A 69804-nucleotide genomic window follows, 5' to 3' on the forward strand; every position below is an offset into this window, starting at 1 on the left:
TTGAACGACGCTGGGCAGCCGTGCTCAGCATGTGACACCTATTACTTTGATATGATCACCTGACAACGCATTATTGAATGAGGGCGATCCCAAGCCACGTGGAGGCGAAATAAGGCAACGCTTGAGAATTGTTATAATCACGCGCTCGGGCGCGTTCGACGCCGCTAGCCCAGGGCCATCGAACAGCACTCGAGCGCTCTGATTGCGTGTTACCGAATGCGGGTGGCATAACGGCGCTTGTGGGCACAATACCGCAGCGTTCTGCAAATTTGTGTAGTCACGTACGGAGAGAGGGGATCGTGCACGTCTGATAGCACGGGTTGAGGACTCTCAAACAACACTGAAACATTGCGATCGCCGGTGGCGCCCATTTTAACAGACACCTGAGGTCGTGTTGCTGGGTACGGGTGAACGCTGGGTGAGTTTTCTTCAAATTCAGCAGCTTTTAGATCATTTATAGTCACGTCCGATGAGAGCAAGCGTGTGCGTACGATACTAATGTCTGAATGCCAGGGAACGATATCCAAAGTTAAAGATCAGCCAATGGCATCTACTTGTTCGATAGGCCCCCCGCGCTTCGCATTACTGAGTGCCGTTGTCATTCTTCGCGTGAAGACGAAAATACGGCAATGTTTGAACAAAAATGTAATCGCGCGCGGAGAGGGCCGCCCACGTTCGACAGCACCCGCTGAGAGACACCGGACGGTACAAAATCGTGTTCGGTCAGCCACACCATTCTAATATCCCCCTGACGGCGTTCTAATGAATGCTGGCGGCCACACGGCACGTGGAGACGAAAATGCGAAAGTTTTTTTAGAATCGTTGTGTTAAAAATAGCATGTATTGCCACGCGCAGATGGTGGGACCGTGTACTTGATAACTCTGGTTAAGGGACAATAAACGTCCCTAAATGTCAATTTGTGCCGCCAGAGGCTTTTTTATTGGCATGACGCGCAACCGTTGCGTTATTGATTCCGGTTGTCTGCCCGGTGCGTGGAGATAAATTTACAGCAGTGTTAAAATATTCGAAACCGCACGCCGACAATGTGACTGTGCGCGGTTCATAGCATTCGCTGAGGTTTAACCAACCACTCGAAGAAGTGGTACCTGCCATAGGCGCCCACTGGTTTCATATGGCCCGCTAGTGTCTTGTTGCTGAACGTGTCTTGTCGTCTGGACCCGCGCCTAAAGGCGCGGGTCCAGACGAAATACGGCAGTGTTTTCAGAACACATATATTTGTGCGCGGAGAATGAGATTGTGCCCGTTTCAAGGCGATTCTTATATGCTTCCAAACCACACACAAACCTTAAGGTTGACCGTCGACACACTTTCTTCGGGAATCCCCAAAGGTACAGTGTTGCGGAAGGATTGAGACGATATATTAGTATCGCGGACGGAGTAATTGTTTTGACTTCTCGCCCCCGTCTGTAGTGCTGGTATGAACACAATGTTTCGGTCCGTTAACTCTCCGGCCGGCGTCAGGTGTTATCGTGTCCTGAAAGGGCGTGGATGATGCCTGACTATCAGCCATGCACGGGTCACAATCCGAATTATCTCATTGGAATTGCCGAGGCTCGAGCCATGGTCTTCTTGGTTGCCAATCCAGTGCTCTGCTGGCTTGGCCCTTCCTGGTCAGCTCAAACGGTAGAACACCGCACTTCAATGCGGAATACTCCCTTTCATGGGGCTTCTCACCAGCCTATATATCATGTAGGCCAACAAACACCACGAAAGACCTCCCAAGAGTGATGTACAGCACCATCCAGAGGGCTCTCCGCATAACTCAATCACACCTCATTTTGTTTTATTTCAAAACACATCGAGAATCTCATAGCATACAACAATCAATCAGCCAACCAAACATACAACGTGATCTCCTAGCTCAAGTAGTGCAGCACACGATAAGCCAGCCGCTCGGCACTGGAGCGGCTGACGTCACAGGAGCTCCGTCGGGCCGTGGCTCCTGTGACGTCAGCAGCGGTCAGATCCTCTCCGAAGCCCAGATGGCTCCCAGGCAGCCGGCCTTGATCACCTGCGAGAGCAGCTGGTAGGCGGGCGCCTGCTCGGCGTCATGCGCCAGACCGGTGTCGTGGTGCTCCATCTCCTCATCCCGGAACTTGGATATGATCTGCCAACCCAGCGGAACACCAGGCAGTCAGAATGGATGTCCAACACGGCATTTGAGGGAGCAGGCGGACTCCAGCATCGTATGGAGGAGAAGACGGGAACTGATGGCATCGACTCGTTGCTAAGACGACCCACAAAATGCAGCGACCAGCTTTGCTGGGTGCAAAACGGAGTTCAACATGGAGAGGTCCGCTTCGTCACTGACCGCATAGCAGGAACGCATGGCGAACTTTTGTGCGATTTTAAGAGGAGGAAAGCACGAGCGGGTGTGATATAACAGTTGTAACTGACAACAGAGCAACCAATGAGCGCATGCGACGTGGCCACAGCCGCACCGGGTTCTGATCGGCCTGTGGCCGGTGAACCTGAGCCAGAGGCAGACGGTGCACGTGGCCACCCGTCCGGCGGCACCCAGCCGCCGGTGCCCTGCACCGGTCCGGTCCGGCGGCGGCCGGCGCCTGCACCTGCAGCAGCTCGGTGTGGTCCTGGCCCGTCTCGGCCTGCAGCCGGCTGAGCTCCCGGATCTGGCTGTTGTAGTGGTCGGTGATGACCGCCTCCACAGCCACCGTGCACGCCATGGCTGCCTCCTTGCCCAGCAGCGCCGTGCCTGCCGACAGCGACCGGGAGCGTGCCTCAGCGAGTGGCCTCCGGTGCTGCACACAGCGGGTGACTGCGGCTGCGAGTGGTGCGGCCGAACACAGTTGGACATGCAGCCGCAGTGACGGGCAGCTGGTGCTCCGCGCGCATACCTGCTCCAAGCGCGTATCCAGCCACGTGCCACAGTGGTAACAACGCTGTTGGCCTGGCCCGGTATTTGGGGATCAGTTCCTGCAGCTTTGCCTTGTGCTCCTTTTCCTGGTCCCACATGTGCTGGATGGTTTTTCCAATGCTGGTGTTACCTGCAAAAAGGAGGAAAGAAAACTAAGCATGTTGTTTTACAGTACTAAACACGGGAGGGGGGGGGGGGGGGGAATTGACGGAAAATGGCCAAAATGACCGTTCACCTAAAGTTAAGAGACCTTTTAAAGGCCCTTTTCCCGGAGTTCGTTTTTTGTGGTTCTTGGGGCCAATCGTTACAGCGTTAAAAACAGGGTCACTCGCCACAGTAAAACAGTGATAATAACTGCAAATTAGCACACATGTGCAGTTTATTACCTAACACCAAAATGCATAAAGGTACATGTTTTAAAACGTATATCTCAAACCACTTTTGATTGGCCGAATTTGTGGGATCAGCATCTACCCTAGGCAGTGCTGGCTGCTTAAGCTCTGATCCCACTCTACCATCGTGAAATTCTGAATTTCACAACACAATACAGCTTTTTTTAGCGAAAGCTTAACATGCTGCAATGCCTGGAACGCCCTGCCCTGGCTTCAAACGTCACCTGAACATAAGCTAGCGCGGCCGCTGCCCCCAGCCGCAGGCCACCCCGGTCAGACGCAAATAACGAGCGCCCAAAGTGACTTGAGCGAGCCTTTACCACGGACTGGTGAGTGGGAAGCCAGGTGTTCTAACGAACTCGGCTATATGGAGGAACACATGTGTGGACGAATGAAGCCTTGCCAACATCATTACACTATTGGATGTGCTCAAGTAATCTTGGGATCAGACATTACTTTGGCTTATATCTCACTGACTTCCATATTGACATTCCTGTGACATGTTGCGCCCAGCAGCAGTAATTTAGTGACAAGTTCAGTGGGGAGCCCAAGAAATACGTGGAGCAAGCAGCAGAAACCATTGCTTACAGTATCAGAGCAAGTGAACATTGGTGACTCATTGATGTCAAGCACAGCATCCAATAGCACTTCCAGCATCGGTGGCCTGTTTACATCGCACAGGTACCGTGAATGATGAAGTGCCAATGGGAAACAACTTCTTCTTTATAAGAAACCTAGCCCCAGTCACAAATCCTAGCCGCGCCCATCACCTTTTACAATTATTGTGATGGAGGGAAAACATGCGGAATGAATGCTCAGCATTAAAATATGAATGTGGAACATTCCAGAAGGAGTTCCACTCGGATTTATCAAGAGATCAGTCCTTACCTAACACAGCCATCTGTCCAGCATAGATTCTGTCCGCCCCCAGCTCTCCAGCATGATCCACTCTCAGTATCCTGTCCACTGTTTTACACGGCCTTGAAGCCACCGTGCTGTAAAACTTCTGAGTAGAAGACAACGCGGCGGCTGACAGCTTCATTGCCGGTTCGCACAGCTCCCACCAGCCTGAAACAAACAAAAACACTTAAAGTAGTCCACACTCAGTAAAAACGCATCATAAGTTTTGTACCATGTTATTACTCACATCAAAATCTACAAAACGCGCCACACTGGTGAACGAGATGCGATAAAGGAATCACTGAAGATCATTAACATACACGCGGTTGGGCATTAACGGAAACGGCACTATTGAAGGGCGTGTGTCACTCACCTGGTGGGTTTCTTTGTCTGATAGACTGAGGACTGCCTTTGGTTAAGAAGTAGAGAAACTCAGACAGAAAACATATGCCAGCCTCACTGAAAGTGTAAATGTGCAGAATATACTGTGACTGGAATGATTGTGTCTGTGTGAATTAGAACTTCAAGTACAACATTTTTATAGCCATCCCTGCAGATCCAAGAACAAAATACTTGGGAGTCAAGTAGTTGGCTATCTGCCAGAATGGGCAAAAGCTTTGATTGACAAACCTGATTGTGATGTGAAAAGAAGTTCAATTGTAACAGGCTGCCTCCAGCCTTACAACTCCAGATTGTATGGCATGTGCATGAGGCACATTTCCCATTGGCTAAAGGAACAAATGAATAGGACATGAGGTACAATGCCTGTTGCTTCAGAAAGCACAAATGCTTGGCTTCCAGCATAACTATGAGAGAACACTTGAAAGAGGACATCTTTGGGCACATGAGACTCATGCAAGCAATTTCATTCCTTAACACAGCAGTAACTGAAGAACCTCTTTCTTGCCTCTGTCTGAGTATTGGTACAAGAAAACTTGTATGCTGTGGTCTCTGCCTTAGTGCTGTGTGACTGCTGCCTTAGGCCTGGGCTACAGTCATTAGGTTCTTTAACCCCTGATTTTGGTCGAAGAATGTCCAGGATCATCAAAGCTTCTAGCAACCAACAACAAAGGTTGGACCCAAGCTGGATAGCTGCATATAAAACACCTTCACCTTGGTCATGGCACAAACAAGCAATAAAAGCATTCTGCTTTCCTATGGTGGAGGACAGGAGAAAGGCCCCAGCATTATGCAAGTGATTGTCAAATGAGAAGCAGATCAATGTCCAAGATGAATAACCTCTAACAAAATATATTGCAATTTAATTTGCAAATTCCTGTTCCTAATCTACTTCCAAAAAAATCATATTTTATTCATTTTCTTAGTTGTCACTGCCTCTAGGATGTCCTCACACTGGCCCTATTGCTTTTACATGAGGGAGCAACACATCCCATGTGATCATACAGTGGCCACAACCTGACCATGGAGGCAATACCTTGCAGCCTAGTTCTGAAGAAGGCACCAATTCAAGGAAAGCACCAGAATGTGGATATCATGGTTACAAGACCTGTTGTGTAGGCACAAAAGAAGCAAGCAGGTGCCAAGTGGAATGGTTTCTTGTCTCAGAGAGCACAATTGATGGGTATACCTTCCAATGATTTGTGAGTCCTATTGGACATTGGTTACCCACCCATCAACACAATCTCTGTGCATTCACAAGCTATCACCACAAACCTACAGGAACAACACTTCCACCATCCCCATGGTCAGGGGGGGGGGGGAGTCTATGCAAGCCCTTTGTGCAGGTGTTGTGGTCAACAATAGTGATAGATGGTGTAATGGGACAACACCTGTCTATCAGATCATATTTCATGCTTCCAAGTCCCACCCCTTAAGGCAAGCATCATTTATAGGAACCAAATATTTTCCCTATAGGTCTCACATTGTCTAAAAACACCTGCATTTTCCAAATTTGGTGCACAAACCACACAATATCAGTATCAGTAGATACAATAGCCCTTCACCAATACCTGCATATATTTTATTAACCACCCTTGCATGGCAATGACAACAAGTAGCGTTCCCCAAAAGTCACAAATTTCATCTGTCGCCTATCCATGTAGCATCGGTACTTCCTGCGCAGGCCTTGCACTTCTATTACATAATCTATGCAATATTGACACTATTCGATGCACCATAAATACACACCTGTACGTATTTACCCCAGCAGTTGTGTGCTGTTGAACTCTGTGCCGAATAACGACAACAAGTAATACTGTTTCTCGAACCGGCCACGCACCCCCGTCGGTATTCTCAGTTCGCGTCGGCACACTCAAAACACAAAAAGCAGACAGAAAAGCACGGCGCATATGCCAGCTGATTTCGCGGCAGTCAAATGAAACGAGGAGGTCAAATGAAAACTGGCTAATATTTTCAGATGGATCACGTTGGAAAAGGCTGACGGAATACGCCCAAGAACAGCGCGCAAACTGTGGGGCCGTTGGATAACCAGAATTTTGGTACAATGAATTTATATTTACATTATGGATATCCTACTGGATGAATTTTGGAGCGCTGACGTTGACTATCTAATCTTCCGTTGTATCGCGTCCGGTCCTGTGCCGGCTCGTCCAGCGCAGTACCTTCGGATTTTGTTTGCTCTCATCTTGCCCCGTCCAGCCCCATACGATCCTGTATGGATTCATCCGATTCCACCAGTTCCATCCGGCCCCATCCGGTTCCGTTCGGTCCATCCGGTCCAAGGATCGTACCGGTATGATCCGATCCGACAGCTTTGGGCAAGGGCATTCCTATGGTAGGAGTTAAGGCAGAGATATTTTCCTGTAATTTTTTTAAAACTAATCCAAGTTTAATTAATAGGGTAGACAGAAAAGTACTTATATTTTAGCAACGAAACCAAAGTTTGCTTGATAACGTCCCTTAGCCCGCGTTGGAAAATATGCTACTAAGTATAATGCAAATTGTTTATGGTCAGCATAGAACTCCGAAACTATGATTCGCTATCTTTTCTGCGTTGCAGCCAACTTCACAGCCCCGAAAATCTAGCCGTTTGTGTTATTTTTACGCCAATTGAAGCCTTTTTAATATAATGCGTCGAACTGTTACGTGGAAGAAACTTTACGAGGCTAGCAATGAGTTTTTCCGTCACTGTCGCTACGTGGAAGTGTTGCCGACGTTTATTGCCCTCAATATCGTCGCCTTATCAGCTGGCAGCTCCGTCTCGGAGTCATGCGTCGGCTGATGCGCACCGGGTGGGTGTGGGGGATGACGCTACTCTTTAGCATCTTGCACAGATGGGCAAATCAAGGTTTTAAAACATTCATGAAAATCTGTTGTACCTACTGATGCCAGTATTGCACGGCTTTCAGACTAAATTCAATTGATTCAGTTTATTTAAAGAAGAACGAGGCCTGTGACTGCAGTACTGGAACTTACCGGAAGAGCATCGGTGATTCACTTCAATCATTCACTTCAAGTCTCTAAAGCCTTTTTTGAAGGCCAATATTTGCTCACGTAGAAAATGCATCGCCAGCGTCAGCAAATGGTCTTCCGATTAGAGAAGCTCTTCATCACTGGCGGTGCATTTCGAATAACGCAATCTGCGACCATTGTGCAATCATTTGTTGATTATGCGATATGAACGAAGTGCCTCCCAGTGACGTCATGCATCGGCTCGTGCCGGAAGTAAACAAATCGCATAGTGACTTCCCTGCATCTTGGGGCCTCACTTTGTTAACGTCGTTTGCTAGGGTAGCGCTAAGGTGTGTGGTGCATGGGCTTTGCCGAGCCTTGTTCTTCGAAATACTGGATAGGTTTTAGATGTGTACAGGCCATTTTTACATCAGTCTATTGTACCGGGGCCTCAGGCTGTTGGTGGGTGTGATATGGTGATGTGATTATGTGGAGCTGCTGGTACATTGTTTATTTTTGTATCAATGTATGAGATATTCGTTTCCTGTGCGGTTGTTTAGCATTGCTCAACACATACCAAGCAGTGATTTGGTTAGCCAGCTTTATGGGGCACTTCTAAAGGCAAACGGTTGACTGGACTGTTTGTTTTGCAGTTGACCCATTAGGGTTTACCATTCATTCCAGAATGTTCTGGGTTTTAGAATCAATGTATTTATTTTTAAAGGTGCACAATGGTTCTCTTCTTTTGAGACACATGTATATTCACTGCCTTGAAGTTCAAAGAATGAGCTTCCATCCTTATCCATGTATGGGCAAGGCTGGGACTTGTGATTACCAGAAGACCTATTTTATTGGTTAGAGCCCCTGTGACAGTGAGGGACCCTTTATAGAATACTTGTGTCCAGGATTCCTAACTGGGAGCTTGTTCAACATGGGGTCCAAAGTCAGCAAGCTGCACATATTAAACAGGGATGGATGGATCCCAAATGTCAGGGATTTTTCACTGGTTGGGGCTGGCCAGCATACAGCAACAAAAGGCAATACAAAAATGATACCAGACAAGTTTACAATGAGGTAATTGTGGCAATCTGTGTATGTCTAGAAGTCTTGCTCCAATTCCAACCAGGGACAAAAACAAGACAAATTGAGGCCTGTGCCTTTCATTGGCCATGGTTTCCCAGTAAGGGCTCCTTTTGCTTTCATGAAGGCACTCACTGAGGACCTTGTGACAATCCAGGGCCAATGGTTCTGGTCAGAAGGTGTCTTAGGTGCCATGGGAGGGCCAATATATTGTATCCCGGTAAGGACCTCTGGATTGACCATGTTACCCTGGCCCCAGTGTCACCAGCATGGTAGCCACCAGGCACCTTTGGATTGTACCAAAGGATTCCCAGTTAAAAGGACCATGTTGTGTTCCATGCACAGTGCCCAGAAGCATGTCGGCTGGATGTCAGCTTTTCAGCAGTCAGGCAAAATTTATATCTGCTGATAAGGACACAGTTTCTTGGCCATACCACTGTGTTAACCTTGCATGGGATCCACTACACCACATGTGATCTTTCATACAGTCTACATGCATATGTGCTCTTTAAATGGTATGCATTTTGTAACTCTTCAAATGCACATACTGTGGACTTTGTGCTTTCTGTGCTTTGTTTTTAATAATAAGTTTTCATTGCAAAATATGTACCACTAGATAATGTAGCAAGCTGTCTTTCACCCAGCAGATTTATTGGACCTGGTCAGACCTGAAAGTAATGGCCTCTGAAAAAGTCACTGATCATCTGACCCAAATCAGATCCAGTATCATACTGACCTGCATGCTTCTTTAGGGGAGGCACCAGTTGAGCTGGCCAGGGGCACAGCCTGACCATGTGCCCTTTTGCAGTGATGTACAATGATGACTCTGTGCCCCTGGTGCAGTTTTCTCCTTGTGACAGCATGCCCTGTTGCAGTAATGGACGATGATGACTCTGTGCCCCTGGTGCAGTTTTCTCCTTGTGACAGCATGCCCTGTTGCAGTAATGGACGATGATGACTCTGTGCCCCTGGTGCAGTTTTCTCCTTGTGACAGCATGCCCTGTTGCAGTAATGGACGATGATGACTCTGTGCCCCTGGTGCAGTTTTCTCCTTGTGACAGCCTGCCCTGTTGCAGTAATGGACGATGATGACTCTGTGCCCCTGACGCGGTTTTCTCCTTGTGACGGCACGCCCGAGATGGATGAGACGGACCACCTGCTGAGCGCGGACCGGCGGCGCGCGCGCCGCGACTCGCCGGCTCTGGCCGGCTGCTGCTGCTGCCTGCCGCGCTGCCTGGCCAGGTGAGCACCGCACCGGCTGCGGCCCCGTAACCGTCCCGGAGGGGGGGGGGGACGGCATGTGAGTGCTTGGCACCTTAACGTGAGATGGCACACCTAAGGCGCTCCTGGGCTCCAGGATGTGAAGCGAAGGCATCAGGTGATTTGTGTCCGATCATCGAAGGTTCAGATTGCAATGCGATTGCGATTCGCGATGCCGGGAAAGGCCCGGCGTCGGTCTCGGGGTCCAGGCACCTATCTGCTTGGCCAGTGCGAAAGCTGCTCAGATCGGTTGAAAGGCACCGTGAGTACTGGCGATTGCTGGGGATTTGGGACCATCCGCGGAACGAGTGCGCTCCGGTCGCTCGCTCTGAATGTCGCCTCGGTCGGTGGTGCGCTACCGGCGAGGCTGGCTGCAGCAGGACATTGGAGCAGAGTCGGAACAACTCCACAGACGAACGGGTGAGGGGGGAGGGGGGGGGGGGCGGGTGCGGGTGCGGGTGCGGGTGCGGGTGCGGCATGGCATGGCATGAAGTGCACCAAATCATGAGAGGCGACTATTACCGAGAGATGCCTCTGGTGCCATATCGCTCCTGCCGCGATGAATACATACACGACCACCAAACAGCGCGCGTGCATGACCAACAGGGGGCACCGGGCCACCGGCCATGGCCCGGTCCATGCGTGGCCGCGTGGGATGGAGACGTCTCTCCAGGCGAGAGATGGAGCGGCGGTGGCCGCTCGCCGCCCGGGCTCCATGGAGGACCCGCACAGTGGGACAGGTCGCACTCCGGCGCCTTGTTAGGCTCCTGGATGGTGTGAGATGCCTCCAGGCAGGGTTGGCTTTTCAGTCGACCGGGCTAGGTTTTGTCATTTTCTGGCTATTGCGGATTTTACCAGTAAAAACCGACATGAACTGCAGAAGCTCAGAAAGCAGTAATTTTTGCCTTTTTGTACCTTATATCGTCATAGCGTGGTTGAAGTCTCCCTTGTTCAGTCAAAACAACAGAAACGACTTGGTAAACAGCATTGTCATAAGATGGGGTGGATCTGTTACATTTAGTGCACCGGTGAGCAGCAGGGTGTCTCAAGACTGCGAATATGATTTGTGTTACATTACGCGGTTCGTTTGTCAGACAACTACAGCATGTGACCATGTAGACGAACGCGTGCGTTATTGAGCTGTTCAGAACAATATTGTAAGATGCAGTAAGCAAACTTGAAAGATGAATAGCGTAGTTCGATCAGTTTCCAGTCATGCATCGGCGGGTGCTTCATTTTTTTCTGCATAAATGCATTCAGTCATATTACAACATTAAGTTTTTGCTGCCTCTGGCGCGTGCATGTTAGGTCTTTAACACGACCCACCATGCCCACAAAACTTTCAGTGCGAGGAAACCCACACTTTATGAGTCTCCCATGTAGCCTTCTGGAGCACCACGGCGACTGCTGCAAGCGTACTGCTGACCAAGCCCAGCCAACGTCCACTTCCATTACCACCGCACCTAGCTGCTATGACTTCCTCACTGCTTCAACGTCTGTCGGTGGGTTGCGCGATCTTCACGTCTGGCTTGATCCGCGCTGGAGTACGATCCGCCGGGTGTTTGACGCCGGGGATCGATTCCGTCCCGCTGGCGGCGCGCCGGTGGGATCGGCATCAGTAGCGGCAGATGGAGCCGGAGCGGGGCCGGCGGCGGCACGCGGGACGACAGCGGCAGAGTGCCAGTGCCGGTCGCGTGGCCGGAAGGCTGGCTCACCGGCTTCGCTTTGTTTTCCACGGCAACCGATGCGCGACATTGGACGCCGTCGGCCGACAGCGAGTGCCAGTTAGTTGCGAGTAGGGCATCGAAGCTTCGAAGGCGGACGCAGCTACATTCCCAGCGACTGCTTTTCACAGCACCCCATCAGCGTGGGAGCGCGTTATCGCTCCGGCTGCGAGCGGGCCTGCAGAGGGGCGGCTGCCGCCGGCGCCTGACGCCGCCTCTGCGCGCACCTGTCGGCCGCCAGTGTATGCGGCGTCGCGTCAGGCGCCGGTGCTGCCGGCGGGCCGATCGACCCCCGGCCGCGTGTGAGGTGACTGGCACCCGCTGTGTGACGGCCGCCGGCGGTGTGGAACGCCGCCTGCCGGCCGCGCTACCGTCGGCCCGCCGGTGCAGCTATCGCCCGACGCGGCCGCCGCGGTGCAGTGCCGCGCGCGCGCGCTGTGTTTATTCTGGCGCCACGGCCGCGTGATACGGTTTACGTCGGCTGATCGGGTGGCCGGGGTCAGATCGCCGCCGGCCGGGTCGGCAGTGTGTCGGCGTCGCTGGGAGAGTGAGCGCGCCGCTCCCGACCGGCGACCGCGCCCCTCGCGCCGCCGCGCCGTGACGTGACGTGACGGGCGTCCCCTGACGCAGCGTGCTGTGACGCGGTGCGTCTCGCGGCGTGGCGCGATGATGGAAGAGGACCTGGAGCTGGACGAGAAGCCGTCGGGCCGTCGGCGCTCGTCAGAGCACACCCGCCTCATCTCCGGCCGCCGGCGGCTGTGCTGCGCGGCGCCCTGTCGACACCTCTCCCGGTCGGTAGCCCGTCCCGCCCACCGCCCCTCCTGCCCAGTCGGGGTGCGCTCAGCTCGTTCCACGTGCGGCGGAGAGGGTGACAACGTTCATTCAGATTAGTCAATCAGACTGCACGGGCGCCGTGACGTCATTGGGAATTTGGCGTGGGCGGGTGCATACGGGTGGTGCAAATGCGCCAACCGCATGCACCGGGTATTGTACGGCGGACGACAAGTGTACAACCAGTCATCTGACCACCCGCCGTGCATCGGCGATCGGCAATGCACGTGCGTTATTATGGATCCGATGTAAAGAGATTATTATATTATGGATCCGATGTAAAGCGCATCAGTTGGAGACCTCAATGAGCTGTATTGGACTGGAATTACGCGCTTTGTAACGCCATCTCGTTGTGCGTTGTTCGGCGATCTGTCGGTCGCCGGAGCCCCAATGACGTCATGGCATCCGCACGGTCATTGCAGTCAACTTGCCTCCGTCACACCGTTTTGGACCGAGGCGCACCCCCTGGTCCTGCTTATCGTCCTGCGCCTCTCCCCCCTGTGGTGTGGCGTGGCATATCTGCATCGAAGCCTCTAATGTGCATAACCCCTGATTTAATCTCTATGCTTGGGCCATCGCTCCGAGCATGCAGAACTCCTAAATTGAGCCACTGCCACGTGACTGTCAGCATTCAACCGAAGTCCACTATGCGAGTGTGTACATACTTGAAATGCGTAGACTTGCAAGATGACACAAACATACTTTAAGCTTTGCTTTGCGCCGTACAATGTGGTTGCCAGGCACTAATAGCGGAGCACACACCCGCCGTGCCATACAGTTCGAGAACATGCTTTCGCAGGCCGCAACTGGCTAAGTTGTCTGATTGTGGATAGCTGGCCAAGTGGCGCTTCTTCTCCCTGTCGTGAATGACGGCCGGCCGCGCCCTGCGAACGCGTGTTTTAAACTGCACGCCGCGGCGAGCTAGAGACTTCCTGTCAGCAGCTGACAGCGGCAAGGCCATTCCTAGCATTGGTGCGTCATCTGGTGAGATGACTGCATACCGAGGTATTTCTGCGCTCACGTGGTGTACTTCGGTAGAATGCCAAGGGTTGCATACCAAGTTATGTTTACGCTCACGTGATGTTCTGCGGCGAAATACCGGCGGGAGCTTCTGGTAATGGGCCATTATCGACGGCAATCGCCTGCCGCGAGCTGCGTATCGTCCGCTCAAGCTGATATTAGCGCTTATGAATCACGGGTTTAAAGCATTGATGATAATTAGCCGTTGGTGTTTTAAACACTAGGTGTGAGCATTTGGGCCATTGATCAATGACATGACCATGTTTTTATAATCTTGAATGTTTCGAATTGTGCCGTCCAAAGGCAAAAGGTTTAAGTGCTTTGTTAACTAGTTGCTCTTAGGCCTTTTTGTATCTGGACGGTAGAACTGTTCGTGGTTATGTATATATATATATATATATATATATATATATATATATATATATATGCTGCCGGGCGCAATAGCTGAGTGGCTAGCGCCGTCAGCTCCCACGATCGGGACCGTCGGTTCGAATCCCTGTCGTACCATGACCTTTGGGCGTTAATTCAACCGCTGCATTCACTGGCGTTCCATAAAAGGGTGCGCGACGACGTGCAGCGCGTTCGTTAACAAAGTGAAATGATGGGAGGATTATGAACCAGTAGAGGTCTTGCATTAACAGGCACCATGGACGGCATCGGAGGAAGGAAAATGCGTGTTTATGAAGGTTAGGGACTATGTATGTTCTGCTGGTCACCTGGGTTCATTTGGCGGACACGAACGGGACATTATTACTGGCTACGCCTGGATGTGGCCTTTGAGCCATGGCGAACCCGTAGCTGGGCGAGTGATTCGCTCAGTTGCGTCGTTCCTCATTCTGCTGGGGCCCCACATATCCGTGTGTGACGCAGAACAGAGCTTCAAGCACTCACGCACTTCACTGCACACACGCACTTAACTGCACGCACGCACGCACGCACGCACACAGGCACGCACGTACACACATGCATATACACACTTGAAGCACTCACGATATTTTACCCATTTTTGGCCAATGAAGCTATTGGCCGGAATGCCATTAGAAACGCATCTTACGGCCACTTTTGCTTCAACCTTAAAGGGCGTGTGCCACTCTTGGAGCGTTTAAAAACCTGCATGCTCTGTTGAAAGATCGGGACCATTAATGCACAGTGATAGTCTGCGGAGTGCCACAGCAGCACCGACAAGATGTATAAGCAGAATGTTGTATCTCAGTGTTTGGAGTTCTCATGCCGTGTATGGCACGAACATTTTCGCCTATCCGTACATTGCCAACATTGAAGAACCCGCCTGCTAGAAAAAGCAAAGCAAATGTAACGAACAGAACGGAAAAATGTCTGAATTTTATTTGCGCGTGGCATAGCAATGACGTCGCATATCGAATGCACTAAAGCAAAAGGTCTTCCAATCAATTGAAATGTTTGTCATCAATCGTTCACACACAGTCATGACGTGGGGAGCTGTTGACGGCACGTGCTCCAGGTGACCCCATCTTCGGAGGAAGCGGCGATGTATGCGTGACCCACTGCAGTCGATGGGTCCGAAACCCCCAAATTGTCGCCCGGGCGCGAGCGTCAGCTACGGTCTTGTGCGGTGCGTGGCGGACATCCCCAATCAAATCATCGAGGCTGTGAGGACTCTTAGAGCGCTTGAGAGCTCTCGCTGCAGACTTCATTTCAGGATACCCCACAGACACACATCTGGGGGACGGGGAGAGGGCTCAGATCAGGAGAGTGAGCCGATCGCGGATTGGGCGTCTGTTCAGCTGATGATGCGCTCTCCGAAATGGTCCTCCCGCCAGATCGGTGCCAACACGGTTGTATGGGGGAGTTGCGGTGTCAGGTAGGGACCAATGTCCTCTTTGCCCCCTCGCGGTCTTGCTCAAACAGCCTGCATAAGCGCTGCATGCAGATATGCCGCTCCTTGTTGGCGGTGGTCATGGAGCCGTCTGCGCGTTGAAACAAGAGCGATCCAATCCGGCCGCTTGAACCCATGGCGGGCCGTGCTGTCGCCCATGGGCTGCGCAGCCAACTCCCCAGCACGGTGTCTGGCAGCTCTGAGGCAAAATCACACGTTGCGAACGTCCGCTGCCCAATGCAGATGGAAGCGGGCCTCGTCGCCGACCCAGGTGTGGTTCACAAGTCAGGATCGGGCTCAGGCCTAATGTATTTATAGAATTCCCGGTAAGGTTATGGGACTGGTGCCAGCCTTCTGAGGGTTCTCTTGGACGGATTTTGGCGAGTCCGTAGTAGTGACAGACTACATTTTTGCAATGCACTATGTCGTCCCTTCCGACAGCCCTCCTCCATCTTCGTGTGTTTTGGTTCAGTACAAGCACCTCTCAGAAGGTTCTCCCACAGGCGCACAACTGTTTTGTTCACTGCGCGTGGTGGGCTTCGAAGAAGCGAAATCTAAGTTGTCTTTGTGTGGTGACTGGATCTCGTCGACCGATAGAAATTAACAAATGTTTCCTCTCGCTCCGTGCTGAGTAGAACCATAACACCAAGTGAGCGTGGGGCAGACCAACTCAGACTCAATGGCACGTGGTGTGGAATGGAATGAAGAAGCACGTGTTGGTGTGGTGTTTGACTCCATCATATGTGTATTGAATCAGGAATTGTTCTCCGTTCCACCCGGAATTGCTTTCGTAGTTGTGAGCAGGGAGTCCTGTGGGATGTCTCCAGTCGGAAAACCCACGTTGAATAAAAATTCTGACATGTTTGGAGGGATTTCGCAAAACTATCGATATAACGAAACAAAACAAAGACTATCGATCAAACTGGACCCGTCTGATCAAGTATGAGTGAAAAGCACACAAGGGTGTGGTTAAATTTGAATTGATTTGAATGTGTTTCTGTCCTGAAATTGTCCTGCAAATTGCGAACATGGGTCATGTTTCGACGGTTGTTTCTCTTGCCCATTCCGCTGTCGCACCGTCTGCTCATACCGGCGTGAGCGCCGCGCTGTTGCACTCTGAAACCCCTGTTTGCATTGTCTGTCGCCGGCTGAAATATGCGCCGTTGCTGACAGGGCGGGTAACACGGCACGAGCGGCCGCATATAAGCGGCTGGTTCCAGCGCCTGCCCCGCCGCTGCCTCGTGCCGTGTTACTGATAGGCGGCCTTGTGTTGGCACCTGTCGCTAGAGTCCGTTCCGATGTCGTACCGTCGGTCCGCTGTCGTACCGTCGGTCCGCTGCCGTACCCTGTGCTGTTGCTTACGTGGGCTATGTGGAAACGACTGTTTCCGATGACTACTCCGCTTTCGTATTGTACGTTGTCACTAATAGGCTGTTTGTCGACAGTTGTTTTTAGTGTCTTCTGCTGCCGTATCACGTGCTGAAATTGCTGTCAACGCATTCCGTGCGGCAGCAGCCATTTCCGCGGCTGTTCGGCTGTCGCGACGCGTGCTGTTGTTGCCCGCGGATCGTGTGCGGAATGGCCAGCGGCTATTCCCGTTGCTGCTCGGCTGTGGTGACGGGTGCTGTTGCTAACACGGACCGCCTGTGCCCAGCTGTTTCCAGTGGCTGTTCTCGGCCTGTATCGGGGACCGCGACTACCGGGCTCGGCTGGTCCGGGTCGGACGCCCCTGCACAGAGAAATTTCCACCGAATACGATCAAAAACCAGAAATACAACATTATCACGTTCATTCCGAAGGTGAGAACGGCTGAAGGGGGCGGGCACGCGCCATGAAACGCTGTGGGTACAGGCGCGGTGTGCACGTTCTTGCCTGGTGAGGCCCAGCTCGGTTCCGGGTGATCCCACTGAAGACGACGACGGTTGTATTTCGCTGGTGAATAGCTGTTGAAATCTCGGGGGCCTTCTCATTCTGTGACTTACTGATGCCGGTTTTTGTACAGGTGTAAGCATTATTCACGCTGTGTGGGCAAGCATGGCTGGTTCAGTATGGACCGAAATCACTCTGAATAGCGTGTCCTGTACTGCCCCATTACGAGCTTCTCCGAGCGTTTTCATGTATCACAGCCGGCACGTAGGTTCCGAGCGGGCTTGGCGCGGCACTGCTTTTCCCACAAGGCCATTGATATCTCCTGAATGACATGAGTCGGTCGAGTGTGTCACCACGCCGCGCTGTTCCCAGGTTCTGTACGAGCAGTTCAAGATGTTCCTGAACCTGTTCTTCCTGGTCATGGCGCTGTCGCAGTTTGTGCCGGAGCTGCGGGTGGGCTACATATACACCTACTGGGGGCCGCTGGTAAGCTCCGCCTGCCGGGCTCACCGCTCGTGTCCGACCGCCGGCTGATGCCGGGGTTCAGCTAGCGGCTGTGGTGACGGGTGCGCCCTCTGCGGTCGGAGGTCGAGCGAGCGATAGCGCCTGTGAGTGGCCCAGCTGATAGGCCCGCTATCAAGTGTCTGGTATGCGGTCCAGAGCCTCTCGGAGACCATGACTCAGGATGTGCGACAGCTGTTTGTCACGGCCTTTAGCCGGTCCGTCGCAGAGGTTGAGGTCGTGGGTGGCTCACGGCTATGGGCGCAATATGACCTATGCAGTCGGCGCGCCCAAAAACCCCAATTAACAACAACACGTGGGCGGTTTTACCAGCCATCCCCCCGCCACGCGCTTATGCAAGCGTCATACATTCGCTACATGCGTCACACCTTCGCTCAATGCGTCAGACGTCTCCACGGCTGTTGATCGCCGCGTCCATGACATGCATGCTGTCCCCGTTTCATGCCATCGGGCCACGCTGGCCATTTTGTCGAAGGGGATGAGAGATTTACGCGTGGTGGGCTGCGCGAAGCGGCGACGCTGCTGGCGTTGGTAGCTCCGCCGCCGAAGATGTAGCGTTAGCTCGTGTCAGCAGTGTGAGGTCGATCTTAACGCAGGCACGTAGATCAAAATTTCCGCAGGAGCGCTGGGATGGGAGTGTAGTGATTGTCGGATGTTCCCCGAACTCCTTCGAATTGTGACGAGTTCCTGCGAAATCGGCCAGTATCTAATGTAAACTTCTTGGCTGAGGGGGCCACGGGTCATGGACCCAACCTCCCCCCCCCTTGGTTACGTCATTCAGGTTAAATTTGTAACCCGTTTAGCATTCATGGAGCTGCCTCGCCAGGAGCTGGCGAGCGAGCGAGCGAGTGATCAGCAGCAGCGGCCTCCGCCGTTCAAAGGCAAAAAAGGTCGAAGGGCCATCAGTTAACATAGCACCTAAGCCTTTTTGCCCCTGGACGGCAAAGCTGTACGCCGCTAATCGGACCTGACTTGCCGCTGGTGGCTGATGTTGCTCTCCGACCCGGCGGTGCCGAGAGCGCAAGGGACGCCTGCTGACCTCGCAGGCTTTCGTGGCCAGTAGCATCTCGGTTTGGCTACGATAGGAACTGTGGCAGGGCCTGACCGCGCTCAGCTGTGGACGTTAGTCATACCCTCAAGCATGCACTTGGGACACGTGTTCCATTCCCGCTGTCACAGATAAGGCGCGGTCGGCGCTCCAAATGCGAGTCCTGCTTCACCTGCGCCGCCCGGCGGCGCCGATGGGCAGTTACACTTGTGACGACCGCCAGGGGTTCGTCATAGCGGTGACGATGATCCGGGAGGCGGTGGACGACTACCGGCGCTACCGACGCGACAAGGAGATGAACAGCACCAAGTACAGCAAGCTCACCAACCAGGGCCACGTCAAGGTGCGTATGGTGGAGCACCAGGCTACGGTTATGGCAATGACCCGAGCCGGCAGGAGCGGCCTGTGCCACCGGCATCTGTTCGTATGTATGTGGAATAGTTGCATTGCGTAGAGTTGGAGGACAGATTAGTTGTCACCGCGTGTTATGATATGCTCTTTCTCGTCAGCATATGGATGGATGGTGTATCGTTGGGAAGTGGCTATCGCGTGGCCCGCGCCGTCTGTTAGGGGTTACTTGTTTTGGCGTCCGCATGAGCCGTGTTGGTAACACAGTCAAAGCATGCCACTTTTTCTAGGCGCTTCAGTCATACGGTTGTCGGACACCGCCATTGCTGAAAAATGGTGTTGTAAAAATGTCCTAAGAGTGCCCACCATCATGGTAAGGTATACACCCTATTGACATTGGTGGTTACTGTCGCCCTACCGCACAGGCGACCCCGTTGCCGCCTGTGCGGAGGAGATGACCAGCGCTGCTGTTCACTGTCGCTCGTGCTGGACAGGTGTCGAGCAGCCGTATCCACGTGGGGGACATGCTGCTGATCGAGAAGAACCAGCGGGTGCCGGCCGACATGGTGCTGCTGCGGACCACCGAGCGCAGCGGAGCATGCTTCATCAGGTCAGGGTCAGGGTCAGGGTCAGGTCATGGTGCTGCTACGGACCACCGAGCGCAGTGGCGCCTGCTTCATCAGGCCAGGGTCAGGTTACGGTGCTGCTACGGACCACCAAGCGCAGTGGTGCCTGCTTCATCAGGCCAGTGTCAGGGTCAGGTCACGGTGCTGCTACGGACCACCGCACGCAGTGGCGCCTGCTTCATCAGATCAGGGGTGTCCGTGATGTCGGGGTATCGCCGAGGCCAGGATAGACACAGCTGGTGTGCATCACAGTGTCGTTGGCTCTGTTTCCTAGCTTATCTAAGAGTCTGCGGCTTAGCGTGTCATACGGCTGATGTGAACTGGGGTGACTTAATTGTACTGGTCCGATATGGCCTGACCCGTCTTGTGCTGGCCGGCTCGCCCTGTTCCCCTGTATTTACCTCGACAGAGGTAAGGTCAGTCAAATGGGCTCAACCAGTACTGTGGCGTGGTCTGCCCACTCGACCCTGCTTCGCCCGGACCGGATCAGATGCTAGCTGACCTGTCCTTTTCTGGCCCTGCCCTGCCCTGCCCTGCCCTGCCCTGCCCTGCCCTGCCCTGCCCTGCCCTGCCCTGCCCTGCCCTGCCCTGCCCTGCCCTGCCCTGCCCTGCCCTGCCCTGCCCTGCCCCGCCCCGCCCCGCCCCGCCCCGCCCCGCCCCGCCCCGCCCCGCCCCGCCCTGTCCTGTCCTGTCCTGTCCTGTCCTGTCCTGTCCTGTCCTGTCTTGTCCTGTCCTACTGTGTCCTGCTCTGCCCTGTCCTGCCCTTTCCTATTCCGTTTTGTTATTTGCTATCCTATCCCATCCTATGGTATACTATTGTACCCTATTGTTTCCTGTCCTATCCTGTCCTGTCCTGTCCTGCCCTACCCTACCCTACCCTGCCCCGCCCCGCCCCGCCCTGCCCTGCCCCGTTCCCGTTCTGCCCTGTTCTGCTCCCATCTACGCAGCCCTACCTGTCATAGTCTACTTCGGTACCCTAACCCCGACCGGCCATGACCGGCTCCGTCGGCGCGTGCTGCTGCAGGACCGACCAGCTGGACGGCGAGACGGACTGGAAGCTGCGGCTGGCCGTCTCCTCCACGCAGAAGCTGGCGCGCTCCACCCACCTCTTCGGCATCGACGCCGAGGTGTACGCTGAGAAGCCGCAGAAGGACATCCACAACTTCATCGGCACATTCACGCGGGTCAGCGGCGACTGCAGACGGCACGGGTGCAGACGATGATCGCAGCTGAGAACTGATGATTTACGCGCAGGCCACGTATCATGTGGTGTATCTTTAATGATATCCAAAGCGCGAAATTGGTTCTTCGATGATCAGAATGTTTTTACGCGTCATGTAAGCAATGCATTGACGTGGAGGCAAAGCAAATTGTATTGCGCCGTTCCGCCGGTTGATCTAACCCCGCTAGTGTAAAGCAACGTTTTCCTTTCCCAGCAACTGTCGGAGTGTGACCTCGTGAACCGACGGCCGCGCCCTGTGCTGACGCGTGACCCGGCCGGCAGCACGACGCCTCTAACGACAGTGACAGCCTGTCGGTGGAGAACACGCTGTGGGCCAACACGGTGCTGGCCTCGGGCACGGCGCTGGGCCTGGTGGTGTACACTGGGCGCGAGACGCGCTCCGTCATGAACAACTCGGCGCCGCGCAGCAAGGTCGGCCTGCTCGACACCGAGATCAACAACCTGACCAAGGTGGGCGCGGCGCCGGCCCTGGCGAGGATGTGGCGGTGTCCGTGCGGCCGCGGCTCCGCGTGCTGCCGGCGCGGCCCGCGGTGCTGGACGCGCCGGGGGTCGCGCTCGGTTTGCCGGTGTGTTGTTTTGAGTTTGTGGACCGGCTGGTCTCAAGCGCCGCTCACGTTTCTTCTACACGGCAGTTGGCTTGTGAGAGAAAGTGACATTGAGGTTCTGCTCGTGCCGTGCTCCCGGGTTTGTCACTTGCCGTTGCGGTGAAGTGCTTGTCGCCATGCCCAGTGGGGCAGCGACGCAGCCGGCTTCTGCCGCCGCGTCCCGCCATGGATTCTGCCGATGACAGTGTGTCGCGGTTCTCTCCGTAGATCCTGTTCGGGGTGGTGCTGGCGCTCTCGGTGGTGATGATGTGTCTGAAGGGCTGGCAGGGTCCGTGGTACCGCTACCTCTTCCGCTTCGTCCTCCTCTTCTCTTACATCATACCTCTCAGGTGAGTGGCGGCAGACATTGGATAACCTTTTGGGGTACACTGCTTAGGGGTAGCCTTGTCTGGTGGTAGTCTTGATTAGGCACTCAATTTGTGCCATTGCTTAGCGCTCACTTCAATATAATTTATGTTTTGTCCCATAATTACGCAGAAGCGGATGGGATTTGTGTCACATGCATTTTCACTCTATTCGGTTCAACGTATTGACATGAAATAAGAACACGCGTGGTCACCTGCATGCAGGCAGCGAGCTTTCGACCTTAGCGATCTACTGATTGTAAGATTTTTTCAAATACATTTTCAAGTGCACGCAAACTTACGAAGGCCTGCGAAATCCTAAAAATGCATTGCTGCTGTAAGCTGTTCACTCAACGAGCTCTAAGCGCAAGTTGCTGCGCGAAACTGGGTACATTTTAGAAGTTGGTTTCTCATCTTGCGGAAAATGCTTGGAGCATGTCTAAAATCCATGCTTGAAATTTCCACCAAACGCATACGTGAAATTTCCACCAAACGCATGCGTGAAATTTCCACCAAACCCATACGTAGAAAGTCCACCAAACCCATACGTAGAATGTCCACCAAACCCACGCGTAAAATATCCACCAACCCATACGTGATATTTCCACTATTGCGATGACGTCGCTTTCAATCTCTGAAAGAAAGCCATGTTTGACTCAACGGATACGCTCCAAGACACAGGAGTGCAGACGTCATTATGTTGCCATGCGCACTGACAACGCATGGTGCTTTTAGACGATAAGCGACATGGAAAACGGCGAGCTGTGGTCAGTGAAACACGTGCCTTCAATCGACGCCACGCGCACCAACATTGTGAAGTGTTGAGGCGTATAGAGTCCCTGGGCGCCGCCCCCGCTCCGACCGAGCGGCTCATCCGCTTCCCCGCTCCGTCGCAGTCTGCGGGTCAACCTGGACATGGGGAAGATCTTCTACTCGTGGACGATCCAGCGCGACGCCGAGATGCCGGAGGCGGTGGTGCGCTCCACCACGATCCCCGAGGAGCTGGGCCGCATCGTCTACCTGCTCACGGACAAGACGGGCACGCTGACGCAGAACGAGATGGCGCTCAAGAAGATCCACATGGGCACCGTGTCGTACGGCGTCGACACGTTCGACGAGGTGAGGCGGTAGATGCGGGACCGTGGCTGGGAATGCCTGCGGCAGGTGGTGCGTGGCGTAAAGGGGGCTGGCAATGAACGCGGCCGATATTGTTGGCAGCGGTTCGGGGCGCCCGCGGAACACGGGGGGGGGGGGGGGGGGCAAGTAAATGTTTGTAAACAGTTTCAAAACGCCGGCAGTACCTTACCTGCTTGCTTTCATATACTTGTTGGTGGCACTTGCCACAAAAGAATTGCCGGTACGAACAGTCAACTGTTGGGTGCTGTTGACTTGCAAGAAATTGAATAGCCCTTGTCATATTCGTTAGCGGGAATGTCTTGTCCCGAACATTGTTTCGGAGTTCGTCATCGGCGTCCGCGCCGGGCGCCTCGCGCCGTAACCGCGCTCTCCGGGTCGCGGGTCACCACGGCCGCGCCGGCCGCCGCTCTGCGCGCAGGTGAAGGCGCTGGTGGAGCAGCACTTCGCGCCGCCGGCCGAGCCGCCGACCGCTGGCCGACCGCCGGGCGGCGGCCGCACGCGGCGCACCATGGTGGCGCGCGTGGCCGAGGCTGTGCGCGCGCTCGCCCTCTGCCACAACGTCACGCCCACGTGAGTCGGTGGACCGGCGCTGGCGAGCGGCCGACGTCCGACCGGCTGGAGCTGGAGGACGCCGGACACTGGTGTGGTTTACTGTCGTGTGTGATGTACTTGGCTGGCGTGTCCTGATTCCTCCTTTCCTGATTACATTGTCCTGATTCTTGCTTCTGACTGATGGCGGGCAGTGCACTTAACTCGAGTCTTACGTGATGTCCTTAGCTGTTGTGTGACGCATTCTTCAGATTCGTTTCGACATCCGCCGCCTACGTGCGCATAATATCTGCCCGATAGTCGTGCTTTTGCTTTGTATTGAAGTCTCCGGTGAACAGATGTTTAACGTCTTACTCCTATTCGGTTCTGACGCGTGCCGTTTACTGGCACTGGGTGCCCCTCACTCGTGTCGAACGTCCCTCGCGCGGTGTTGGCATTTTTGTTTTCGTTGTTTTATTCCGTTGTTGGCCTGCTGAAATTGGTGCCCGCCAGTTTATTGTTTTTACCGTTTTTACCAGTTAAGACCTGCACAAATTGACGGGAGGTGAGGAAATGGTGTATCCTCGTTTTCAATCATGCCGCCACATTGATATCCTAGCGCTTGCTACTCAGTCCAAAGACCAGAACCAGCAGACGAATACAACAGCATGTTCAAAACGTCCGTTGCATGTGATGTAATTGGGATAAATCAAATCTCATACCTATGCCCCATTGACACTTGCACTGGATTCTAGGCCTCCTTCTATAACCAGTTTTAGTATGCTGTCAGTGATGGACCGAGAGCCGAGCGTTGCGGCCGGTAAAGACAGGCTGCCAGAAGCTGTTTCAGCCTGTCGCTACCAGCGCTGGCGTCGTGCCTGTCGGCCGGTTCCACACGTGTGATGTCCGGCGCCGGCTCGTCTACGATGTGTGCCCCTGAGCGGTGTCCGGGGTGGGCTGTGGCGCCGTCCGCCTGACGTCACCGGCCGTGACGCCGCCCGGCCGCCGCAGGTACGAGGACGCCAGTCCGCTGTCGTCTTCGGAGGGCAGCTCGACCGGCGGCAGCCTGTCGCCGGACCTGGAGTCGGGCCGCGAGCAGCCGCCGGCCGGCGGCGCCGCGCGCCGGCCAGTCGTCTACCAGGCCAGCTCGCCCGACGAGGTGGCGCTTGTCACCTGGACCGAGGAGGTGCGCGCGCTCGCCGCACCCGCGCTCATACACACGCACGCGCCCGCACCCGCACCCACACACCCACCCACACCCGCACACATACATACACCCACACCCACACCCACACTCACACCTATACCTACATCCGATGCTGTCTGACGCTGGGCAGCGCTGATGTGCGCTCTACGCTGGGCCTGCCGTGTAGATTGCGGTTAGCTGCAGGCAGCATTACCATGTCAGGCTCCACTGATTAAGAGCTCAGGTTTGCCCGCTGTACCATAACTTTGGAAGTGCTTTGCAGTACTTTGCTTTCTTCTAGATCAACCTGACCTTCATGCGAGGCGGACTGGTGGTCATTACCCGATTTGGTCTCCTACGGCCTCTTCCGTCAGGTCAGCGGCATCAGCGCGCTGTGACGACACCGGCCCCAGTGATCTGACCTCTACGTGAGCCGGACTTCGGTGCACCGTGACCTGACCTGACCTGACCTGACCTCGCGCGGTCAGGTGAACCTGACGCTGGTACACCGTGACCTGACCTGACCTGACCCCGCGCGGCCAGGTGAACCTGACGCTGCTGCACCGTGACCTGACCTGACCTGACCTGACCTCGCGTGGCCAGGCGAACCTGACGCTGGTGCACCGTGAGCTGGCCTGACCTGACCTGACCTCGCGCGGCCAGGTGAACCTGACGCTGGTACACCGTGACCTGACCTGACCTGACCCCGCGCGGCCAGGTGAACCTGACGCTGCTGCACCGTGACCTGACCTGACCTGACCTCGCGCGGCCAGGTGAACCTGACGCTGGTGCACCGTGACCTGACCTGACCTGACCTGACCTCACATGGCCAGGTGAACCTGACGCTGGTGCACCGTGAGCTGACCTGACCTGACCTGACCTCGCGCGGCCAGGTGAACCTGACGCTGGTACACCGTGACCTGACCTGACCTGACCCCGCGCGGCCAGGTGAACCCGACGCTGCTGCACCGTGACCTGACTTGACCTGACCTGACCTCGCATGGCCAGGTGAACCTGACGCTGGTGCACCGTGACCTGACTTGACCTGACCTGACCTCGCATGGCCAGGTGAACCTGACGCTGGTGCACCGCGACCTGAGCAGCATGCGGCTGCGCACGCCGGCCGGCCACACGCTCGACTACGAGATCCTGCTCGTGTTCCCCTTCACCTCGGAGACCAAGCGGATGGGCATCATCGTGCGCGAGACGAGCTCGGGCGAGATCCGGCTGTACATGAAGGGCGCCGACACGGTCATGGCGTCGATCGTGCTGTACAGCGACTGGCTGGAGGAGGAGTGTGACAACCTGGCGCGAGAGGGACTGCGCACGCTGGTCGTGGCCAGCAAGCGTCTGACGCCCGAGCAGTATGCCGAGTTTGAGCAGCGCTACACGGCCGCCAAGCTGTCAGTGACGGACCGGGCGGCGAAGGTGCGTGACCGCCGGCGGGGTGCTGGAGGGTGGAGGAGGAGGAATGGGAGTCGGCGGAGGGCGGCGAAGGTGCGCGACCGGCGATGGGGCGCTGTCGGGTGCTGGAGGGTGGAGGAGGAGGGATGGGAGTCGGCGGAGGGCAGCGAAGGTGCGTGACCGGCGATGGGGCGCCGTCAGGTGCTGCAGGGTGGAGGAGGAGGGATGGGAGTTGACGGAGGGAGGCGAAGGTCCCGACTGGACACGGGAAGCGACAATCGTGGTAGCGTTTTGGGGGTCGGCTTCATGAGTGTCTATGCCCTTGTCCGCCCTGCTAGCTGAGACGGTTAGAGTACCTGTCTTGATTCGTTCACGCTGGCCTTGGTAGGTTCGAGTTTCATAAAGCGCCTGGGATGGCCTGCGACCAGTGCTGAGGGTCAGGTGACGTCAGAGGGCAGGACGGACCGTGCCGAGCATTACATTTAACTTCCGCCGCGACGTTTTTGCCGTTGATCAGGGGTTTTGCGATCGGATGGGGATGTCAGGACTAGGACCCGCGCGGCAAGCGCTGCTTAGCGTGGGCACTGATCGCCAGAATCCACCCACTGAAGAGATCCGGGCTGACTTTGTTTTTAAAAGCACCTGCGTTGCACATGGAGATATGTGTATGTGGCGGTTTGCCGCTGGTTTGTCTGTTCCTGTCGCAGCTGGGCTCGTTAACCGTGATGCCGGGCGCCGGCCGCGATACTGTCCCCAGAGCGGAGCTCAGAGGTGGTAGCTCTCACCGGGACGGAGTCATGACTCGGCCGCCCCGCCGCCAGGTGTCGGCCGTGGTGGAGTCTCTGGAGCGCGAGATGGAGCTGCTCTGCCTGACGGGAGTCGAGGACCGGCTGCAGGACCACGTGCGGCCCACCCTCGAGCTCCTCCGCAACGCTGGCATCAAGGTAACGTCCGATGCTGCGGCGGCGCCGGGTCCAGTGGTGCTGGAGAACGCCTCAGTGGTGGCCTGGTGTCGAGCTGGGGGCTCCCAGGCGGCTGTGGACCCGGCGGACGTGCGCCACTGTCCAACCACGGTGCCGCTGGGATGCCCGCGAAATGAAGCTGTTGAGACGGCAATCATAGCCAGGTGGTGGCCGAATGCTTCCGTATATGTGGACAATAAGAATTTCCTATTTTAAAAAAAGATCGTAGTGCTGTTTTGAAACCAAAAGAGCAAAAAGCGTGCTTTGCACTTTTTTAGCGAAGCGCGATTTCATGCATGACGCTCGCTCTGGGAAGTTCAGGACCTGGGGTAGGTCTGTGCGCATGCGTTTGACGGGTACGTCCAGCGGCGCCGATGGTTCGCGACTCGGGAGGTACCACCCGATGCGCTGGCTCGACGGACACACTGGCGGTGGTCTCGAGCCGATCGGCGGCGCGGGACACGGGCAGCGCGCGGTCAGTCGCACATCTGCAGCATTCACGTCACGGGGGTGCACGTCACACGGAAGGTGTCACTGGTCCGGGGCCGCGGGGTGTAACGTCTCGCGTGCGCCACAACATCTCGTAACATCTTGTAACATCTTGACGGCTCGCTTGGGCCACAAAGCTGGATCTTCCAAACCTGACGCGTTTTGCGTAGCTCCGCGAACGCGGAGGTGTCTACATGTCGTGCCGAGGTGACGTAAACCATGGCCTGTGTGTGCGTGCAACGCGTTGGACTCCGAGCCCGTCTGGTTACAGAAGCTGTCTTTTTATTCGCCAATCGGATCTTAGTAGCGGCGCGGTCATGGTTCTCGACCCCCCCCCCCCCCCCCCCCGTTCAAAGCTATGTTGACTGCATTGGTTTGCCACCAACCTAGCTGTTAGCTTTAAATTCATATTTATGGATTTGGGACGCCCCGGGAATGCGTCCACCCACTACAGGTAAAGGAAAATCGCCGTATGTCCCGAACCGTCTGTGCTGAAGCGGATGTTTCGGCCACAGCACGCGTCTTGGCATTGAATCTCGTCGTACCACTGCCTGACGCCAGCCTAACACGACAATTACGTAACTGATGCCATTGATTAACTCGTGACATCCCGCAAATGTATCCAATGCACTGATTCACCGTCATTGATGTGTCCACCCACGCATTCTATTGATCGACGCACTGATCCGTGGCTCATGGCGGCGGGAACGCATGGCTGCGATTCACTGCTGCCCGCCGGCTGACGGCCGGCCGCCGGTGCGCTGGAGCACCGGCCAGCCGATGGACCGGCTTGCCAGTGCGCTGGAGCACCGGCCGGCGGGTGGACTGGCTCTTCGGTGCACTGGAGCACCGGCCGGTTGATGGACAGGTTCGCAGGTGCACCGGAGCACCGGCTGGCTGATGGACTGGCTCGCCTGTGCGCTGGAGCACCGGCCTGGCTGACGACTGGCCGCCGGTCCGCAGACGTGGATGCTGACCGGCGACAAGCTGGAGACGGCCTCGTGCATCGCCCAGTCGTCGCGGCTGGTGTCGCGCGCCCAGAACCTGCACCTGTTCCCGGCCATCACCAGCCGCGCCGAGGCCCACCAGGAGCTGAACGCGTTCCGCCGCAAGAACGACTCGGCCCTGGTCATCAAGGGCGACGCCATGGAGGTGGGCTGTGGCGGTGTGCTGACCGGACCTGATGTTTTATGACCTGTGCTGCCTTGACTTGACCTGCGCCGACCCGATGCGTTCTGAACTGTGCTGATCTTGCTTAACCTGACGAGCCGACATAGCCGTGCCTGTCCTGATCAGGTCTGAGCTGACTGTGGGCTACTTTATTCGTTCAGAGCAGGATAGGTCACGGAATTTCCGATTAGGAGCCAACCCAGCTCGTTATTCGAGGCTCAGCCTAACATGAGGTGGACTGAGTGACGTGTGATCTTCCGCGGTCCCCCGATGGTCTCCGGTGTTTTTGCCGACGTTGAGCTCAGCGTCTGGCTCAATGGTGCACTGGATCAATGTGACCCGGATGGGTATATGTCGGTGTCGCAGGGAAATGTTTATTGCAAGGCTTGGAGAAGGACCCAAGTGTTCGAGGGGTTCGGAGCTCGGATCCAGCAAGGGTTCTTAGAAATTTCCTTGGGGTTAAAGGGATGTCGATAAGTGCTACATGTCATCTACGAAGCAGCAGCTTGTCAGAAGCAGGGACTAACGTACCATTTTGCGAACGGGTAATCGTTGAACGGGAGGGCATGGACCGAGAACGTCTAAATCATAAAGTGGTCGAAACGGTCGATTGTGCCGAACTGGTTGGATTTGGTGCTGACGACTCGTCGAAGAGCATCACTCCTGTCCAATCCTGTCCATTTTTGACGCACCATTAAGTGATCAAATTCATTTAGAATGCAGTGCGTGAAGGCTTTGGCGTTTTTGGCGTCAGACCCGCCGCACCAGAGAGTGACTCACGGTGAGTCTAGTGTTGACACACTGACCCGCGCTGACCCGCGATATCGAACACGTGTGACCTTCACCGCTGATCAGCCGCAGCGAATAGGAAGGCTTTGGTTTTAGAATTCTAAGAATTTTCGCAGCAGCGGAAACATTACGTGTGTGGCATGGCAGTTCTTGGCAAGCCAGATTTTCAATCAATTCTTCTTTTTGGGCTCATGGCATACCACCCAGTTACCGTCTTCACGCCCCGTGACTCTCAGCCGCGGGCGTCGCGTGGGGCCGGCGCGTGTCCCGCTTCCCCGCGTCGCGAGCCGCGACTATTCTCCCGTCACCGCGCGCTGACCGCGGCCGCCAGATCTGCCTGCGCTACTACGAGCTGGAGTTCATGGAGCTGGCGTGCGCGTGCCCGGCGGTGGTCGTGTGCCGCTGCTCGCCCACGCAGAAGGCGGCCGTGGTGCAGCTCATCCAGCGGCACACTGGCAAGCGCACGGCGGCCATCGGCGACGGCGGCAATGACGTCAGCATGATCCAGGTGGGCGGGGTCGTGTCGGCAACAGGACGCTATCAGACGGACTCCGGCGGCTTTGTGCGGGATTTGCTCTGTAGGCAATCGACGTATATACCAAACAGCAAAGGCGGGTGTTTCCCAGTTGTTAATGAACTCCGTGAGCTTCTCACCCGTTCGATGACATTGGCGCTGCGACTGCGTCAGTCCCCTGAGCGCGGGGCGTACCGCCCGTACGCGTGTCGCATCCTCGGCTGTGGCGTGACGTCACGGAGGCCGTCCAGTGATCGAGCGCGATCGCCTGACGCCGTGCCGTCTCCGCCCGGCGACAGGCGGCGGACTGCGGGATAGGCATCGTCGGCAAGGAGGGCCGGCAGGCCTCGCTGGCCGCCGACTTCAGCATCATCAAGTTCTGCCATCTGGCCAGGTGCGTGCCGCGTCTGCAGCCTCCGCCCGTCGGCCGCCTTTGGCGGCGGCGCGCCAGCCAGGGGGTCGCCAGCCCACGGCCGGACCGGCCACTTGAGGTGGTGCACTGTCAGGGAATGTATGAGATGAATATAAATAGATGAATGAATGAGATGCAAGACCCATAATCCTAAACACGTTTTGTCGGCTGCCGGGTGCCTGCGCCCGATGTGGTACCTCTGGTGGCTGATTTTTGAGCGGCTGGAAAGTTCACGTCGTGGCTTAAGCACAAACCCGGGCTGATGTACGCACATTGAACGACTGTCTTGCGTTTCTGGGGGACCGGATGACGCTGTACCGTCTATCACCATTCACCTGTTTGGCCACGGGCAGTGCGACACAACCGGGGCTAGCGCTGCACTGAAATCGCTCTATTGTGCATTGTGGATAGGCTTGCAGGTGCTTGCTACTTGCAGAAGTCGACATTGTACACGATAACCTCAAATTACAATGTGCGGCGCAAGAGCCTTCGTAAGACCTGGGACGCTGCACCACCAAACCGTGCGTGATAAAGTGCGTATATTGCAGACTGCTGCTGGTGCACGGCCGGTACTCGTACCACCGCTCGGCCTCGCTGAGCCAGTTCGTCATCCACCGCGGCCTCATCATCTCCACCATGCAGGCCGTCTTCTCCTCCGTCTTCTACTTCGCCTCGATCGCGCTCTACCAGGGCGTGCTGATGATCGGGTCAGTGTCCCCCGAAGACGGCGGCCGCCGGACGCCGCCGGGTGTTGTGCCTGTCAAACACGGGGCGTCTCGCGCTGATCTGGGTCACGACACCAGCAGGCAGCGCTCCTTTGGCGCATCGGCAGCCGTGCCAGCAGTACGCTAATGACGGCCTTGTGCCCACCTGTGACCGTTCGCTCTGAACCGAAGGCGGCAGCTCACTGCGGCGCTCGGTCGGCTCTGAACCGAAGGCGGCAGCTCACTGCGGCGCTCGGTCGGCTCTGAACTGAAGGCGGCAGCTCACTGCGGCGCTCGGTCGGCTCTGAACCGAAGGCGGCAGCTCACTGCGGCGCTCGGTCGGCTCTGAACTGAAGGCGGCAACTCACTGCGGCGCTCGGTCGGCTCTGAACCGAAGGCGGCAGCTCACTGCGGCGCTCGGTCGGCTCTGAACTGAAGGCGGCAGCTCACTGCGGCGCTCGGTCGGCTCTGAACCGAAGGCGGCAGCTCACTGCGGCGCTCGGTCGGCTCTGAACTGAAGGCGGCAGCTCACTGCGGCGCTCGGTCGGCTCTGAACTGAAGGCGGCAGCTCGCTGCGGCGCTCGGTCGGCTCTGAACCGAAGGCGGCAGCTCACTGCGGCGCTCGGTCGGCTTTGAACTGAAGGCGGCAGCTCACTGCGGCGCTCGGTCGCCTCTGTACCGAAGGCGGCAGCTCGCTGCGGCGCTCGGTCGGCTCTGTACCGAAGGCGGCAGCTCGCTGCGGCGCTCGGTCGGCTCTGAACCGAAGGCGGCAGCTCGCTGCGGCGCTCGGTCGGCTCTGAACCGAAGGCGGCAGCTCGCTGCGGCGCTCGGTCGGCTCTGAACCGAGGGCGGCAGCGCTGCGGCTCTCGGTCGGCTCTGAACCGAAGGCGGCAGCGCTGCGGCGCTCGGTCGGCTCTGTACCGAAGGCTGCAGCTCGCTGCGGCGCTCGGTCGGCTCTGTACCGAAGGCGGCAGCTCACTGCGGCGCTCAGTCGGCTCTGTACCGAAGGCGGCAGCTCACTGCGGCGCTCAGTCGGCTCTGAACCGAAGGCGGCAGCTCGCTGCGGCGCTCGGTCGGCTCTGAACCGAAGGCGGCAGCTCGCTGCGGCGCTCGGTCGGCTCTGAACCGAAGGCGGCAGCGCTGCGGCGCTCGGTCGGCTCTGAACCGAAGGCGGCAGCGCTGCGGCGCTCGGTCGGCTCTGTACCGAAGGCTGCAGCTCGCTGCGGCGCTCGGTCGGCTCTGTACCGAAGGCGGCAGCTCACTGCGGCGCTCAGTCGGCTCTGTACCGAAGGCGGCAGCTCACTGCGGCGCTCAGTCGGCTCTGTACCGAAGGCTGCAGCTCTCTGCGGCGCTCGGTCGGCTCTGTACCGAAGGCGGCAGTTCACTGCGGCGCTCGGTCGGCTCTTAATCGAGCCCGTTCGCCATATATTTGCGTGTCGAGAGCATACGAGCGCGCGGCGGTCCGGGGCCCGCCGCCGTGCCCCGATGTCTGTCCGCTCGACTGAAAACGCCGCCTGACCTCCCGTTGGCGCGACGCAGGTACGCCACGGTGTACACCAACTTCCCGGTGTTCTCGCTGGTGCTGGACCGTGACGTGCCGGCCAAGATCGCGCTCACCTACCCGGAGCTGTACAAGGAACTGACTAAGGGGCGCTCGCTCTCGTACAAGACCTTCTTCATGTGGGTCGCCATCAGCATCTATCAGGGTGAGTGCCGCCAGCCGGCGCTGGGCAGCAGGCAGACTAGAGGAAGGCCAATGTGGGGCGTGACGTCACTGTCGTCGACGATGTTCCATTTGACACTCGATGGCGCATGGTCGAGAACGAATCAGGTAGTGGTCGAGGCCATCGTCTCTTTTTCGTTGAGACATTGCGTACACACGTATGTAACATTCCACAGTGATGACGTCACGGGCCGCCTCAGTGAATGTGAACGGCACCAAGTGCAGGTAGATTTGAACGGAGCGATTGGTCTCCCATGACCACGCTAGTGCCATTCGGTTCCACGTCATTTCGGTATCACTGGGATACAGTGTCCGACAGGCCGTGTCTGACCCCTCCCGCCACCCCCGGCAGGTGGTATTCTGATGTACGGCGCCATCTGGCTGTTCGAGGACGAGTTTATCCACATCGTGTCCATCAGCTTCTCAGCCCTGATCGTGACCGAACTGTTGATGGTGGCCCTCACCATCCGCACCTGGCACTACCTCATGGTGGCCGCCGAGGTGTTCTCATTCGGCACCTACATCCTCTCCATGATCATCTTCCGCGACGTGTTTGGTGAGTGCTGAACGCGCCGGGGTGACGCGCTCGGCCGAGACGGCACGGAGCCGCTCCCTGCGCTTACTGACTGATGCAGCGTCACTTTCCCGCTGGCAGCTAGTGTACACACCTCTCGGCATCGACTAAGCCAATATCCGAGGACCGCCAGCTCTGGATCTCAATTTATAGAGCGGAGGACTCCACACACGTCACACCTCTGCCCAGTTGTCTGTGCTGGTACTCCGGCCTTCTGCCCAGCTGTCTGTGCTGAGCTCTGACCTGTTGGCTGCTGGATGCGGTTCGTCCCGAGCTTGTGTAAGCGCGCGGATCGTCAGCGCCATTGTCCCGCACTTGAATACTGCCAGGGAAAAGCCGGAGGCGGCGAGAATAGAGTCTGAAAGGGACTGCTGTACATTTGGAGAAGTGGGGGCCAGCACGAAGTCCGGTAAAACAAAAGCTTGTGAGGATTTGTTTACTTGGAAACAGCTTAGGCGGAGTCCGGAGAGTGTGTTGCCAGAATCGCAAGAAAGCAAAGAACACTGCTGTTTCCGGGATCACTCTATTTTCATGTTTGGAAATTATGGCGGCGAGAACAATTGGTCTGTTGAAGGTCAGTCGTCACTTGGAATATCACATTTTGGCCCGGGGCTTAAAACCCAAATTTATTTAGATAGCTTAGGCTGCAAGCAGCGCGCTGGTTTTATTTCTACCAACGCTCGAATTGTCTTAGTCCAAAAATTAATAGGCGCACCTGTCAGGCTCTTCCTCGTTGGGCGTGAGTACAAAGCATACTCAGTTCTTGGAAAAGGTGGGCTGCCTTAGCCGCAAACATCCTACGTCTCACATCCACGAATGAACAGGAGGACGTCGCCATTGTGCTGGCGACGGTGACGTCGCCATTGACAACCTGTGTAGCTCGAGGGATGTTGGTTGTTGGGGTGACCTTCAAATCTCATTGAAGACTCAGTATATCTGCTTGTGCTTGCCAATCTGCGTTGTTTGCTATGTTTCTGTTACGTATGGCGTATGTCACAACCAGCGAGGGCACTCACTATCGATCTGATGATATTTCCTGATCCGATCCAATCCAAATGATCCGATTCGAGGGATATTTCCCGCATATGCGTGAACTAGCATGGTGAATGTCCGTATATTCATTCCATAGCAATGTGCTCATCTGCATGCTGAGGACTACGTAGAGGCTAACTGCGCAGAATGTGGCGCACATGTGCAAAAGTGGTGGTTTGGTGGCTTGGCTCAATAATGTCGAAAGATATCGCACTTTTCAATTTTCTAATAATTTGCGTTGTGTGCACCAGAGTTTTCCCAGGTGTATTGCACATATGGATTATTTAATAACGCACCGTATGGTAAATGCCGAGTTGCCCTCGATGATCTTTCTGCACGCAACCAATGGGCTATATCAGTTCCCAACCCCATACAAACGCGGTACAGTACCTCGAAGCCTTTGAAGGTCGACGTGCCCAGTCGACAGGCTGCAGCACAGCCTCAACGGCAGCTGTAATCAGTCCTGATTAGTCAAAAAGGGAGGGCGCCTCAGGCGATGTGGGGGAAGTCCGCGACACCAGCAAAAACGACCTGGATCGATAGCCGGAGGCGCCTATGCGGCTGGCCGCCGGTGATTAATGACGACCAGCGGCCTATGCACTCGGTGACCGCGGACATGGCGCCTGGCAGCACTCGTGTGTCAGCACGCGCCGGTCGCAGCGCCGGGGGCCTGGTGTGACTCGCCTGCTATGTGTCTCGGGATGTGCCGTCGTGCTGCGGCCGGACGCTGTGCAGCGCTGGGTGGGGTGGTGGGGTGCAGTGCGTACCGAAAACGAACAGGTACCATCGTGTGGGGTTTTCAGCGCGAAGTGACCGTGTCTGACGTCCTCATCGGGGCGTTTTCAGCGACTGCTGCGGCGTCCAGACACCGTCCGCCTCCTGTGTCGGTAACGCGTGTCTCCCGTGTCCCTGCCGTCGATAACGCTTGTCTCTGTGTCTTTGTCTCAGACCGCGAGTTCATCCAGAGTGTCGACTTCCTGTGGAAGGTGCTGGCCATCACGCTGGTCAGCTGTCTGCCGCTCTACGTCCTCAAGTTCTTGACGCGTCGCTTCTCGCCGCCCTCGTACACTAAACTGACGTAGGCAGGCTGGGCCCGTCACCGTCGTCTGATGTGTAAACTCACGTAGAGTCGCCAAAGCTTTTCACCGCCTCTAGTCTTAGCTCTCGCGGATCGGTGGCGGCCGGGTGTGGCCTGCGCGACCTGACCTGTGGGTGGCCCGCCGTCGGGCCCCGCCCCGTATGGGGTGGGCCTCGAGCCGCGCCCGGCTGTCGCCTCTCGCCCCGTCCGCCGGCGCGCTCCGTCAGCCGACGCCCGCGCTCTGGGCGTCGGCTCTGCAGACAGCGGCCGTGTGCGGCCGCCCGGCAGGGGTGTCACATCGGGCGTCCAGTGTGTCAGTGGGGCGACACGCCCCCGCAGCCGGGCGGAGCTGAGCGCCGCGCGGCGCTGTGGAAGAGTCACTATTTATTCAGACTGCTACTGTGCGTATTAGACAAGAGAGTGGAAGTATCCGAGAGTTGGTTCTTTTGTTATAGGATCGTCAGTGTATAATCGTATGACGTATGGACAGATGTTGCTGGGTGCTGCTATGTGATCCGAGAACCGCTCCTCTAAAAAGGTGTCTCAGTTGGCTGTCAGTGCGTTCTGAACGTATCCTGCATGGCTTTGGGCTGGTGACGCCTGTTATCGCAGAGGAATAGCTTGAGTCCTGTGGAGGAAGCTTTGCGAGTGAGGTGGTACTCTTGTAATAAACTATGTGCGATTTATTTGGCTTTTTGCTGATAGATGATGTCGATTGAAGGTGTTGGACGTACCAAAAAACAAGCGTTTTGGAGTGGGATACACGAAAGTGAGAGCACACTGCCCTTATGTGTTTGTTATCTGTTGTTTTGCCAGGCGCTTCTATTTGAACTGGCGTTCTTACCAATTTTGACCTTGACATAGGCCATATGGGACACGTGTGCACGGTGCCTCCATCACGCCAGCGTCAGTGCTATGCCCGATGACGGCGCGCAAGCGGCATTATATCAGTTCTGCGGACTTTACGGGAGTGAAAAGTGCTTTTGTGATCATACTTATCTCCGCACGTTATGAAAAAATCAGTCTTATATGCCCTATCTCTTGGATCTTGGGGCAATAAAAGTCGGGAGGGACGAGGTTCGGGACATCAGTTTCATTTAAATGCTAGAATTGACTAAACGTGGAATAGAGTGCAAGGACTTCAGTTTCCACCGAACACTTGCCAGCATGTCATTGGTGGCAGCGTAGCGCAAACGCTGGTGTTTTTCGTGTTTAACTGGATGTTGTACCAGAGTTTTGTAAGGAATCACCCGACTAAATGCTGCATTACCTTTTCAGCAGGCATTGACTATCAGCAAACTCCTTCGTATCTCATAGGGAATTGGCAAAAGAGTCCTCCGTCGTATCGAGCCCGAACGCACCAGCTCGCAATTATGGACCTGGCGCGCTGCCAACTGTGCCTCAGATTCTGAGTGGCGTGCTTCAAAAGTCGGAAAGTTATTGACACTGTGCATGATAACATTGAACCGGCACGCCGTGGGAGCTCGGCCCCTCTAGACAGAAGGTTAACAGACATGCGCGAGGTTGCGCAACAACTTTGCATTTGGTGCCAGACTCATCAAACTCGGCGGGAAGGAATTCGATCAACAACCCCCCGAAAAGCATGTCCGTAACACCCCAACTGTGTAGGCTGGTAGGAAAAACGTCATGCAGCACTCGCGCGAGCAACGCGTTTTGGTAGGGGCTGCTTTAATACCGTCATACCTAAACTGTAGAGCGCCGAGTTCAGCTAGAAAATGGCGAATCCAAAACTCGGGCTGTCTGTTAGCTGAAGTACAAATTCACCCCGTGAAACGGGAAACGGGCACGTTTGTTCTCAACGCGACGATACGAACCGCGGCGAAACATGGCGCGCCACGATACCATCTGGCAGACGCGGCCCGGCTACCAGCTCGGCCGGTTCAGCGGAATGCCGCACAGCCACTGTCTCGGCGCGCGGTCTACGGGCGCTTCGTCAGCTGAGCCCGACGGGGCGCGGCGGGGAGGTCAGGGAGGTCAGCCCGGGCTGGCAGCGGAATACGTCCGGACGGCCGCCTCATAATCAGCCCCTGATGAAGCAGCCGTGCCCAGGCCAACCCCATGTCTTTCCATCATGCATCATGTGGCCGCCTGAAAACACGGGATGAAGGCTGCCGAATCATGGCCGTTAACTCCACACACCGACTGCACGCGGCGTGTAAACGGTTTGACGCCGTATTGGCTGTATAAATGAGGCGCGGCTTGGCGTATTATCATAGTGTCATGATCGAGCACTTACTTCTTCGAGTTATTGCTTAAGACGGAGCCCAGACTAATGATTCAGAGAAAGCAAAGGGTGAGATTGCAAAGCGAATTGTACAACCCGGGTACGTTCGTCATTCAGTTGAGGGGCTTCAGCCTTCCCCACCCCGCCCCCTAACTTTTAGAAGGAAGTGGAACAAATCTGGCGGGAGGCTAGCTTGCTGGCATAGTTTTGGGGGCATATTTTGGGGGCATCTTTCATCATTTTTCATCCTTCAAACCCCAACCTGTTTTGCGAAACTACGCCACAGGCGCAACTGTGGCGCACGAATACAATAACGAATGCTTCCTTGAATGCCTCCTCGAATGCCTCTTCAATGTTTCGTAAAGCTTTAATACGTTTGCTTGGTGGTAGCATATGGAAGCCCGTGACATGTTCAGCGTGGATTGTGAGGCAAAGTGGTTTTTTAGTGATGTTCGTCAGTTGTGATGTCGCGGCCGGCAGGTTGTACTGATGGAATGGTGTCATCTCAGTTTCATCTCACCATGGTGCGCATTGTTGACGATATTTATGAGGGTTGATTGCTTTCTTTTTTAGTCGGCATTTTTTAACTTGGTTCCACAAATATTCCTTTTTGACGTCTATCCATGGCTGTAAGCATGTCACGTTGAATATCTCCATGCATCCCAGCTGCAATTGCATTGAGCTTGCCTTGCAATTTTGAACAGCCTGTCGGGCTCTATTCTTCCTTTTTAGGTCTGAGGTTATCCACCGTTCTTCGTTTGGCTGTGTGACTTCGCGTTTAACTGATTGAAGCAGTGGCTGTGTTCTGTATTGTAGCCTGCAGATATGGATGACTCGGTCGTACCTGCGTTGTTCAGAATTTTACCCACTTAGCATCTAAAAGCAGCGTGGTGAGGAGAGGAGATTCCATTTTGAATAATTTCAAATCTGTGGGGTCTTTATTTTGTTTTCTGGAGGTGGCCGATATAGACCGTGACATATATCGCAAGGTGGTCGAGAAGCGAGAGAAGTTTGTCGATAGAATGATCGTGAAAAACTTTATAGATATACACTGTCAATTTACATCATCACTATTTCCAGCGATGAACTAAACCCGATTTATGATCGTCCTCGCCATCGACCCCGCATCCACCCAGACCTGACCATGCCCCAAGACACGCTCGTGCCAGTCACACAAAGAACATCAGGATCAACAATGACATGGCGCTGATACCATGGGCCGTCGCGGGCTTACCAATCGATATTCACCGCCAGTAATCGAGCAGGTGATGTTGTCGGCTGGCGGGTGACGTCATTGGGGTTGCTGGTGCGGCCTTCAGTCAGAATGCAACACAGAAGCCATGGGCACACACCGCTGGGGAAGTGGAGGGGAGAGACGTCGCTGATATTCTGATATTGATCTGTGTACGCGCACGTCACCCCAGTCAATGTATTTTTAATCGCGGCCCCTTCCTACCTTGGATGCACACGAAAACAAGGCAGTCGCTGAATCCGGCAGTGCCTTGTAGAGGTCGATCAGCCTGATTGATACGCCATGTCCTCCACGCGTCTCTGTTTGCATAAATGTATTCAGACACTTTCTAGGGACGGTTTTGGGATCCCATTGTCTGCTAGATATAGCTCGCGTGGCAAACTATAGCGGGTACCCACTAACTGATCCCAATGACTTGATAGAACGCTACCAGTTCAGCGGACCATGTCGCCAAAATACTATCCTAACGTTTCCGCAGCGCTGCGGTGCGGCTGCTCATGCCAGCTTGACCCTGCCAGTCAGCCGCGCCTTTGCCGGCGTTGACGAGTCATGAAAGTGCGTTTTCTGGGACGCGAACTCAGATGTCTTCGCGCACATTCAGCCTCGTGAATATCACTGAGGTGCGAAAATCACTGGGTGCTCTGGTGTTATGGAGGGGAGCGGGTACGTGCGATGCCGCCTCTGTCAACACCAGCATCCACCCGTCACACAAGCAAAGACCATCGTTCCGACTAACAGAACTGTCATTCACTTCGTTGCCCCTCTGTCGAGATGCTTGTATCCGCCTCTGCCCCGTAAACCAAACATCGATTGCCACAATCGCCTGTGCCCTGCCGCCGCTCCGCGGTGCGGCGCGCCGCATGAGGGCTGACGCGCCCGGCGGTGCGGCGGCCGGCAGCACGTGCGGCGCGCGGCGCCCCACCTGGCCGGCCGGGAGTGGTCGATACGCGGCGCACAGGTGAATCATGTGGCATCGAGCGGCGTCACCGCACCCCTGCTCTCTCGGGCCGGTGCGGACGCACCGCGCCGTGCCGACATCCCCCGGCGGCGCCGCCAACTCCGACGCCCGCCCTCGCACAAACACGCAACCGGCTGCGGCGAGGAGGACGGGCTGGTATTGCATGGACAGTTCAGGCCGAGCCAGTTTTTGAGAGGCGCTGCAGCGGAGGTGTAGCAGCAGGTGCGAAGAGCATCACATGTGGACGGCGAAGGCGGCACCTAGGTTCGAGAACTATCGGTGCTAAATATATCATTGCACTTTTCTGCTTGCTTGTACCATGACTTGTGGTTTCTTGCAGATGCAAATACTGCACTCAAACCAAATAATGATATTATATATATATATATATATATATATATATATATATATATATATATCATAATCTTAGCATTCCTTGATTCCATCGACATGATTCTGATCGCATATTGGCGTGACTAGGATGCCTCGTGCCATTGCATCACACAACAGACCGATTAAAGACAACAACTCGCGACGGGCTGATCCCATTAGGGTCGCAAATGCATAACAGTCGCACGCAGGAACAGTCGCGACAAGGTGTTTTCCTAATCGCGCAAAGAAGCTGGTGTGACAAGATTGGTTATTGAACGTTGCAAAATGGCCTTGGCAGATGACGCTTTAGAAGCATTTATTTACCGTGAATTGTGATCGCAGTGAAAATGAAATGGCTCTCGGGTGTAAGCTGGATATCCGTTTCAAATCATAATGCTCCCGCTCAATTACCCAAACGCTTCCAAATTGTGCGACACAGCCCGCCAAAGAGGCACTAGTTTAGGCGGCTCAATGCAAAAGGCACGCAATGTACATCGCCTGGTAAGCCCACATCACCGCCTTTGCCTAGAAAACGTAAAACGCATCCATCACTCTTCCACATGGGAGTGTGCTAAAATTCCATTATGCTTTCGGAACATGTATTTCCTTGGCTTCGGTATTTTGTGGCGCTTACAGCTACATATTTCATCAAATCTACGGTGTTGAGCTGTCGTGACAGCGTACCAGGGGTAAACATCAAACGCGCTTGCTTGTAGCCGGGTTTAGAACATGAACATTCATGCATGCCTTGTCAGAGCACACTGATGAATTTCCGAGCAACAGTTCTCGCTTTACGAATGCAGCTTAATTCCCTTTTAATACTTGCTATGCCTTTTATTACACAAGTGCTGTGCCATCCTGTATGTATTGAATCAGACAGTGATGCATTTGCATTACTTAGTGGTACATTCACATGTACTTCACAGAGGTTATTATGTTGTTTTGGTTTACAGGTGTTATTACAGGTATTTTGTATTTTGTGGACCCGTTTCTCCATGTCCTGGGGACTGAGTTTAGAAAGCACGCCTACATCGTGTAGATTCCGGCTCAGGTTTTGTCAGAATGGTAGGCGGCCCACGTCTGCACGGCTCGAGCTTTTGGCAGCGTCAGCGAAGGGCTTTTATCGGGCTTCCTGCGAGTGGTGCCGCGACGGCCCTCGTTTGGGATTTTGGAAGTTCTTTGAGACTTTAGCCCTTCCGAATGAGTAGTCTTTCTCAGAGCCAAGTGCTCAGATTATGTACCGATTCATAAAGTACGCCCGTTATTGAGGAAAGTGTCGCATTTTGGGCAGGCTATTGAAGCATGTCGGGACATCAACGATACAAAATGTATCGGCGCTCCACGCGTAACAGAACTGGGCGTGCTGGCTTGCGAGTGCAGATCTCTTCGCTGGGTGCAAGTCTGAGGAAATAAACGCAGGTTAAGTTTTTAAAAATCACGAGTATGATAATTTTTGGAGCCGATCTGAAGCAGAGCAGAGAGATTTGAAGCAGATCGTAGCAGCCACCCATTCACCCGACGTTTTGCATCAAAATGCCTGAGACAATTTTACGTGCCGACAGCGCTGTCTTTCATATCTCTCCGTAGTTATGACACTTTCTGACCATCGATAAGCTCAGCTTTGTGACACAGTTCGCATTCCTAATAATTTCGTGCTCCTTCAATATAGTCAAAACACGCAGTCTAATGCCTGCCTATTCCTGTTTTACGGAATGATTTAGACGACAAATAAGTGTTGCCGTCTGAACAGCTGTACAGAGCAGTGACGTCGCCTGGTGCGCTAGGACATGCACAAAGTTTCACAACGTCCTACTCGGCAAGCTCAACAGTACAACGATGGGCTCATTATCAGAAGACCATTGTTCGAGTCCCAGCAATTCCAAGACAAAATTCGTTTGTTGCGCGTGATGACTGAAAACTGAATGCTTTTCAGCCCCTCTCAGGACCCAGCAACATCGAAAAACGGCCGAAAAATTGACACCACAACGTTACGAACACACTAACGCACCATACGAGAACGACAGCCCTAACAACTATTGCACGGGCATCTGCTTATTGCAGTCGTAAGGAGACACTATCAACCGGTTTTGCGCTTGTCAGATATTTGTCACTAGGTTTTGCTGCCCGACCATAGATAGCATGATGACAATTTCAATTTGACTGACATCAGCACTTTTAACCGGTACCACCATCAACATACTAATATTTGCATCCCCCAGATGTCACTTGAGTCGCTATGATTTAGGATTCGTGTAATGGCCATCACGCTTACTCTGAGCCATCCACGATCAATTCATCAATCACGTATCATGAATAGCCGTTGAATGTTTAACCCTGAAAGAAAGTTCCGGTGTCGAAAAAATCTGAAAACCAAACGGCTGAAATCCTTTTTGTAAGGAATGGTACCCAATTCAGGTGATTTCGCCATTTACACCAAGACGCAATGTCGTCAATAGACCCAGCAGCTCGATACTCGTTCGGCAGTGGACTTTTGATTGAGCTCAAAAAACTGCGCACGTGTGCGCCGGGACCAGATTGCCTTAAGCGCAAAAACTAACACCGGCACGTCACTTTCCCTAGGTCCTACCCCTGCTAGTGATTGAATGATTAATGGAGTTGTTGTAAGTTCATAGCACGTAAAATGGTCTCCAACATTTCCCCTAAAAGTTGCGTAAGAGATAAATTTACTGATTTCACCACGATGAGCGCACAAGCTGAACTACGAAGGTCTACGATGGAACCCATAGCATGCCAAGTCGCGAGAACCAATCGTTGTATGAATATGGGTATGTTACCAGCTTGACAAACGTAATTCAAGTGGTCTTAAATGTAAATAAAACGGCGCGGATATTATTCATCGACCACAATATGCCATTTTAACAAGTCCCGCAAAGCAACCAACTTCCACCAAAGTGAAACTTTGCCTTGATTTCACCAGAAAGCACGTAAATAAATAAAAAGGTGCAATAAAAAGCGGGAAACTTGTTCCAAACTTCATGAAGACCAGCCCCAACCGACTCCACCTTACCAATAATTTCTAAGTGAGAAAATTATATCGATTTGGTATGCGAAAACTTTAAGACTAGACTTATCAAAGTTAGGCTCTTCAGCCTAAGTCTTGAGGAAGCAAGCGCCGCTCTTATCCCCCCCCCCCTCCCCCCCCCTGTTCCTGCACTTATGGATCGCGCTGAAACGCGTTCAAGACGGTGTGACGTCACCATGCCACCGCTTCGCGCTACTGCGTTGAAGTCACCAGAAAAAGCTCCCATGGTTTTTGGCTTGTAATTTCCGAGCCGCTTGAGATTAAGACATACAACTTGGGGCTGTTTTTAATGAGCCTCTTACAATATTGCCAAAATATAATACCTAGTGCAGTAAATAACGGCTCCACAAAGCAGTAGCGCAGCCAGCATTTCGCCCCGGAGGGAGCCAGATCGTGGCATGGATGGCCCCCTCTTTATCGGAATAGGGGCCCTGTCCACACTTAAGGCAAGGGCTGCCTGCGTCGGACTGTACGGAGTGTTGATGGCGGGAACACAAGCGCAGTTAAATATTGCTCAGTTTTGCTACAAATCACGTGCATAATTGGACCAAACCATTGAGAAAGATTTGGTCGCGTATAATCTTCACGTAAAAAAAAAAAAATATCGAAAGATTTTCATGTGTACAGCACGAAACGAGCAGCACCCGATGGTGCTTGTATTATCGTTGCACTTTGGTCCATATAGCTTTACGGCCGGAGAGAAAGCGCGAAAGGTACGGTGTTTCAGGTGTGCGGGGTTTGCCTGTGATGGGAAAATGCTTTTGAAATGAGAACTTCTTGCTTGCTATAAGAAACAAAAGTTACGTCACTTGGTGCACGCAACTGCTTCGAACAATGTAATGCAATGGAATGTTGGCAGAATTTGACGTTTTGACCAGCGCGATTCCAAAGCACCGATTATTGATCTCTTCCCAGCCAGAAGCACCACCAGCCGTCACTGCTAACTTAGTTGTTATGGCGACCAGGAATTCTCAAAACATATCAGCTGAGATCAGCTGAGACTCAGGTGTCGAAACCGACGAGCCGGACGAGCCCGGCGTCGACCCACTGGTTCGACGATCGCACGACAGGGGGCTATTCGATTCCTCTGTCTACTGTGCAGCGCAGGGCTGTTGCCAGTCGGTGCCCAGCGGCCGAGCTCCAGCCACGGGACGTTACCACCGGCCGAACACGCGATACTGACTGCCACATCGACTTTCGATACACCGACACTGCGACCGCTGGTGAGTTTACAAACATTCTGCATCCAATCGCAAGCAAAGCGTACATGTACCATTGCATGCTATTTTCGATGCCTTTTGGCTTTATACGGACGTGCTTCGGACATGTCTGTTTCGGTGAGGGGCCTTGGATGCACGTTGCGTTGCAATGCCAATGTTGTGTGGTAAAAAAGATTTGCTTAAGCCGCTCAGAATGTTGATAAATTGGTATGCTCGCTTGCAGCACTTCTTTTGAACACCGACACGAGAAGAGGACGAAATCTTACTTGAGCGAATCGAACACTACTTGGCCGACAAGAAGCAGAGATGCCGGTGGTGCAATCGAACAAGAAGAAACATAATTCGAAAGGAATGGACAAAATTAATGAAGTTGATAGTCATATTACTCAGCGGTACGAAATTCGGAAGAGACTCGGGAAAGGGGTAAGTATGCATCACGTGATAGTCATGTACCTTCTTTCGAAGCTGATTCCAGTCTTCAGTCTTCTTTGATACTCTTCAACATTTTGCGACAAGTAAAGCACCATGTCCGGCGTGGGCGAGTGAGGTCACAACGGACGGTTACCAGCTATCATCATGCAGTCATGCCAGAAATTCGCCTAATGGACCCGGCACCGTTGGCAAACGATACCAATGGGTTTGACCAGTGAGTTGGAAATCCGGCTGCTATGAGACGTGAACAGTCTGAGTCCGCTGGCATACCGTTCGCACCCTGTTTCTCCAGGTCACGTTACCTCGGCTAAGTGCCTGGCCAATCCTGGCAATTTCGGCGACCAAAATCAATGCAATTACAGTGACTTGGGCTTGTGGGGATCGTGACCAAACCATCGCGCAACACGCTGACGCTTTACGGTACGCTGGTCTCAATGAACGCCACAGAAGGCCCGTGTAGTCCCATGGACCAATCCGTCTCAGTTTAGGCCTCCTGGTCTTGCGTGTGAGATCGGTTTCGGGGAAAGGTGCCGCTGGTCGCTTTGCAACGAAAGCTGACACTCCGATGGGTGGGAAAGTTTTGAGATCTGTACATAGCGAGACGTACCAGGTATGCTCGTATACACTGTATAGTTGTTTTTCGGGTCCCCGTCCCTTTTGTTGGCTGATATCACACAAAAATCCTTACAAAAGTTCCAAAGTGGGTGGATGCGTGTTTTGCGTACGAGAGCGCGTGGCTGTCTACACGCATCGACCTCCACCTTTGTCCATTTTCGCCTTCAGAATCTTTTAGCTTTGCGTCGTAGCGACGTCGTCTCATCGTGATATAAATCTGGTTTCGACCCACGCTGCTAAGCTTTTTTCCACTAAAACTTGTACGTTTTGAAAACGTCGCAGGCGTTGTGCGCTTTCAGAACGTCGAATGGAAAACGTCGTTCTCCATGTTCATGAAATATCAGGGTTAAACTTTGGCGATATCATAAAGTCGCAAGTAAATTGATCTGATCGAACAGCTTCATGTATGCGTCTAACTATTTATCCGGCACGACATTAAAAAAGGTCATCTTGTTTCTGAAGCCTCCATGAATCTTCTATAAGTGGCCGCTAAGATACGCCGTCACACCTTTTAGAGGGCGTGACGGCCGGGCCGTGCCGTGCTGAGCCCGCCCGGCATTGAAAGCTTGCTCAAGATGAAAACTTTCTGATGTGACTCAAGCGGTGCTTGCGCAACATGCGGTCTGATGCGTAATAAGCTCGGATTGCGTTTGCTTGTATTATCACTCAACTTGTATTGAATGGCGAGGTGCGAAAATGCTTGTCTAATCGATGCTGTTCGCTTATCAGCTTCCGCGTTGCATCACGTGACATGTCAGCTGGTTGACAAACGCTTAAGATCTTTTCAATTTCCGGGGATGGAAATTACACGACGAAAAGACATTGTAACTTAAAAAATCAGGATTTCAGAGGTCAATGATTTGCGCCCATGCCATACACATGTCCAATTGAGTTATAACTTTATGCAGAACACTTTTTTCTTTGAGTTATTGGTCCAGGCGGATTCGCGCCCAGCTACTGGGAGAATCAAAGTGCGAGACCACGCAAAGATTTAGCACGCGATACCATGCTAATGATAAATGCTAAATATGATCAATTTAATATCATATTTTTAGATCAATTCGGCACGCATTTTGCTTACAGTATTTTTGGCGGTAGCACTTGAAAAGATGAAATGCAAAGGATGGCAGAAGAAAGGCATCACTGTGTTTTTGCCGGCAATTGACTTGGAAATGTTAGATACTAACACGGTGGGAACGGCTACATTTTAATTCAGACTTGGATGAGCGTGATCACTCGCAAATTCGTGCGGACAGGCCAGCAATGCAATACGTTAAGACAGCGGAATCCCACAAAACCATCACGAAAAAGGTTATTAGATGTTGCGAAGTCCGATGCCCGAAAGATGATTGTCGCAGTAGCCCTGCTGTTGTTGTAGCAGCTACTAGCTACCCTTGTGAAATGTGTCCCTATTTTTGGCATACGGACTGGTGTCGTTCGCGAATAAACGTTCCGTGCTAGCCTAATCAAACCTTATTTGGGTCGTGAATATTCAAGTTCGGAACAGCCAAAGAACAGCCCTTAAACGGACGTGTTAAATGAACTCAGTCCATTAAAACGTTTGGTTGATTACAGTCTCCTAAATACGCCTGCCATTGGGAAACGTCTCCTCGAATGTACATGGATACCGGACAGCAGCGCCACCCCAATAAGTCAGGCTACTTAGCCACCATGCAAATTTCAGTAATAACAGGTGCATTTTTTAAAGGCTCGCCTACTGAAGGGCTTAGGTATTTGCAGACAAATTTTTTGATCATGTTTGCAATATTGCAAAACCACCGCGGAGTTTCATCTAATCCTTGCCATAGACATGGTAAACTCACAATTTGGTCGTTCCGAAAAACCTGATAAAACGGATCGAGACCAGGCTTAGATCACCGCGATCTGACCTGGCAGCGACACAAGACTAACAGGCTATGACGGAGGAGAAATATAACAAGAGTATTGGCAAACGTGGTGGCCGATGTTCGCGGGCTGACGCATCCAACCGTTTTGGGGTGATTTTAAGAGTGTATATTAGAGCTCAGCACTGAAGGCAGATGAGGGCATGCAACCGGCTGTGCGGTGCGGGCGGAGGAACCCTCTATACCACACTAAGGGATGCAGCACTGTCCCGCCCAGAGGCGCTTCAGTAACCGACCGGAAAGCGGATAGTGGCACCTTTTCAAAACGGATACCGAATGCGGAGCCGAGAATCAAAAACTGAGAGAAATTAGACCATGAAAAGTATCAAAACAATTAAAAGCTTTTCGCAATCCCTTAGCCATGAGTACCGTAACCACAAATCAGTCACTGAGAACCCACTGATTTCGTCTGCTGAGATTGCCGGGATTGGCCGGACTCATACTGAAACAATTATCCGACAGGCACTTACGGCTTATCGCGCGCGTGCTGCATCGGTGAAACTCCGTCTGTTACTCTGAAACTCCGTCTGTTACACTCTCATGAAAGACGGTCTTTCAACGCATTGATCAGTCCTATTGGTATCGGTCAGCGAAGGTGTCTGGCCCCACACGCTCAGTTCTTGGCTTCATCTGCATTACAGGGATAGATAGCCCTTGCGTATTTTATGGCCTCGCCCCTCACACATTTCAGCGACCTTGCTGGCGACTGTAACGTAAAATGCTGCATCAAATTGTCACAATATCAGAAAATTCAGTTTTGTTTTATTTGGCTTGAGGGCGAACGGAACAATGGCCTGCCATGTCATACCTGATCGATAACTGACTGACGTACCAGCACCCCAGCCCAGACCCCCATCCTTCCCTGATTGATCAATCGGCTCCCCTCCCTCCCCTCCCTTCCCCTCCCCTAGAGGTCAGGCAAATGCCAATAATGAGGGGAGGGGTAGGATTACCCCAGCCACAGGTATGGCCTTAACACTGGAACGCGGAACACGATGCTGTCATGTGTATTGCAATGCTACGTTCTTGTGGGGTCGTCGCGATTTGTTGATGGCTACGACATTTACGTCATTAAATGTAACAACATTACTTAAGTGACGCCTTTATCATCGTTGATGATAACACATGTGATAGACAGCAGCAAGAGTGGTTGTTGATTTGAACTGAACCGAGGATATTGTTGACCCCGAAGGAAAAATAGACGTCAACAGTATTGTGAAAACTAAAATATCTTGAAAACACAATACCTAGCACTCTATCCTCAATCATTCCGCATGTTGGATCTGATAAGGAACATTATTAGTTTACAATCATTTGTGTATTCATTATTGCTTGGTAGCTTATACATAGCCAAGGAAGCGCTTAGCAAACCTACACATTTTAAATACAATACCGAGTGACTACAGCCATCCATTTCCCTCCCACACAGGGACCACCAACCTTTTATTCAATCAAACGCAAATCGACGGCACTTTCCGACTGGCCTTCCCTGCACACGGGCGCGTTCTCCTTTACCGGTCTAACAGCCATGCCCCTGGAGAGGCGTCACCAGGCGTCATCACCGCACTAACCCCGCGTCATCAACTGCACGCCCATCCGCAGGCGTACGGCATCGTCTGGAAGGCCATCGACAGACGCTCCGGTGACGTGGTGGCCCTGAAGAAGATCTTCGACGCCTTCAGGAACCCGACGGACGCTCAGCGCACGTTCCGCGAGATCCTGTTCCTGCAGGAGTTTCGGCACCACCCTAACGTCATCCGGCTCCTGAACGTCATCCGAGCGGACAGCGACCGCGACATCTACCTCGTGTTCGAGTACATGGGTGAGCGAACGCTTTGAGAACTGGAGATACGTTGAGGCAGAGAGGCAGACAGACAGGATGGTAACCTTACATTTGAACACTCGCTGGTCGGATGATTTACCGCTCACTGTGTTTCAGCTCTGTGATCATGAAATCTGACTTGTGAACAAAACGGCAAACTAAGCCAGCGTTTGGGCGAAGTGATAGCTAAAAAAGTGTTGCCGAAGTGTGCGTGCGCCGCTTCTAAAGAATGACAAAAACAACGTTTCCAGACGGGTGTACAAAAAAAAGACCGCATTCACTCCGCGATATGTCATTAAAAGCCCGATCGCTGGCCGCATTCCTCGCGTGGCTGAATGTTTGATGTCGCACACACGCACGCGATGGGCCTCTCGGACAGACTGTCGGGCGCGGAGACAGACCCTTCGTCACGAGAGGGAGGGGAGGGTATCAAATTTGTTTCGGACCGCTGCGGATTATGCGAAAGCGCCCAGAATCTAGTGCGAGCCCTTTGGTTCAGAGGCGAACATGACCCGGTGCCCCCCTCCCCGCCCTTTGGCTACGTCCCTGTAGCCGGGGAGACAATCTGCCGTTTACTGGGCTCGAGTGAGCGAGCTTTCTAACACCAGTCGTGTATTAATGCACGGGTGAACATAACCTGCGTTGCGAACATTCATGTTAAGGATGTCCACCGCACTTCGTCGTGTGCCCCTTACTTTAAAGCAGTGGGTTCAGTAGTCATGTTTGCGTCCGGTGGCTACAGCAGTCATGTTCGCGCCCGGCGTCTTCAGTCGTCATATTTGCGCCAGACGTCGCAATTCGGCCGGTGTAAAATTTCCTTCACCGGCATTCGGCCGGCGCAGAATTTCCTTCGCCGGCATTCGGCCGGCGTAAAATTTCCTTCACCGGCATTTGGCCGGTTCCCTTCACCGGCATTCGGCCGGTGCAGAATTTCCTTCACCGGCATTCGGCCAGAATACCATCCACATCATGAACCGCTGAGCCATCCTGGTCCTGCCTTACTATTACAGCTATTTAAAATGTGAACAAATTCCATCATGTCTCGTCGCGTTCTGCCTCAGACACGGACCTGCACCATGTCATCAAGAAACAGGGCATTCTGAAGGACATCCACAAGCGGTACATCATGTACCAGCTGTTCCGGGCCACCAAGTACTTACACTCGGCTGAGGTCATTCACCGCGACCAGAAGGTCAGTGTCGGCGGCGGGGGGCGGCGTCCAGGGCGGCCCAGGTCACTGACCGGCCAATCGACCGGCCGCTGGCGGCGCCGCCGGCCAGACGGCCGGGGAGGCCCGGCTCGGCCGCCCGCGCGGCCGCCTCTAACCGGCGACGGTCACGAGGGTCGCAGGAAGGCCGCCGCGTCGGAGCCGACGCACGCAGCCGTTCTCAGAACACCGGCCGTGACTGAGCGGCTGTCCACATGAGGCCGGGCGGGCTTCACGGAACAGCATCACGAGGCGGGGCCGAGGACGGCGCCGGCCCGGCCAGCCGACGGTGACCGGCGTTAGCCCGCGGTCGGCGATGGCGCGCGCCCTTCGGGGCCTTGGCGCCGCCCGCTGGCCGCTGGTATGCCGACCGGCGGGGTCGATGGCGCTGATGGCGCCACGACGTGGGGCACCGGCGATCCGGGTCACGGCCGCCGCCCCGGGGCATGCCGCCGGGCCTGGCCGGGCCGCCACCGCCACCCGCCTGGCGATCAGGCCGGCCCAGCGTTTGTTGTTCCGTCGGTTTCGGCGAAGTGAGCATTCAGGCGCGACATGATGTCCAAAGCCAGCCATGTAATTTATCGCGCTAGTTCGCAAGCTTTTAATGGCAAAGACAACACTTGTCGTCCTCGCCGAGGCAAACCATCAGCGCCGACATGCATGACCTCTATCGCCAATTAGACGATTGGCTACCGTTGTTCACAGGTTTTCGGAGTGTACGAGGGGAATTTTAAAGGTGCATCCCGGGCAAACCCCAAAAATGACACACGAACTGCCATCGAAGACAGTGATGTGGGAGCAAGGCTGGTGGCCGTGACAACCTTAGTGGTAGCATTTAGTCATTGAATTGTTCTGTGAAATTTTTTCTTCTCTTTTCGTACCCGAAAAGGCTCTATGGAGATCTGTGAATTCATCGATAATGAATCTGGACTCACACTGCTCAAAATATGAAATCGCCGTGTGACATTGCTCCCGTGCTTATCCTTAACAGACACCGTGAAGTACTAAATGACTCAACATTAGTAAAAAAACAAACAAACAACAGACTGGTTTAAATTCCTGGTTTCAGCTGCTCACTCGCTTAAAGGAATTTCCCCCCCAACTGAGATCGGTTACAAAAATAACGACAAAATGTCTGCAGTCAATGGCTCGGCGGTCTGACCCGCCGCCCGCATTCCAACAGCCGTCGAACATTCTGCTGGACGCCGACTGCAATGTGAAGGTGGCTGACTTTGGCCTGGCGCGGTCCCTGAGCACGCGGGAGCCCTGCGACACGGAGACGGAGCCGCCGCTCACCGACTACGTGGCCACACGCTGGTACCGGGCGCCCGAGATACTCCTTTCGGCCAAATCGTAAGTACGGTCTCGCGCAGATACGGTTCCCTCGCTGCCGCCGCGCCTGTTGTTGAACCCTGCACGAGTTTTTCAGGGCGTATGATTGAGAAATTAGCGCGCCCAAAGTTGGAAGGTTAATAAAACTACCAACTTGCGTGCCTCTACACTTCAAGATAACTTGACATCTTCAGACCATGTAGTGGAAATGAATGATGTGTTGTGCTTACGGACAGTCTGGCCGGTGACACGACCCTCGCCTCCAGCTACACAAAAGGCGTGGACATGTGGAGCCTGGGCTGTATCCTGGCGGAGATGCTGCTGGAAAGACCGCTCTTCCCCGGAACATCCACCATCAACCAGATCGAGCGCATCATGGCCACCCTGGACACGCCCTCGCCGCAGGACGTGGCATCCGTCTGCTCGGGGTCAGTGACCTCAGTCTCTTCCGGCAGCTGGAGCTGCTCCGCGTTTGCTTTCGAGTTTTGGCGAGATGGGATGATTATATGCGTTATGTGATGCCGTGATGCTACGTTGCATGACGATGATATTTGCTGATGCGATGATGCTTTGTGATGATGATAGATGTAATGTGGCCTATTGGGGTGATTAAAACCGGCTGGCTGGGCCGCCGACTTCAGGTTCGCCTTCTAACGAGTGACAATTGCCAGTTCATCTCAGGTGTGCTTTCTCCTTACCGACCCTAAAATCTCAGGCACGGCTCCTCCCGAGTTGTCTTGAACTGCTGACCCGGCTTGTGCCTCCTCCCCGGCGACCCTTAACTGCTACCCTCAGGCAGGCCTTCCCGCTGACCCCGACCCGCTGACCTCAGGTACGCCTCGTCGCTGCTGGACAGGGCCGTGCTGACCCACCGGCGCCCCCTGACGGCCGTGCTGGCGTCGGACGTGCCGCCGGATGCTCTCGACCTCGTCACCAAGCTGCTTGTGTTCAACCCCAGCCGCCGCCTCACCGCCGACGAGGCGCTCCGGCACCCCTACGTCAAGGGGTCAGCCCGCCCGCCGCGTGTCACGCTTGCGCCAACACGGACAGGCTGTGGTCGTCGTCTCGCAGCGGGTGGTGTGTGTTGAGGCATGAAAGGTCTCATCGATCATGCGGTTGAGCTCTTCGACGGAGCTTGCGCACCTCGGAGATATGAGTCAACGTTGCGAACAGACTGGCTCACATGATTTTGAGTAAAATAACCCAACCACGACGGTGGTTCACTTTGGCAGCTCTGTTCCCAGCCACGCGTGTTCCGCTCTAGCGACGACTGACGGACGTCTGGTGTCTGTTCGCAGCTTCCACAACCCGTCCAAGGAGCCGTCGTTCGGCCGCGCCATCGTGCCGCCGGTGGACGACAGCGTGCAGCTGAGCGTGGAGGCGTACCGCTCGCGGCTGTACGACTTCATCGCGCACAAGAAGGGGCACGCGCGCGGCGACCGGCCGCTGCCGCATGGACAGGCGTCGGGTCACACCGCCGCGCGCCACAGCACCGAGTGAGCCGAGTGGATGGCCCGACTGGAGGGTCGGGGACCGGGCTCGCCAGCTGGCTCGCTTTAACATGTAGAGTTGGCGGTCAATGGTGCAGCCGTCGTTGTGTGGTCTGTTTTCCTGCGGGGTTCTGGCACGTGTCGCGCGGAAGGCATGCTCAACCCGTTGTTTTCTGGGGGTAACAAAAGGGCTTGGCAAATCATGTGAAAAGGTTACATGGTTTCCCATTAGGACAGCCAGAAAATCCCCGCGTGAATGATGGGAGTGCGCAGCCTCACTACGATCGGTGCGTGCGAGCTGCAGCTGGTGGTGGCCTTCTCCCACGAACGGCACCGTGACACTGCCGCCGCCGCCTGTCGACAGCAGGAAGCGGCCGGTGGCGCACGTGGAGGTGGAGCTGGCCAAGAGCAAGCCGTACGACGCCGGCGACAGCAAGACGCCGTCGCCGACCACACGGCACACGCCGCCGTCGCCGCCGCGGCCGCCCAAACAGTCGGGCGACGGCGGCTCGCCGGCCGTGCGCGCCGCGCCGCGCTTCACCAGCGCCCAGCACCGGCACAGCGTGCAGAACGTCACCAGAGGCCAGGGCTACCCAGGTCAGGTCGTCCGGCGTCTAGGGTTTGCAGTGAACGATCTCCACTGATGTGAGCTGGCATTACACCTGGCCGGGTCTGACACTGCGCTCACGTGTGCTTGGTGACGTACGTACTCAGTGTTGACTTATTATTCTACGCAGGCTTTAAAGAGCAAAGGAGATGAGGTGACAGGCACGGCCGTTTGATGTGTCAGTCGCTTTGTTTGCGTGACGCAAGACGCATGCATGACCCCATTCCCGGCGGGGAGGAGGGGAAGGGCGGTTCCGTCCGCTCCGCTTTTCTGTTGTTTTTTTTCGGAGCGGGTTGAAGCAGATCGTTTAAATCCCTTGACCTTTTCTCAACTACTTTTCTACGTATGACGAGTAACTTTAGGGTGCATGGCGCGGACAGAGGCCGCTCCAGGATACGCTTTTTGGAAGGATGGAAAGTAGCTTGGCAGTGGGCGTCAGTGCTGATCATAATAACCACAACACTTTTCTTGGACGCATATAACGTAGATAACTTCGCTCAAACCATGTTCCAAGATCGCTGCGTGTTCATTCTCGGGCAAAGATTATGGAGGCGCAAATCCTGGGATCCGCGTTGTCTTTTGTTGTTGATATAGCATTTGCTTTAAAGCTATCGTTTGTCGAATATCAGGCCAGCTTGTGGTGTGGCGGGCTCCCGTGGTGTGTATCCTCTCTGTAAACGTTTGTCTCCAAGGTGTTCATAAAATTTCCCTGCACAGAGGCTACAAGACATGTGGTATACCATATCGTTCCGAATGCATTTTCATTTAAACCGATCGATAAGTGTAGGAAGCCCTACTCCCAGTTGGGCAAGCGGAAGTCTCGAGGGGGCTCTTGAGGGCTGATCGAGCTGGCATGGACTTACTGGGACCACCATTCCTCGCTACCACAAGGTCGTGCAAACCCCTCGATGGTGTGGTGGCATTCGCCTATCTGCTCAGCTTGTCATCTGTATAAGGGGGTTTAACATTGGCACAATTTGTCGGTTTCACCTCTCTAAGACTATTTCGCCAATTGTAAAAAAGAGAGGGCAGAGCAAGCGGAGGACCTCACTCTGTGTTGCGGGAAACTCGTTATCGAGGACAAGATAGCATTTTTGAACATGAATACGCTAACACGATTGTGGATGAGATGATGCACCCACCACTTCCACATATGGGATATCAGGACTGCTTTCTCAGTAGTCATGTGGTTTGCCAAATTATTACGCAGCATGATGGGGCGGGTCGTTTTCAGGCTCATTTTAGGTTTGAAGTACAATACAGTGGTGCACTTTCCACCTGGCTGTGCCACAAAATGGCTATCGGGAGTTGCTATCGACACATTTTGTGAGGTGTGTTCCAGAACGAAAGAAACATTGGAATGTGTTGACCGATTTTGGTAAAATACTTAACAATGAGCACAGCTTCAAAACGTTGAGTATTCGCCATATAACCAATGTCCCAATGCTTGCTTGATAACGTCATTTAATCCAGTGACTCTTGGCATACTTAGGCCGATTATTTTCATCGAACCCACAGTTCATAATGGCGAACGCCACGAGCTCACGGCCTTTCTTGCTGACAACAGCTCGAAGCATGTGCCAAAACGCATTGAGAGTTGGGGGTTGAGCGGTTGTAAATCTAAACAACAGCGCACAGATTATTCGCCGCCGACAACGTGTCATTTTGACAAAGATCCCCAGGGCACTAACTTCTATCAAATTGAAGGTTTGTCAACATTTCATTAAAATGAGTGATGAATGAAAATGAAATGAATGGATGAAAAGCTAAACGGAAATAAAAACAGCAGAATGCTGTGAATTTTATGGCGAAAAATCTCAAACGATCCTCGTTTTTGCGAGACCTTGAGAGCATCACCCAGATTTTGTTAAGACAATCTTAAGATTAGCCCCGTTTAAGTTGGGGAATGGCACCGCTCTCAGTCTTAAAGTGTTTGTATGGGAAGGAAGGGCAAGCACTTTTCCTGCCGCCTCCCCCCGTCCCCCCTCCCAGGCTCCGTCACTGTTTCTGTGGCTTTGACTTCGACAGCCTTGATGACGTCGCATGGCGAAATATATTGATTCGTTCTTTTGACTTCATTTCTCCTGACATCAGCGTAGGCTACCCAATTTATTTCAGTAATCCTAGTTCTGCCAAGGAGCGGAATCCTATATACCATGTTTCGACAGCTGTGTCTTTCCGTCGTTGGTTGAGAAGTGTTCGTTCATCAGGCGGGCCCGTCGTTTCGTGACATCTAAAGTAGCACGAATCTAACTCTGTCCGTGCCTGGCTCCCAGACGCTCGCTCGAGCAGCCTGCGCAAGCAGCAGAGCTTGGAGAGCGTGCTGACATCTGGCGGCAGCCGGTCCGAGTCGGCGCCGCGGCCCGGCCGGCCCGTGCTCTCTCAGCTGAAGGCCGCCTTCGTGCGCAGCCTCGACTACACTAACGTACGCAGGGAGAAGCCCGTCCCGGCCGTGAGTTGGGGCAGCCACGCCGGCTCCGTAGGAGACGGCAGGCCGCAGGCGTGTGTGGCGGCGTCGCGCCGGTCTTGCGCTGCTGCCAACATGAGTGCGGTTGGGATCACCTGTGTCGGATGCGAGAGGGTTGAGGTGGGGGATATTTCCGATGGAAGGGAAATCATGCTGCATTAGGAAATTGATTAATGGGATTCTTGAGATTCCAGAAACAGGAGTGTTTTTTTCTCAGCCCGTGCTCTGTTGCCTGCAAGCTGGTTAAGCCCACCGAAGTCGTTTGGTTAATGCGCTCGATAAGATAATATGAAGCAGTCAACAAAAACATCACTGATACAGCTAGTGAACTGTCTTCGTACGTGATGAACATAATTCCGCGGCTCTAGGAATTGTAAGGAAAAGGAGCTTCCAGCAACACGGACGTAAAGATGCGGGTGCCGAGGCAATCACTGCACCAGAGAGACAAGCAGGCCTGACTTCGGCTGACACTGGGCTGGTCGGCCGTGCCGGCAGGTGCAGGCTGTGGTACACCACGGCGGCGTGCGGAGGTCGTCGGCTACGGGCGGCTCCAGCGGCCTGCCGCCGGGTCGACACCAGTACGGACTGCATCACAAGTGACACGGCCGGCTGCCAGCTCGGAGCTGGGCACGTCACCACGCGTTGGGCACTGCTGCCAGCTGGTGCCGAACGCAGCCACTTCTAGTTCTCTTTTCTGTCACTAGACGCGCACGCGGCGCCGCATGCTGTAGCGCGAACGGCTGGGAGGCTCAATGATGATGTTGGATGCGTAACATGTGTAATGCGGTGACTATACTGTCCGTAACGAAAATGGCGTCCAAAATCTTCCACTTCGCAAATAGGTCTGAGTAGTACGATATACTTATGAGGATAGCGTCATGAATACTAAAGGAATCGTGTGCTCCATGAGTTTGCGATCCTTGTCTGGGACTCGGCAAGACTATGGGGACCGACCACAAATTACGTTACGCATTTTATTTATTTTCCCCATCCCATCCTCCTGGTTACGCACTGGTCACGCTGGGTAAAACCCGCTCCTCGGAAATGCTGTGCTCGGCGTATGGTCCCGAAAAGGTAATAATACCTGTTTGCCACAAAACTTAGCTGGAGGTGTTGCACAAAAAGGGGCATATTGTTTGCCATAAGGGAAAGCAGACTCACGACCTACATCCATATAATATTGCCGCTTCAAGATTTTAAAGTATTGTAACACACCTACGTTGATCTTCAGCCACGCTTGAACGTGTCGTGACACGGTGCGAAACCCTCATCATTCCCCTTACGCTTTGGTTGCGCTGCATGCCCGCCCCGCTCCCCTCCCCAGGCGTAACGTAATTTATGAATGGCCCCAAAGAACATTCAGAATGGACTTGCTGAAACCACAGAAGAGCTTCGCTGGACCTCAACAATCCAAGCAGATGATAAAAGTGGGCCTACGATGTGTTATGCGATACTGTTTACTACATTGCACGTAAGATATCATAATACAAACAACACCATAAAAATAATATCTTCAATATTTGTCGAAGAAAATAAACACATAATCAATACTTGGACCAAATATTGCAGCACGCACTGCACCATTTGACTTTCTCGCTTATTGAAGACCAAAAAACTCGTTCTACTTACCCGACGGTCGAACGCTATCAGTTTTTCTTGCATTTTTTTTTTTGCACGCTAGACGCTCTAAATTGTATATTTGTGTTAAAACAAGATATAGGCAGCACATCACCAGCTTGTCCTGCAGAGAGAACGTCACGTTCTCACCATACATTTTGGAACATTATCCCCTGTCGATGTATCCATTACCAGAGAAATGTTGCTTGCATTGGACTTGCGCTACGTTGACTTCCGCCGCTTTCATCGCATCAAGCATCGTGCGAATATTGAGAATTACGCTGCAATTGTCATGGCAGCTGGCATGAAGAGGTGCTTCGAGTCATGCTTGACATGTCAAACATGACTCAAAGCACGGTGACACAACCGCAGCAAATAATGTTATTCAGCCCCAGCAATAATCAATGGTAAAAACTTTGGTGCATAACCAACCATAAACATCGAAATGCAGAATCGGCGCCACCGACTGATGACTGGGACGCAGGAGAATGAGAGGCGAACAGGGTTTGGAGAGGACAGAGACTCAAGAAGTGTTGAGTGTTCGTTCTTTCAATAAAACCTCTCAGAAATGATGGTCTCGTTCAGGATTATTGGCGGGCGCCTTACAAGTCTTCTCGGCGCCGCCACCTGTCGTAAGGTGCCTTAATTGGCATGTGATGAGCGAATGAATAAGTAGTTAAGCATAAGTGATCCGGTATGGAACGTTAGGACACATGGGTACTTGGTGAAATGGAAAAATCCTAATTGACACCGACGAAAACGTGTAAAGCTTTAAGGAACTGGGCTTTGTTGCAGCCCCTTCACTTTGCACGTATTTTGTCAGTGTTTTTGTTTTTGTTTTTGTCAGTTTTTGTTTTTGTTTTTGTTTTTGTCAGTCATAACAGCCAGTCATACAGCCAACTTCAAAAGATCGTGGAAATATGGATCACTGTCAGAAGACTGCGCCATTCACGGGTAGGCGTCGTTCCAGGTGCTCCGTGGTTGACATGTCAATGTATTCAGCAATCCATGTACCATGTGCATCAGTGGGGTGCTCCATGACATCATCAATGAGTAGCGTCAGAACGCAGGCAGTTTAAAATGCCTCTCGAAGACGAGGTGTGCTCCAATTGTCCAATACTACACTACGAGCCATTTTGTTTTATTATCAATTTGAGAATAGCCCGCGTATGGAAAGCGGAGTAAATTTGAGCAGAATGTTATAGAATATAACTATCATCAAACCTCATACATGTCATGTAGAAAATACGGCATACATATACACACACATATATGTATATATATATATATATATATATATATATATATATATATATATATATATATGAAGAAATGAGTGAATGAGTCATCGCAAACCACACAAATTTTACATCACAAAATACGGAACAAGGCGTACAAATTACGCCTTCGATTTTACAAATGACCTACCTGTGTTGGCACCCCAAAGAGATGGGCAACGTCGCGTAAGCTGAGACTGCAGAGCGTACGCGAAAGCTCTAGACAGCATTTGTGTTCCAGACAGCACAATTCTATGTTTAGTGAATATGCTCCTCATTGCATTATGTTTGATAATGTCATTGCATCTTGCACAACATTGATTGAGAGCCAGTTGACGGCCATTATATCTGGAAATCTTGCTCACGAACGCCAGATATGAACGCCTCGATAGTCATATTTTTATTGGTCTTGATCGCTTCATGGCTTATGGAATGGCAGAATTTGAATGACTTATTATGATGTCACGAATGCCGAAGTGACTTTGAAACACTCTCCCCAAAGTACTCTCCCCGAAATACTCTCCCCCATTTTCGCGAGCGTTTAGCTCAGAAACTAGACGGGCTTAGATCATAAGAAGGTAGGATTGTGAACAGCACCGAAAGGTCTTCAATATGGTTATTTCAGTGCAAAACCCCGCATACATGCTCCAACCCTTTCCATGAGCAAAATGCGCGCCAATAAACCGGCGTGCCGCTCTCCACCGCGGCGTGCCGGCCGGCAGAGACCGGGACGTCTCAGAGCCTGCCCCGCACCGTGGCAGCTCCAGCGAGGGGCCGGGGGCGCGGCCAGCCATCCATTGTACTCTGTAATCGGTGCACCGCGCGACGATCCGCCCGTAATGGAGTCATAACTCGTGTGTGGTTAGCCGGCCGGCTGCGGCGGCCAGGTGGTCGGCCCCCGGACCCCCCGGCCCGCTCCCTGCCCTCTGCCCGGCCGCTAGCGCCGTTTTTATTGAAACCCTGACAGCGAGATTGGGTGCGGCGCTTCGTTCTTGTTTGAAGCGCTGGACGGGTGGGCGAGCGCGGTTGTGGCATACGATTAACGCCGGCGCAAGCCTGGGTACACAAAGTGGCGGCCGCGTAATTGGGCGGTAAAGGGAGGATTAGCCGTTGAATGTCGGGAAACAAGAGGGAGTCTCGCAACAATGCTGCACCTCAGCTAAGTACGGCGGATTGTTGCCGCGCGAGAGGAAACGATTGTGCGGTTTTCCGCGCACCACAAGGGTGGTCCTCCGGGTTATTAAAAGATGAAGGTCGAGTGAGGTAATTCGCGATCCTCTGAAGGTCATCCAGCTCTCTCAACCACAATAAAAAACACGCTTTAAGCCGCCTTTTCTTTTCAAAATCAGATACTTGAACTCACCACAATTCCGCAAATTGGTACACAAATTGTTTTGCTAAACCTCGGTGCAAAACCTGCCTCACCCTGGTGGCAAATGTTGGTGGAAATTATAAATAAATCACGCCCCTACAAATGCAGGGGCAACAACCTACGTTCCTGCAGGTTAAATGGTAAAATCCCCATGGGCCAAGTCACCCAATGAGCATCGACGCCAGCTTCCTGTGGAATTCTGCAGTGCAGGTGACATATCATTGCTCACGTTGAATAAAAATTATCTTCCCACTGTGTCATAGTAAGGTGTTGCAGTACATGCGTCTCGCTATTGTTGCTTCGTATTACAAACCAGCGGTGGAGCCACAAATTTTGCTTGGGGGGGGGGGGGCGGGAGCACCGTCGAGCCTAGGTCAGGGTGGATCCAGAGCGATCGCGAAGGTGTACCGAATTATTGGGATCGCTACAGCGGAGGAATTGTGCGTGGTCTGCGCAAAGGATTATTTTGGCTGTTGTAACAATGCCGAGTCTCAGGTAACAATAATAGAAAATAGCGATTCTAACGTCGCACTCTCCTGAACCTCATCAGCTATTTGGACGGCCTTGGACGAACCGGCGGTTATTAGACAGCCGCCGTGTCCGCGGTCCGCGCTGCTGATAGGGTAGCTAACAGCATCAAGGACGGCATGAATCCACAGATCGGCAGAGCCGGAAATGGCCGGACCGGCTACTGGTCGGCTTACACTATGTGCTTCAGACACATTGCTAGTGATCAGCCATGGTACACCGTGGCACCTGTACGGATAAAAGGTAATAAGTTAATAACCACCCATCAAACTGCTGTTGGTTAGCTAGAAATCATTTTTTCTGTGGGATGTTTCGCTAAGCGGCACGTTGACATCAATGTGGAATTGAAGCTCCATTTATGGGAGTATTGCAGTGGGAGGTCGCAATTTTAGTAAACGTCTTTTTGTATTTCGTTGGTGTCCAGCCCTTTTAGTCCGTGTGACATGGCAAACTATAAAACCCGGTTCAGTCCAAATTCGTGTGATGCCCAAATGTTTTGCAGCGGCCCAATCCGCCATCCGTGGATTGATTCAATCCGCGAGGTGTTCTTAATGCAGTGCGAGCATGCACTCTGCCCCCGCTGCCCCCCCCCCCCCCCCCTCCCCCTGTGACGCCGCTCTCATAACAAACAACGCATGATTAGAACCGCGTAAAGCAAACATTGCGATGGACATGGAACCGAACACAACCACTACAACGAAGTCGGCACAGGGTATCCAACAAACGCTCTCACGCTCCCGCCTGGTGCACTTCTTTCGTGACGATCAGCACAAGCGGAAAGCAGACGGGCACTTAAAACGACGAACGGCCAGGCGGGCGGGCGGGCATGGGAGCGGGACAGAAAGCCGATTACCGGAGCCCACGGCTGACCCGGGAGACGCAGGTCGGTCTCACGTTTCGGCCACGGTGCCGGGCCAGGCGTGTCGTGGCCGGCCGCGGGTCCGGATCATCTGGATCACCCCTGTAACCGTAGCCGCCAGAGCTGGGCAGCCGCGGCCCTCCGCAGTCCGGACGCTGACCGAGAGTGACGCCCGAGTGCGAGACTGTCCACGCGGAAATGATTGGCATGCGAGCGGGAGTGGTTTGAATGGGTTAAAGGCCGAGGGGCCGGCAGAGACTGGTGAGATATGTCAGAGGCCCGCTGTTATTCGTTTGGACCGTGTTTACTTTTGGTAGCCACGGTGAGTGGCTATCGTCGATCTAAGCGTCTTGCCCTCTTTGATCCTTCTCAGTTGGCCTTCTCCATCGCCGTGACACCCGCACGTTAACTCGTAAAGTGGTCCCACGCGCAATTGGTCAAGTTCTGCCAGGATCCTCAGCCCACAGATGCCGGTGCCAGACCCGCTGTTGACGGCGCATACTACCAAAAATACGCTTTCCTAAACACTCTGCCCTGTCTGAGGCGCCGCGTCGGCCGCACTTGGCCGGCACCGAGCCACCGGCGCCGGGTGCCGGGCGCGGTGGCGAACGGCGCGCCGGCGGGGCCTGCCCTCGGCGGCAGCACATGGCCAGCACCAGGCCACCGGCCACCGCGCGTGGCAGGCACCAGGCCGGCGGCGCCAGGCCCGGCCAGAAGCGGCGTGCCGGTCGGGCCTACCCACAGCCGCCGCACGTAGCAGGCACCAGGCCGTCGGCGCCAGGCCCGGTCAGGAGCGGCGCGCCGGTCGGGCCTGCTCGCGGCGGCCGCACGTGGCTGGCACCAGGCCGCCGGCGCTGGGTTCGGTCAGGAGCGGCGCGTCAGCCGCACGTGGCAGGCACCAGGCCGCCGGCGCCGGGCGCGGTCAGGAGCGGCTCGCCGGCCGGGCCTGCCCGCGGTGCGCCAGCGGCCGACCTGTCCAGGGGCGGCACTATTAGAGGCCGGCCACGGACCACCCGGCAGCGGCGCCGATGGCGCCGGCAGATAGGCGGCGGGGGGCACGATCGCAGATTAAAGGGACGCCCGGCCCCAGGAATGCCGGCCGGCCGCCCAAAACAATGAGGGGGCGCATGCGTGGACAGGCGGGCGCGGGCTGGGCCCTAATCAGCGCTGGGATCGGCCCAGCGGCCGGCGGGCGCGGCGACGATGGCCGTCCCGTCACTCCGGAGGGGCGAGGACCCCGCGCGGCGACACCCGTCACTGCAGTGGCTGACCTTTACCGCTCAGAAGTTTGCCGCCTGCCGCCCGGCAAGTTGGGCGACAAAGGACGGCGGGCCTGCGCGCCTGGCCTTTCGGCGAAGCTAAACCGCCGCGTCGTGCCGCCGGGCTCGGGCTGACGACACCGTCGCTCCGACGCTGGGTGCGCTCGTTAGGTGCACCAGCTGACGGCAGATGATCACAAACATCTACCTGCAGACCGGAATGTCCCCTGAATAAATGCTCATGGCCATTCTTTCAAAACTGCTGTAGACTTCCCTTTTACAGATCGTCACGGCATAATCCTATGATAATCCTGTGAATCCTATAACCCTGTGATAATCCTATGGTCCTCACTTATAAGTGAACATCAGCGCACAAATCAATGCCGTTGGAAGTTTGGGTCAGCCTGTGATACGACAAAGAATATAGCAGCGCTGTAAAAATATCTAACTAGCTTAAGTTGTATTGACATTGACACCTCGATAAAAGCAAGAAAGGCCTGAAGCTCCTGGTTTTTTGGCGTTGTGAGTCAAGAGATCTTACGCTGTCAACTACTGACCTTGAATGCACCAAAAGGTACTGATTTACAGTACCATCTCGGTCACTGAAGGTCAATACTGTCAACAGAAGAACGTTGAGCTAATAAAGAGCGTCCCTTTGGAGGCCATCACAAAATATTGTAGTGAAATCGCAAGACGGGTCTTACTCGGGGTGTATGACGATAGAAAAGGCACCAGGGTCGGCGAAACCATAAAATAGGCGAATCATCACGAAATCGGAAGTGCATATTCCGACTAAGGCCATGAAACGCGCTATCTGTCTTCAAGCATGACTACCTTCACAACCACTAGCCGGTAGCCAATCATTTTTGAAAGGTCCAGTGAATTTTCTGCAATGTGTTCCGCTAAGTCTTAGTGCTAAGGAAATGGCTTCATTTCATGCAAAGACCTGATTTTGGATTACGCTGAATTGTGGTTACACAGCTGACCTGTTTTTTTTTTTTAAAATGGAAATGACTACGGCAATCTCAACACGGTTCACCCAAGATCAGCTTGTCACAAGGTGTATCAAAAAATTTGTTTGGCTCTGGTGTATAAAACCAAGGATCTCGTTGCCAAGGATCCTGTTGAGTTCGTCTCCTCTGATGTCGCCAAGATATGGTTAAACCAAACAACTACTTTTTCATTGAGAACAAAGTATTCAAGGAAAAAGATCAACAACAATTTCCATTCAAACGGTAGCATGAGCTCTCTTCTTGACGAAACTGGAAAACTGGTCTTGGAGTCTGAATTTGACACCCATAATCTAAACACGCATATATATATATATATATATATATATATATATATATATATATATATGGCTGGTTGACAAAATATAACAGACCCCAACGAATGGGATCAGCTAATCATTTGTTGGGGTTTGCAGCCTCTCTCTCGTTTTTCCGTGACATTCAGGGGTGAATTCAGCTTGCGATCTGAAATTTTCAGTGTTCCTAAAAACGCCCGGGACATAATTTGTAAGACAGCTCTGGCTATCAAAGAGAAGGCGAAAAGCTTAACAGAGGTACAACTTTGGTTCCTTTGGTACGTCTATTGTTAGTTTTGTTATTGCGTGATTGTTAGGGAATACAGTTAACTTATGAGCTTTAGCGCGCGTCAAATGATCATTGCAATGCAAATCGAATTTCGGGTCACGCTCAGTCATACCACAATGCCGCTACAAACTGACCTGTTGTGACACGATATCATGAAAACAGCTTTAGTTGTGCACGGTTTCAAATGTCTCCACCTTGGTGAAGCGTCACTTTTTAAGTCACGACTTATGTCATACTGACTCGAAGCCTGATGTCAACCAGGTCATGTCAAAACGATCCCACAAAATGCAACGCTAGATGTCGTTCTTGTCTGCAGAGTTGGTCACGTGCTCATGTATGTCGGTTTCGAAAAGCAGCTCCTCGTACGGTCGCGCTGGGTGTGTTACGCTTATGGCCGACTTATTTCTGTTGTAGTTCGTCCAAGCTCGGTCGATCAAGTGCAAAAGTTATTGGTTTCACGACGGTACAGAAGCAGTTTAGACGCAGTTTATCGACTGTTTTCAGGAATCGGCCCATGACAGTTACAGTGTGTTACAGTTACAGTGTGTTTCCTTGAGGCAGGGACGATATTTGATCTCTTGACCTGCATACTCTAAGATGCACAAATCCACGGCTTTTTTTTAGCTATGATTGATATCGTCATTTTACAAGTAACGTATATCTCCGTAGCTTGCATTTCACATATTGGTCTCTAAGAAATGCGAAGTTTGCAACGATGAGCAAGTATGGGGGCAACACCGTCGCAATGTTTCGATAGAACTACAGCTGATGTAGTATTGGGTTATCATATCAACGTACAGAAATATGTCGCGCGCTGCAGACATCCAGGTCTACTTATTCTTGGTCTATTTAGTCTAGTCGATCTATCAGATTAAATTTGCATGGGCGCGTCATTTAGAGCAGATTGTAAGTGACCGTGTCATCTGACCTGAACGATCACGTCGAAAACGACCCGTAGGTCGACAAGTCCGCAGTCCACAGCCGATCAACAAATGGGGGTGCTGGGCTCGCACGACCCAGGAGCATTCCTTGCCGTTTTTGTCAGCTTGATCAGCTGATTGTTTCCGAAGATACTCCGGGTTCCGGAAATAGCGCGCCAGATAAAGGAAGTTGGCAAGCGCCCAGTAGTTGGCCGGTTATTATTGTCTTAAGTGGACAAAAGATAGTCAGGCAGCGAAGCGCATTCCCACGGCGAATACATTCTTCTGCAGAGTTCAGCGCCACCTCAGTATCAATTAGTTCAGCCGTAAAAACTTAACAGCATGACAGTATAAAGCACTTTGTCCACCATCACAGATTACGCCACATCAGGGGGCCTCTGTCACCCTTCAAGCCATCCGTGTATATCAGCGGATCGTATCGGCACCTCTGCCCCTGGCTCCCAGCGTGTTCCGCTTCATTGTCGCTGTGTTAGTGGCAGTGCCACAATCCAATGAGAGAGATCCCACTGCCGTCACTCCTAGCCTCGAGAAACCAGAGATAAAGTCATATGCAAATGGTGGGGTTTCCCACGGTGGTCTCGCTAGAGCCGGCCCTAACCTTCGCCGTGCGGGGAGAGGTTTCCAATCACATTCCGCACGAGGATCTCGCTGTAAAAGAGCTAACGAGCATGGAGCAACGAAATGGCAGATGGGTCTATCAGCACATACCTAGTGTGCAAGGAGCCCCAAGAGGCAGACTGCGGCCGTTTTATTCCAACAGTTGGTTTATCTTCCAGTGCAAAACAAGGACACGGGCTGTCATTGAAAGCAAAAACTCAAAATCACCTAAACTTTTGAATTTCCCTGGGAAACCACGGCAAAAGCATCCACTGTCAATCACCCAAGTAAAGCCCTAAGTGCGTCTAGAGTCTATCTAAACGGCACTGGGTTACACTGTTGTAGGTCAGCGGGCTGCCCTCGCCACATGAAAGTTTCTTTTCTGGGGACAGGGTGGCGCTGACGAAAGCGGCCATCAAAGCGGCCAACCGTCGCTCGCGCTCCGCCGGCACCGCGGCCCACCCGGGGTGCTTTCCGGGACCCCTGCTGACGTCAGTGTCACTGTCTGCTCTGTGGTCCGCTGGCGCGGGGCCCGACCTCGCCCCAGCGAGGCCCCAAGCCCGAGCGAGGCCCCGAGCCCGAGCGAGGCCCCGAGCCCTCACGCGTCATGCAGTCTGTCTCGCCGGCCGGCCGGCACTTTTAGTTTTATGGCCGAGACGAGGCGGGCAGCCGTCGACGATAACATTAAGATTAAATTCTATTCCGGGATAAGTGGGCGGTTTTTCAGGGCGGCCGCCGCACGACGGAGCCCGACCAGGTACAAGGGCTCACTCAGGCTTTTTGTGAGCCGCGTCCATTAGATTTGCCAATTCGCGTATGCAGGAACAAAGGCCAGGGCTTGGCTCAGGGGCGGGTGGCAGTCATCGAGCCTTCAGTAATGCATTTTATGAGGGGTTTGGTGTTCTCCGCGGCACGCCACTCCCCATTCTGTTCAGTCGTGAAAAGTATGTGCTCTTCCGGTCAAACAATAAACTTGCCATTTGCGAGTCATGGTGATGAGAGGCTTTTGAATGGGCTGGAAAACTGTAGCCTCATGGAAGGGGTAGTGTGTCAAAGACAGTTAAAACAATTAACGTTGGGTCTGCGGCGGTAACCAGTGGACTTGCTTCTGAGTTCCCGATGCTGGACAAGCTCCCTCGGTTAAGAGCTTTTAGTTCTGAATATCTTAAAGCATTCAGGCAGGCAGACAACATGTTTTGGCTGTGTTCGTTAGCATGTGCGGCATTTTCTCTCCATTAATTGCACAGTGGTGCCTGCCTTATTGTCAGGCGTTTGCTCTTGCGTCGCAACATATCCGCGAAGCGTTGTCCGGAGCGTGCGTCCTTTGAAATGCTGGCACCAGCATCGCGTGCCAACAGCGCGCGGCATGTCATGCCCTAGCTCCATGAAGACGTGGGCCGAATGCACAAGTGAAAACACCAGTGAAGGCTTTTTTCTCTTTTTGAGCACCTGTTGGGTTTGAAAGCTGGTTTTTAGAATTTCCATCAGCTCATCAGCTAGAAAATTTGAAAATGTTTTGAGTGAGCAGAATACCTTCAGCCTGCTCTCTGCATCGCTTGCATTCAGTGTACCGCAGACAACACAAATAGCCGGTCTTGACAAGTCCGGAATGGTCTTAGCTTTTTCTGTCCCAAGTCCAAAGCAAAGAGGTAATAACAACAACAATGAAATAACAGGAAGCAGAATTTTCGTGGCGGTAAATGGTTTTATTTACCACGACGGCCGACTGTGTCCCCCTAACAGCCACCTGGCCAGTCCAGTCCGCGGGCCGGCCCACAGGCAGCTGTTGTGTCCGTCGCTTGGGCAGGGGTGGGCGGCGGCTCGGCCCTCGCGGGCCGCCCACCTCCGGCCGGTCACCCGATGACAGGGTCCGCCAGTGGCCAGTCACCGCACCTCCCCGGCTCCCTCTGTTTGCCCAGCGTCGGAGTGTTCCGCCACCGGTGGTCACTGCGGGCCGGGCCGGGCGGGCCGCGCCGCGTCCGCCGCTGTTTGCCCTGCTGTCGGCCGTGTTTGCCGTGCCCGGCTCACGCGGCTGGGCGAGGCGGGCGTGATCGCTGCCCGGGCGCTGCCCGGCGGGTCGTCGCCAACCCGTGACGCCTGGAGAGCGGTGCTCACCACGACCTGCGCCGACGCCACGCCGATCCGGACCGAGCCCGCTCAGAGCTACCTTGGGCTTCAGGCCCGGCCCCAGGCACGCGGCCAGGATTGTTTAAAGGGGCAGGAGGAGGGGAACTCGGCGTATACGCGTTATGTGGACTTTAAATTTCGACTCGTAGTCATCTGTTGTGAAAAACAAAGCAATGCTGTCTTAAGAGGGAGCCCAGGCCCCACCCCCACTCCCTTGGTTGTGCTAAAAAGCCTATCAACGCTGTTGAGGAAACAAATAAAGAAGGCATTTGGTAAGGGAGGTAAGCATATGTGACATTTGCAGCCCAATCACCCTGTGATACGGATAATGAATGAACTCAACATAAACCTTCCACCCCGGCATTGCCAGACAGTGCCATGTATGAATGGTAACCTGAAGCGACAGTCTTTGACCAAAGCTTTGAGAAGAACGGTCAATAAGGTGGGAATGATGACTGAATACACTAAACTGTGCTGCATGTACATAAGACTGGAGATCGATGAGCAAATCGGGTACGGTAAAGCGTCCAGGATGTGCATCATTCAATGGTAAAGCCATGCGACCACCATAGATGCGACCACCTCATTACATGCCTCATGACGCAGCTCGATTGGCCCGGAACAGGTTGCTTCCAACGGGCAGGAGTGCACAGAAATATGGCTGCCTACGGCGTAAGCTATACTCATAGTTTATAGCATAGGCTCAGGAACGCTCCAAAAAGGTTTCTTTCTAGCTAAAACACACTTCACACAGTGTGTAGGGAGAAGGGGAGGAAGGTATATGCTGATGCTTCGCATTCCCAACACACCAAGCCAGGTATCACTGTAGTAAACGTCCCACATGCGGTGCACAACACGCAAAAGGGGTAGTGGGCCGATTTCTTTATTGTACTGTCTTTTTCACGCGACGTTAGTTTACTTAACCTTTTGTTATGTCCTCAATCTTAAGAGTAAACTTAGGAGGATCGGTGACACAGCTCGCTGATGTGTAACAAAGGGAAATGTATGCTGCAGCAAGCATTACGGAA

At 53.8% G+C, this 69804-nt stretch overlaps 3 protein-coding genes across 8 annotated transcripts; 2 read left to right on the forward strand and 1 right to left on the reverse strand.

The window, feature by feature from the left end:
• Positions 1-1791: 1791 nt before the first annotated feature.
• LOC119089412 (5-demethoxyubiquinone hydroxylase, mitochondrial) lies at positions 1792-6437 on the reverse strand. 3 transcript variants are annotated; one of them, XM_037212079.1, is made up of 5 exons: positions 6338-6437; positions 4178-4357; positions 2878-3027; positions 2593-2735; positions 1792-2129 (listed from the first exon to the last, which is right to left on the reverse strand). In XM_037212079.1, the coding sequence occupies exons 2-5, from the start codon at positions 4329-4331 to the stop codon at positions 1983-1985; spliced, it is 594 nt and encodes a 197-aa protein (XP_037067974.1). In that variant the 5' UTR covers positions 4332-4357; positions 6338-6437; the 3' UTR covers positions 1792-1982. The 3 variants fall into 3 exon arrangements, with proteins under 3 accessions (XP_037067974.1, XP_037067975.1, XP_037067976.1); XM_037212080.1 differs by having other exon boundaries at positions 6352-6414; XM_037212081.1 differs by lacking the exon at positions 6338-6437 and adding an exon at positions 6234-6309.
• A 1447-nt stretch (positions 6438-7884) lies between these two features.
• Positions 7885-35838, forward strand: LOC119089411 (putative phospholipid-transporting ATPase IIB). Its single transcript, XM_037212078.1, has 21 exons — positions 7885-7911; positions 9718-9883; positions 16986-17130; positions 17573-17686; positions 18994-19113; positions 19613-19728; positions 20769-20928; positions 21249-21437; positions 21800-21921; positions 22833-23055; positions 23492-23643; positions 24613-24787; positions 25856-26215; positions 27013-27135; positions 28606-28794; positions 29933-30109; positions 30415-30509; positions 31076-31234; positions 32771-32937; positions 33307-33510; positions 35509-35838. The coding sequence occupies exons 2-21, from the start codon at positions 9720-9722 to the stop codon at positions 35640-35642; spliced, it is 3288 nt and encodes a 1095-aa protein (XP_037067973.1). The 5' UTR covers positions 7885-7911; positions 9718-9719; the 3' UTR covers positions 35643-35838.
• Positions 35839-38380: 2542 nt separating this feature from the next.
• LOC119089580 (Extracellularly regulated kinase 7) lies at positions 38381-57506 on the forward strand. Of its 4 annotated transcripts, XM_037212330.1 has the most exons (12): positions 38381-38407; positions 44611-44731; positions 44952-45151; positions 49282-49501; positions 50563-50693; positions 51892-52061; positions 52307-52468; positions 52873-53046; positions 53339-53536; positions 53895-54127; positions 56414-56589; positions 57100-57506. In XM_037212330.1, exons 3-12 carry the CDS (start codon positions 45035-45037, stop codon positions 57202-57204), a joined length of 1686 nt encoding a protein of 561 aa, XP_037068225.1. In that variant the 5' UTR covers positions 38381-38407; positions 44611-44731; positions 44952-45034; the 3' UTR covers positions 57205-57506. The 4 variants fall into 4 exon arrangements, with proteins under 4 accessions (XP_037068225.1, XP_037068224.1, XP_037068226.1 ...); XM_037212329.1 differs by lacking the exon at positions 38381-38407 and having other exon boundaries at positions 44525-44731; XM_037212331.1 differs by lacking the exon at positions 38381-38407 and having other exon boundaries at positions 44525-44731; positions 57106-57506.
• The last annotated feature ends 12298 nt before the right edge of the window (positions 57507-69804 follow it).

Source organism: Pollicipes pollicipes, unplaced genomic scaffold (assembly GCF_011947565.3).
Source record: "Pollicipes pollicipes isolate AB1234 unplaced genomic scaffold, Ppol_2.1 Scaffold_3087;HRSCAF=3621_pilon_pilon_pilon, whole genome shotgun sequence".
NCBI classification, from domain to species: domain Eukaryota; kingdom Metazoa; phylum Arthropoda; class Thecostraca; order Pollicipedomorpha; family Pollicipedidae; genus Pollicipes; species Pollicipes pollicipes.

What these genes read in the sequence shown, in the direction of transcription:
- LOC119089411 (XM_037212078.1), top strand. Translation starts at nt 9,720, where the DNA reads ATGGACGATGATGACTCTGTGCCCCTGACGCGGTTTTCTCCTTGTGAC. An exon ending in CCAACCAGGGCCACGTCAAG is followed by an intron (nt 19,114 to 19,612) that starts GTGCGTATGGTG and finishes CGTGCTGGACAG; the next exon opens with GTGTCGAGCAGCCGTATCCA. An exon ending in CATCTTCCGCGACGTGTTTG is followed by an intron (nt 33,511 to 35,508) that starts GTGAGTGCTGAA and finishes TCTTTGTCTCAG; the next exon opens with ACCGCGAGTTCATCCAGAGT.
- LOC119089580 (XM_037212330.1), top strand. Translation starts at nt 45,035, where the DNA reads ATGCCGGTGGTGCAATCGAACAAGAAGAAACATAATTCGAAAGGAATG. An exon ending in CCTCGTGTTCGAGTACATGG is followed by an intron (nt 49,502 to 50,562) that starts GTGAGCGAACGC and finishes GTTCTGCCTCAG; the next exon opens with ACACGGACCTGCACCATGTC. An exon ending in GGGAGAAGCCCGTCCCGGCC is followed by an intron (nt 56,590 to 57,099) that starts GTGAGTTGGGGC and finishes CCGTGCCGGCAG; the next exon opens with GTGCAGGCTGTGGTACACCA.
- LOC119089412 (XM_037212079.1), bottom strand. Translation starts at nt 4,331, where the DNA reads ATGAAGCTGTCAGCCGCCGCGTTGTCTTCTACTCAGAAGTTTTACAGC. An exon ending in TGGACAGATGGCTGTGTTAG is followed by an intron (nt 3,028 to 4,177) that starts GTAAGGACTGAT and finishes TCCTTTTTGCAG; the next exon opens with GTAACACCAGCATTGGAAAA. An exon ending in TGGATACGCGCTTGGAGCAG is followed by an intron (nt 2,736 to 2,877) that starts GTATGCGCGCGG and finishes CGCTGTCGGCAG; the next exon opens with GCACGGCGCTGCTGGGCAAG.